Below are 72089 nucleotides of genomic sequence, written 5' to 3'. Positions count from 1 at the left end.
CAATCACTCTCTTTTGGCTTACTCAGGGGAAAACGTGATTTTTTTAACTCCTGAAATTTGCATCTAAAACTTCTTTTGCTAAGGATTCAAGGAAACTCACCCAGTTTGTTTGCTGGAAATTTGCTGCTATGAAGATTCTTAATTTCTGAAAAGCAATTAACAATGCAATGCAGTACCTAGGTTAATAGCTCAAAACATAGTTTACTGAAGCCACCTATTGTGAGTTTGTTTTGTACTGGAGTTCTTTACCTCTATCTCAAAGTTATAAAGTTCTGATGAAAGTTGGTTAAACATGAATATATCTAGAAAGAATAATGATAATATAAACATTGTAAACTAGGCATAACAAGTCACTTTTTACCAGAAATATAAATATATGAAAAATCTCAGCACTGTGTTGCTGAGAATTCAGAAATACCTGCATTTCTCTGAAAAACATGCACATATGTGAAATCCTTCTGTGCTAGTTTTTAACTCTGAAAACTCCTTATAGGAATGTTTCTGTGACTTCAAATTTTTATAACATTGTTTTTTGTCTGCTCAAGCACTTCTTCTTAGATTTTCAGGTTAATCCCCAACAAAACAATCTCTCTTTTATGCATATAATAACAAGAGAGAACCAGTTTACGAAGTTATTATGGAGAGAAAAGATGTTTAAAATAAGCTTCTAATAAAAGTGTTTAATTGATGATTAACAATTCCCATTATTAATAAAACATTAAGTTTTAAAATGCACCATAACATACATGCAAAATCATTTCTCTATTAAAGGCAGAGGCAATGAAGGCAGAACCTCTTAGTGTCACAGTAATAGAATATTGAACAAAAGGCAAGCAACATGTTAGGATTAAAACAAGCAGTTTTGATTTGTTGCTTAGCAACAGAAATTGCGGGGGAAATAGTCAAAGAAGAGAAGAAGAGGCATTTCCAAGAGAGAGAATTATTTTAGGAGAGGGAAAGTGGAAACTAATCAATATTAGCTCAGAGTAGCTATCTTTTTATCAATAATTGAAGCAACATATGTTAGTTTTCTCCAGTCTTAGTGCCCATATATGGGAGTGCAATTCTTATCATCTCCAGATAATCTGAATGATCACAGTTCAGCATGACTGGGGAACAATGCCTTGGCAAAAGGTGATCAAGCAGTTAAGGGTGATAATTCCAGATGTCTTAGACATAATCATTTCCAAAGGTTGCAAACGCACTGAAACCTTTAATCAACTTTGTGTGTTTGGTGGGGTAAGCCTTTGTGTGTTTGGTGGGGTAAAAACCAAAGGAAATTGAGATGTCTTATGTGTTTTTAAAAGTGGTGAACTCCCCAGTGTTATCAGGTTAAGCATTCCTTTTGTGTTTGTCAAGATAAAGTATAACTTCATTCCTTCCTCCCCATCCCTTCTTCCTTTTCCTTTCTCTTGTAGGACAAAACAAGCGCTCTGAGTCTCAGCAACGTGGCCGGGGTTTTCTACATCCTCATCGGTGGTCTTGGACTAGCCATGCTGGTTGCCTTAATCGAGTTTTGTTACAAGTCCAGAAGTGAATCAAAACGGATGAAGGTGGCAACACATTCACAGGCCTTTCACACCTTTAGGATACCAGCCAGCCTCCTAATATGCTTTTAGAAATGGATCCAACCGGGATGGTGATTAGGATAGAAAGTCAATATTTTAGGGACAGCGCTGACTTTTATCTGACTGATCTGTTTAGTGTTCAGCTGAGTGAGGCAGTTTACTGAAAATGACATGTGGCCAGGATTGTCAAATAGCTAGGGAGTAATATTTTTAATTTGACAGTGATTCTGCAGGCTTCCTTACTTCAACAGGTCCTCATCAATCACAACAGTTAGTAAATTGTCCCACATTTTTTTAGTAAAATGGAAGAGATCAAGGCTAATTGGGCTGGCCTTGGAAAGCATTTTCAGAGTCCATCCTTGGTTAATTAAGAACAGAGTTTGATATCTACAAAAGGGAGAAAACCGTTTTATTCCAGCTTGGTACCTTTTAGGTTGCGATTGTCTACACTGATTAGAAATCACTTTTTGGGGTTCCAAGAAGATTCTGTCCCAATGCCAATTTTCAAATGCCAGAGAATAAACTAGGGACTATTTGTTTGCAAAGCATGCAGCTGGTCAATACAATACTATCTTTTCCCATGGTACAATTTGCTTTTAGTTGCTCCATGATACTGAGAATGCCCAAAGAAAAGTCTGCTTAGGAAAAATTCACAAATTTCAGATATGTGTTTTTTGCTTATATGTATAGCTCAGGTAGATAATCATAAGAAGCCTTATCCTTCTTATGCAACTGTGAGGCAGTTACATACCTAAACTTGCTCAGGCTACTCTTAACACTGTCATATGAAGCATACCAGAAGTGGGTTTCTCTCGGTTCGGCCCAGATCGGGCGAGCCAGTAGTGGTGGTTGTGGGAGGCTCCGCCCACCCACCCAGATGCTTTTGTGCATGTGTAGAAATGTTGCTTGCAAGCAAGCAAGCACAAGGATTTGAAACCCACCTCTGAAGCATACATAATCTTGACTTGAGTACCTCAAAACCAGCCAATTATAGTAGCTGTATACTTAATTACAACACTTTTTTCAAAAAGCTTGGAGATTTTATTTATTTATTAAATGTATATGCTGCCCATTTTACTGCCCAAGGCATAGCTTTATTTTAGATGTAATATTAATTCCTTTTCCTACGTGGAAAAAAGTCTTACTTGGCCGAATCATAAAAATGTGTTGTTGGTTTATATTTGTAAGAAGCATCAGGAGCAGTACAGCTTTTGCCCTCTTTCAGTTCAGATGTCTAGGAAATAATATGAATATTCAATCTGTGCCTTGCTTGTTGTAACTAATTTTAGTAAGTTCACTTTGGTTCTTAATCTACATATTTTTAAAGAATACCATGAGGGGACTTTTCTTTTAGTGCAGCTTCCTTTACCACTGAGTTTACAGAAATGAAGATCTTAATCATGAAATAAGACTTGTGCAAACCAATTTTGCAAATCTCTGGTAAATAGCAATAAGCAAACTTCCTAACTGATATGCCACATATTTTCAGATGTCGTGTATCTATCTAGCTTGATGAAGAAAAGAATCCTAAATGACCATATCTAAGCCAAGCATTTTTCTGCCTAACATAGGCATGGAATCTAATCCTCAATAAACAAACCCTGAATTCAACCTTTTAATTCAGGGTTTGTTAAATCAGATAACCTGTTCCTTGCACCATTTGTATTTAGTTTCTCAGCTTATCTTTAGCTATTCTTCTGCCAATGACCAGCCCTTTTGATAATATCAATACATGCAAAACAGAAAGTTCATTATAGCAATAGCAATAACAGTAGACTTATATACCGCTTCATAGGCCTTTCAGGCCTCTCTAAGCGGTTTACAGAGAGTCAGCATATTGCCCCCAACAATCTGGGTCCTCATTTTACCCACCTCGGAAGGATGGAAGGCTGAGTCAACCCTGAGCCGGTGAGATTTGAACCACTGACCTGCTGATCTAGCAGTAGCCTGCAGTGCTGCATTTAACCACTGCACCACCTTGGCTCTAAGTTCTGAAAGTTTAATCTTTATATGATAATCAAAATGTCTTTGGAGATTCTGTCATTCAAATCATGGTTGTACCAAAAGTGCTTTTTCAAAAGAGAACTGGGCTTTCTTTCTTTTTGCTTGAAGATGTTATACTTCTCATTCAGAAGCTTAAGAGCTGAAGAAGCTTCTTGGATGAGAAGTGAAATTATCTTCAAGCAAAAACAAAGTCCAGTTTCCTTTTGAAAAAACACCTTTGGGATAATAGTCAAAACTGATGACATATTTAAGATTCAGGAAGGCGGATGATATTAACAGTATTAAACAATTAACAAAGTAATTATTTGTTCATTAAGGGTGGAACCCGATATTATCCCATGATAACAAGAATTTGGAGAAACTCATTTTCAGAAAAGAATTGGCAGAAGGGAGAGAACTTGATTCCCCACTCATGAATACCAATTCTTAACACTTCCTTCCAGTGTTGGAACCTGACCAAGAAAGAGAAATGAAAACTTATTGGGTTATTTGTTCTTTTTTTTTTCAGGCAAGAATTAGGAGTTGAGAAAATAATGAAATCCTATTATGCCCACTGATTTTTCATTTTAATAATAAAAAACACATCCATATTAGTGTTATATAAAAATAAATAAATGGGAATCTAAATTTCCAATCAGGCTGGCATCATTTGACTTGACCAAAAGAAACTTTAAATATGATGCAGTTAATAATTAATTAATGTGATTTTTCATTCACTTTCCAGATGAACTATTTTCCCTTAATTTGTGACTTACAATAAGCTTTCACAACCTGCTGACATTGCTGGAGATAAATACAACTATTAGTAGCAGTCAGGAGTATTTCCTGGATTAAATAAACTGTATTTTGGAAGTAAATGAATTCAATATAGAAGTTATAAAACTGTACTGGAAAAGGAATTGAAGAAATTGTTTATATTATTATTGTCCAGACATTACCAAGGACAGGGGGGAGACCCCCCTTGTTTCTCTTAAAAAGGGTTTTTGTTTGATCCCACAGCAATCAATCAATGAAGCCATACGGACATCAACCCTCCCCAGAGCATCTGCAGCAGGAACCAGCAGTGGAGAAAATGGACGGGTGGTGAGCCACGATTTTCCCCAAACCATGCAGGAGATTCCATGCATGGGTCACAACTCTGGGATGGCCCTGGGAGCAACGGGATTATAATTGTCCCTTGATGGATCTTCTGGATGAGACCAGGGTCTCCCTTGCCCCAGCAAGGGGCCAAAAGCAGACCATTCAAGAAGAGGGACAATGCAGTGGATCTTCTAGAAGAAAGCAGATCCATTTCCTTTGTTTTCTTTGTGTGTTTGTATGTGTCTGTTTATTTTGCAGTAAATCCACAGGCAGAAGAAAGTACAACCTGTACTGCAATAAGGAGAGGGCAACTGGACTGAACATAATTTGGAGATATCCCTGAGACACGGTTACAGAAACACTGAGGAAGACAGCGCCATTTTGTTTTTAACTTGGTTGTTAATAAGTTCTTAGTGTGTGCAATATATATTTTTATTACTAATTCCCGTGATGTCAAGGTAATATCAGCCCTGCCCTACTCAAAAGTTTTAAATCAGGTTTAGTTTGGGATGCAAACCATAAATGTCTACACTACTAACAGTGAAAGGGGGGGAGGTCAGTTGGAGCAACAAAATGTGTTAAAATTGTTGCAATGAACCTGAGTAGGGGTATTGAAGGAGTTCACCATTTCCCTGTCAAATGGGAAAAGGACTTCTAGGACAGTTGAAAGAAAAGCCTAACTTGGAGAAAGAAATAGGAAAGTTTTTTTAAAAAAATGAATTATGTTGCGTATTCAAATTTGCAAGATCCCAAGTATGTAGAGGTTAGTGCCACCTATATTGGCACTAATTGCCAATAATTAATTGGTGTTCTTGGAATTTGCATTTAATAGGCTATCACTTGGACAGATTACCAGGCAACCACCTAAGGTGAGGGCTATTTCCTATACATGGGGAAAACCAGGAAAATGTGTTTTTTTCTGTGTGTGTGCACACACACGTTTGTATGCATGTGCATGTGTACACACAAGCACATTTCCTTGTCTGCCTTCTCAAAAATGAATAGGCAAATAACAGCCATTTTCTCATTCTTGCACTTCTGTAAATGTTCCTTCCTGTGGCGATTTTTGAGTAGAGAACCCTGCATTGCCAATTAATGTTAAATATCCAAACTATTTTGAATACATTCAGCTTTTTGGTCTTTCTGGAATACATCTAAAGAATATCCCATGGAGTAACTGAGCTGCGTATATTTACTATGACATGAGAATAAATCCAGATTTCATTGAATAATGCCAACAAAGAAATGCATTCACCTAGATTCAGCCTTCCTCAATATTTGCAGCTGGTTCCATTAAAAAAAAAAACCTCAACTAAAATCAGATTCAGGAATCAAATCTTGGCCAGCAACCGCATCTACAGAAAAGCCAACAGGTTGGTTTTCCAGCTCATCCATCTTCATGAATGAAAGTGGAACACTCAAAACATACCAGCTGGTACCTTGCTTCCTACTTGGTCTCTGATTCAAAACCCAAGCTTCCAATGAAATTCTGAAATTTACAGAGATGTCCAAAGCACTAGAAAGTGGACTTGTCAACAGTATTTCTCCCAGTCATGTGCATGCTAGCACACCCAATGAAATAAAAGCTCCAACATGAACATAAACTACTTGAGCAGAGCAAAACACTTTTCACTGACGAGAACTGTGTTAAAGAAGAGAATCTTCCACTTCATCCTTAGTCCAGAGGAGGCCCAGTCTTCTTACATTTCCCATCCTCATATATGCATTTGCTCATGACTGGATCATAACACCAGATTTTACAAGGGGCTAAACCTTTATCCAAGTGCCAGTGCAAACTCCACAGGGATTTGTAATATCTAAGACCTGCAGAAAACAATGTGCAAAACATAAGACTTGCATAGAATGGAGGAAAGATGGTCAAGGCTTCAACACAGGCTATAGACTAAAATGACTTCATGGTGGGGTTTGATATGACATGAGTTTGTTTTGTTTTTCACAAGTGTGACTAACAACTGGCTCTAAAACAAACATTCATATATCACATATGCTTATAAAGTGTAAGCAGCCACTGAAGTCTGATTTCTAGGAACTGATTTTACCATTCAACACTGTGTTGTTCCACCCACTTCCTCCATTCCTCTTAAGATGGCACTTTCATAAGACTGGCAATATGGAAAATGCAGATCCCCTTATGAGGGCACAGCATGCCTAATAGCTATTTCTTTCTGTCAGTGCCACTGGAAAGCTTTTGTCCCCATCACTTCATTCAGCTATCTGTCAAGACTCAGATCCCAGCATCTGATATTAACTCTTCAAGGTCTTGTTCTTGGTGTATTATTATTGTTATTATTTTACGTCTGTTTTGGATTATATTTTGAGTTTAATTCTGTGTATGTATTTATGGTGCACCAAATTCACCTAACCGAACCTGCTTTTTTGTTAAGAGAGCTTTTGAGTGTCAAGGACAATCTGATATTTCTGGTAGTTTCAAGAACTTTTAAAAGTTCCTGCAACTATCTTCCACCTTAAAACCTAATTTAAGAAGAGTGCAAGAATTTCTTTCTGTGTGGTCCAAAAAAACAAAAAAGCCCCATGAAATTTAAAGAAATGCAAAGTCTTTGAAGCAGAACGTATCAGTGGCATGCCTAACAATTGTACCAGCCAGTTAAATGAATCTGTGGAAGGACAAAGGCTGTGGTAATAGGACATGGATAATAGGACTCATCTTTAAAATGTTTTTTTTTGATCAATGAAAGGGTGGGCGGAAAGAAAGAGTGATGCTGAAGAAGTTGAGAAATGTTAACTTGTAATATGTATTTTTACTACAGTTTTCTTAAATATAGAATAATGGGGATTGGGGAACCCTTAAAGACATTGACATTTTCTCAACAAGAATCCATATTTAACAGTTTTGGCTTTCATTAAATTTTTCTCTTTGGTACCTGGATATATATTTATTTTTTAGTTTAAGAGTTGCATTTGTTTTCATTCACCATTTTACTTGTCTTTTATTGATGTAAAAAGCAAACAAAGAAAAATTGCCTGGGCTTTTTTATAATATGAACTTGTTCTCCGTTTTTCTTCCCTAACCATGTTGTTTTGTCTCAAGACTGGATTAATGGAAGCAGAACAAAATATGTTGCAATTAGTGTTGGCAAACCTTTGCCAATACAGAAACCAAATCACATGTGAATATGTAAACCCTCTAAATTGTAAAAGAAAAAGTTCTCAATTCACAAAATATTGTCTTCCATATTTAGAAAGTATCCTAAATAGTTAAATGTCTATGGAGATTCTCAGTCATCCAGGTCATGTCCCAAATGTGCTTTTTCAAGAGGCAACTGGACTTTCTGGCTTTTCTTTGAAACTGGTTCATTTCTCATCCAAGAAGCTTCTTCAACTTTGACTGGATGGTGGGGAATGGAAGGATTTATACTCTTGCAGACCAGAGAAATGACCAGCTGTTTACAAGGAGTATAAATCTTTCCATTCCCCACCATCCAGTCAGAGCTGAAGAAACTTCTTGGATGAGAAGTGAAACATCTTTAAAAAAAAACAGAAAGTCCAATTGCCTCTTGAAAAAGCACCTTTGGGATATTCTAAATCAGGGATGTCAAACTCATGGCCCGCGGGCCAGTCACATCATGTGCTAGCCCCACCCAGTTTAGCGAAGGGTGAGAAAGTCTCAATATGTCACGTGACACCGCAATGACGACACGAGTTTGAAACCCCTGTTCTAAATGGTAGATACTGACCAAGTGATGCTACTTGAAACTCCAGGCTATAAAACTCAATCTGGTTTCATTTCATACTGAGTATACCTTTTGAAAATAGTTTAGGAGCTGATAGTTCTACTAAATTGTTGCCAGCAACTGATTTGAAATGGACCTTCAAGGTAAACACAAAAAAATTATATTCACTGGCCAGATTTTAAAAAGCTTTTTGACACAGTTACAATGAAGCAAATCAAATTACATCTTTCAATAGAAAACAGACTCTTAAAGCCCAATGGATGCAACTATAACTACTGTTGTCCATTCCTGACTTGGACATTTATTATTGTTTCTGTAATTCCCAAACCTCTCAACTGGCAATACTGGTAGTTCTTGCACGCCAATCGGCTGTATGATGTTAGATCATGCTAAACTGGAATCTTCTAAATACGTCTTGTGGTCATTGTGGCCTGAAGGTCTGGATGTTGGTTCCAGTTCATCTGGAAGGCTGTGTTTTCAGGAAGGCTATTCTAGCTGCATCACTAATTAAACTAGGTACATGTCAGTAAATAACCAACAATTTTTTGTGTGATTACTCATTCTTAACAGCAATTATTTCTTGAACATAATTTGCAAATGGAGGATCTACCAAATAATTTAAATGGTCAGGAAAAATAGAAAATTATTGTATAGTGAGGAACTTTAGCTTGTTTTATACAGTTGCACACTTGAAACAGATTTACACAATTTGGAAAAATACTTAAATACTTAACATATTTAAAATAATTCTGTACTTCAGAAGTTACAATGTTTAGCTTAGATTCTTAACCATCTGCACAGAATATATAATTATCTTTAAAATGCAGCACAAATAAAGAGAAAGTTACATAATATAATTCGTCAAAATGACAAAGCAACTTCTATCAACTTATGGAGTCTGTTATTGTTTACACCCAGTTCCAGCCTAGATATTCAATTCAATATAGCAAATGATCAACATTGGGACTGCACCTTTCATTCTAGTTCAAGAATTAGCAGCTTTATACAATGTTATCACATTTGTAGGGTGAATTACACAATAATGGTGTCATACATATTTTAAACTATGAGTGTCTGTTTTGTTTTGCTTTGTTTTCTTTTGATGTATGATTGTGTATTCAATTTATTCTAGGGCTACAATCCTTATCAGGTTTACAAGCAGGCTAGTTCCATAATAAATCAATGGAGCTTAATTCTGTCTTTATCTTGTAAGTCAAAAGGGGGGGATTAGCACTCCAGATGTTGCTGAATTATAACTCCCAGAATATTAAGATGTTCAATATGTTCAATGAAAATAAGATTGAAAAGTCATCCATACTAGCTATTTACTTAGACTTAAAGCATGGTTTTCTCAGACTGTGGAGTTACATGTTAGATCCAATAAGGAAGTACAGAAATGACATCCATGGCTGTTTGGTTTTGATCGTTATCTGAGTTGCTACAGGATAAATATTTTCCATTTTCAAAAGGATAAACTATTCTGGCTTTATGGAACCTATTGCTACTGGTGTTATGCATGTGTCATTAAAACTGTTCACTTTTATAAAATGATCCAATTATACAGTACAGACCATTCCCTTGGCCTCTGGTGTTTCACGACATTCTCTCATGGAGTATACTTTTCGTCCGTGTGAATGTATCTTCTAGAATGTTCCACATATAATTTCCAGAATTGAGAGGCCACCTGTCTGCAGAAATGATTTTGAAATAGTGGGTATTCGGTAGTATTTACACAGTTATGATTCAGTCACAATCCTCTTTATTAAATATATCTAGCCACATGAATCCCTTTGAAGTTCCTTATGTAATTTAGTAGTTTACTTGTGAGCACAGCTGCCTTCCTTGACACAGGTCATCTTTTAGACTGGGTAGTGGGGAGTTAGGTAGGTAGATGACAGAGAGAGAGAGAGAGAGGTGGAATTTTAGTGGCTGGTTGAAAATCTATTAGCCATAGTTGAGCCACAATAATCAAGTTGGGAAGCTACATTGTTTTTCTATATAGCTGTCACCAAGTGGCATTTGCATATCCCATTAATCCATGTTGTCTAGAATAACTATTATCCATATACAATAATTTTATCCCATAAATTTTGCGGGCTTGTACATTTTATTTCTTATTTTGCTTTTATGATTTAAAATGACCAGAGTAGCATACAACTAGACAATAAACTCCAATATAAAATACAACTTAAGAAAAAAAATGATTGCAGAAACCTCACAACATTGATTATTTTCTAATGTTGGTGGAGAATTCTATCTTTGAAAGGCTTTAATAGCAAACCCTGCACACAAAAATCAGACTAGTTCTAGTTTGTTCATTGTCAGCCAAAAAATAGGGTGTTTTTTTTAAAAAAAAGAAGCAATAAAGAAACAATCAAGCCCTGATCTAAAGTGATACACTCTTTTCTGCTCCTCATTCTCCAAAGTCATATTTTAGACATAGTCATCATCCATAATGTCCTGTTAGATTACCCTTTATTGAAATCAACACATCTGGAGGGTACCATTTGAGGTCTGCTGTTCCACATCTTCCTGCTGTTCATCTATTCCTGTCACGAATGAAGGTGAATATATGTGTCCCAAGTAATGTTGCAGGATCCTATCTGGGTTGGTCACTGGAACTGGAGATTTTATCTTCTGAGCTGTCAGACTCATTTTGGAGACCATCCACAGAGAAGTACCCTGAGGATGGACTCCAGCTTACTCTGAAAGCTCGGAAGACAAAATCTCTGGTCCCGGTGATTGACCCAGATCAGATCTATTCCTGTATTTGCAACAGCAAAAAAACAACCAAACCTCATATTTTCCTGGATATTGGTTCAATAAAGTGAAGACAAAGGAACCAGCAGGCTCCAAATCATCAAATTTATTGCCTCAAGTGAATTTCAAAATGCTGGCTGTTACCTTTAAAATCTTGAATGGTCTAAATCTATTCCTAAAGACCTTGATGAATTCACTTCACTCATAAGATTCTGTCTACATGCTTCAGATCACTGTCAGGATCCTTGGTCATGTGCTCACCAATTAGCACAACTCGGTAGTTCGACATAAGCTTTCTCAGTGGTAGACTTGGAATTGCAGAATAGCCTTCCTGCTCAGAACATTTCAGATTCACTGCAAGCCTTTTAAAAAGCTATAAAAATGAATTTGTTTGCATTCATCTTTCCAGAGTACATGATTTATGCGTGACTTTCAATTCCAACAATATCAAACTTGGCTTGATTTCTGCAGTTTTATATTACATGTGGCTTTTGTATATTTAGATAAGCTTGTGCTTGAACAACCTTTATTACTAGTAAGTGATTTTATGAGGGCAGGTCTCAGAGGCAGGATAAAATATACTGTATAAATAAAGTAGTGCTTAACACTTGTTCTCTGACTATGATCTGCCAGCCCCAACTATAAGGCAAGGCTGGTTTGCCAAATGATTTTTTAAAAAAACAGAATGGTATTTTTCCAATTTTCTAATTGGATTTGCAAATCTGTAGTGTTTCTGCACTATATGTTCTTTCAAAAACTGTTGCTTGACTATGAGCTTGGCTGGAGTAAGCAACGCTGGAAGTTGACTTGTCAATATTAGATAAATAATGAAATCCAAGTACGTAATTAGAACCCTGAGAAATTTATTTACATTTATTTTGCACATGTCATTGCTCTACCTTTATTTCCTGCCCACCCACCTGTGGTTAACCATAGGGCAGGGAATTTAAGGTTAAATCTCTGCTGCAAGCTATAGCATCATTATTTCCATTCATTCATAGCTCATGAATTCTTCAGAATCATTAGATCAATGAGACTTTATTTTTTTTAAGATTTATAATGGATTTTGTGTTGCCAGACTGAAGAAGTTTAGCAAATGTTACATCGTATACTTCTTAGCACAGCAAAATCAGGTAAAAGACATATTTCTCTATGAAACCACTATGAAGAACTTAAGAACCGTGAATCCCCAGGTAAAATTCTGTGATGTCACTTTCATACCATGATTCATTATGCTCTTAGCAATTTCTTGTTGGGCAGCAGCAGTATGGTGGTCTGTTCAGTGTTTGGAAAATTTAAATAAATTGTATCAGAAGTTTATCTTTCTTGAACTGTACTGGAATTGCTGTTAAACATGTAGGCTCTTCTTATTTGTTTAGCAATCTCTGAAATTATCTGAATTCCTTTAATCTTCAAAGAACATTTATATTTTTATTTACACTTACATTTATATTTGTTTCCTCTAAGATCATATACTTCTACTCTCGTTTTATCTCTGTGTGGTAGTTTAGGTCCCAAAGCTATCAGGTCAACTTAATCATGAAAGAGTATTTATCTGGGGTATTAGCAGTCTTTTTAAAATGTTTATTAAATAGTAATGGAAATATGTAAACAAATACAAAAAGAAAGAATAAAAGTAAAATGCAAATGAATAAGTGAAAGATTTGGAAATGTCATGGAGGCTATAATTTTCTAGTATGAGCAGTCCTAATTAAAGACCCAGATATTTTTTCTTCTTCCTGGAACACAAAATAATACATGTTAAAATACTTGTCTGAATTTCTAGGGAAATTCTTCTGCAAAAGGAATTAGTGTTGGATTATATTGGTATCAGCATGAACATGGCCACAACTGAGTATAGTTGTGGTTATGTCTACATCTGATGCAAGAAAGATACACCTGAAAATCCTGACCAGTGATGGCTCTGAGCCCACATCAAACTCAGATTCCTCCCAGGGATTCATCAAACAATTTCCTGATTAGCAGTTCTGGTCACCCTTCAGACTTAAAGCAAAATGGCTGCCAGGAAATCAGGAGCAATATAATTGTATAACTCCGTGGAAAGTAATGTGTTTGTGTAAAGTGATGTTTAATTGCTTTAGAAGTTATTCACCATGTGAGCACAACAACTGAAGTATGTCAAAGTAGATCTCCACACTACTATTTTGAATGTGAATTTATATATGCCTTCTACAACATTTGAAGCAATTTAATTGCTAATAAGGAAATTGTCAGAAGGACTCTTTAAGATCAAAAATGACAAAATTAAACATGAAAAATACTATGATTAGTGCACCAGCTACACATGTAATTTGTTATGGCCTTGGGGCTTCAATATGCCAATATTGGGTTCAGGAATGATGATGTTGAAGTTGCAGACATCACCTTGGCCTACTACTAGATTTTTTTAAGAGTTTTATAAATGAATAGGAAACTAGCATGCTATAAAGCAAAACATCAGCTTTATAGGGTATAATCTATATTTCAATCAATATCTCTAGTCTACATATAGATGCCATTTTTAAAGATAGGCATTTACCTTCTAATATTATACGTGAGTGGCCACATCTAGCAACAGATTCTTCTTTTTTTATGATAATAGTTATCATGCATGTTCAAAATTCCAAATAGGCCTACTGGCCTCAAAAGGTCAGAGAGATTTGGACTAATCTCTTTTATTAGAAACCCTTCAAAGCTTTTGAAATGTGCATGCTTTTGCAGTGGCAGCGTCTTTTTTTGTTAAAGTGTTCCAGCTGTTTATTTACAAAGGTCTATATTTGTGCAGGCAACAATGTTCAGAAGGGAGTTTTTCTTTATAGTGCAATGCGATTTAAAACTTTCATCTAGATTTATCATCAAATGGTGATATTTACATTCCAGAAATAGAAATATATGATAGACTCAAATAGAATTATCCCCAGGAAGAAGTTTCCAGAAAGAAGTTATAGCAACTCTTGTTTGAACTAAGACTAAGGACCTATAAGCCACAGCATGATGTTTTATTTCTTAACATTACATATCATACACAAAACAAAGTAGAAGTGGAGACAAAGAACCTTGATCCATAGAAAGAACTAGTCTGCACATAAAGGTGTTTCAGGCCCAAGGGCTTATAATATAAACATACTGTAGTATATTGCTTTCTTTGCTATTCATAAAACATTAAGGAGAACTTGCTGTGATCTAACATTCCAAACACACAACAGTGCCTTTGGGAAATTTCTTTATTTCTGGCTATCTGTTAGTAGTTCCTATAGAATCCAACAGTTTCTATTAAAGAAAAGCCACATTTTGAGGGACTTATTGCTCCATGTTGATTGAATTGAACAAATCAAGTCTGTTTGTTTTTGGTACTTCCAGCTGAATGTTCATAATATTTCTTTCCCTAGTGGATCCTTCTCAAACCCAATATTGCAAAGGGTGAAATGCACATCTATCTTCTCACTCCACACCTTGATTACCGGCCAAGCTGACAATTCAGCCAGAAGACCTGATCTCTCTTTTATTGATGTCTTCTCTTATAACCTTGAAAATGCCAATCTTAACTTTTGAAGGCATGTTAATGCTCTTCATGAATAGAGTAGCTTTATCATTATTATTTTTTTCATGCTCTTCAGTAAGGAGATGGTGATGTTTCTGGGATGGTGCTGCCCTGGCCTCATTTTGAAGTACGTGGCTTGATCTGCAGAATGAGCATAAGAATTCCTAAATACTGCATTTAGTTTTGGTCGCCACAATGTAGAAAAGATGTGGAAACTCTAGAAAGAGTGCAGAGAAGAGCAACAAAGATGATTAGGGGACTGGAGGCTAAACATATGAAGAACGGTTGCAGGAACTGGGTATGTCTAGTTTATTGAAAAGAAGGACTAGGGGAGACATGATAACAGTGTTCCAATATCTCAGGGGTTACCACAAAGAAGGGGGAATCTATTCTCCAAAGCACCTGAGGGTAGAACAAAAAGCAGTGGGTGAAAACTGATCAACTTACAACTAAGGATAAATTTCCTGACAGTTAGAACAATTAATCAGTGGAACAAGTTGCCTCCAGAAGTTGTGAATGTTCCAACACTGGAAGTTTTTAAGATGTTGGATAACCATTTGTCTGGTGTAGGGTTTCCTGCCTAGGCAGGGGGTTGGACTAGAAGACCTCCAAGGTCCCTTCCAACTGTGTAATTCTATTCTATAGCACAGGTTAACTTTCTACTAGTAAATTTGAAGTGACTTCAGACAATGCTGGTTCAATTGGCTAGGAAATGGAGCTGAGCACCGCCTCCTAGAGTCAAACACAACTGGAAAGGGGAAACCTTTAGCTTTACCTTCCAAAAATAAATGTAGGATTTACATCTCAGTTACTGGACAAACTACTCTAAGACTTTTTAGTTCATCTGTTCTGTACATGATCACCAGTGTCAAAACCAGCATGACTGGGAGAATAATATGTTTGGCCATGGAGAGAGATAGCTGACCTAGATAGGATTTTGATTTAAATGTTTATGTTTTCAGAAGCTTTGTGAGCATTTAATTCTATGCTGCATTAAACAGAACAATTTTGAGTGTTCATATCCAAACCTAAACATGCATGTTTTACCTAATTTAGAATGAAATGGGCTTGAATAAGGCCCTCTCAGGACACACAAATTTGTTTTCAAATGGTAACTTGTAATGTGCCAATGTGGCACATTAGATGGAGAATAGCTATATCAATTACATTTCATTTTAATTGAGTTTAAATATATATGAAATAAATTTAGCTTCACTTGTAAATTCAATGTAGGTTATAAATTAGTGCCTGAGCCACTACTTTTCTAATTGCAGCACTCAAGGGCAAAAGGTTGCAACTCAGAAAAGGAACGTGCCTCTGATTTCCAAATTATTGACTGTAGATTGTGATTTTAAAGGCACAGGAAAACTTCTCAAGGAAACATGTAGCAGTAGCTAGGATTTGGAGACTTTCACATGCAAACTATATACTCTCCCATTGTTCTAAGAACATTTGCTTTGTTTGATTGAAATGGAAACATTCAGAGGCACATGCATGAGGATGCCAAAAGGACAAAACCTGCATCAGGACATCATGATATAAACTTTGCCCCATTGTACTTGCAGTTCAATAGCATTGCACACAAACATAACAGGCAGAGTTTACGTCATGTCATTGTGACCCATGTTTCTTCATTTTGCCTCCCCCTCCATCCTCTAGATGTTTGTGCACATATTGCATTTTGTCTCCAAGATTCATGAGATCTGTTCAGGAGGTATTTTTAATATATAGATTCACCATCATTTTGAGAACCACAATACATTAGCACTTTCTCTAGTGCTTATATTGTTTTGCAAGATAAAATACAAGGTAATGATTGCTTAGGAATCAATAGTGTGAAAACACAAATGTGACAATGGGCTTTGTGTCTGGGTAAGAATTTACAACAGCATTGATGTGTCTTGTGGTAGAGGGGTGTGGTGGCCTAGAGGTGGGACTCTTGCCTCACAATCAGAACGCTATGAGTTCGATCCTAGGTAGAGACAGATATTTCTCTCTCTGGGCACACTGAGCACACTGAGAATATATCTCTGAATATAACTCTGCATTGGCAACAGGAAGGGCATCCGGCCAGTAAACACTCAGCTCCATTCAGTTGCCCAGACCCCGTAAGGGATTATGGGGTCATTAAAAGAGGATCATTGATGTGTCTTGTGATGGAATGAAAGCCTACCACAGTGCTCAAAGCTTTGCCACATTATACTAAAATTACGTTCAGTAAGCTGAAAGAAGTGTTTTATGGTTTGATTCAGGAGTTGCTCTTCCTAGATAAGTTGCCAACTGGATGGATAGATAGATGATAGATAGATAGATAGATAGATAGATAGATAGATAGATAGATAGATAGATAGATAGATAGATAGATAGATAGATAGATATAGATGATATAGATATAGATATAGATATAGATATAGATATAGATATAGATATAGATATAGATATAGATATAGATATAGATATAGATATAGATATAGATATAGATATAGATATAGATATAGATATATATATATATATATATATATATATATATATATATATATATATATATATATATATAGAGAGAGAGAGAGAGAGAGAGAGAGAGAGAGAGAGAGAGAGAGAGAGAGAGAGAGAGAGAGAGAGAGAGAGAGAGAGACTAGTATAGATCTATTTCAAGCTATTTAGCTCTCATCAGCTAGCCATGACTAGTCTTTTTATTTATTTATCAGCACAAATGCAATACAAATGTAACAAAGGCAACATTAAAAAATAATGGCTTCCTGTCTGGATGGTCTCTTGGGATGTACATATATATTAGCTCTCACTTGTACTCAACCCATTTTTCATTTTACCTCTTCTTTCAGTTTTACTAGCAAATCATTCCTGCAAATCATTGGAAATATTGATCCTATCTGTGACATTATAAAAGCCATCGCCTGGGACATGAGGTCAAATCATTTCCATTCTATTAGCAAGAAAACAGTGTGTGCTTGCCGTAGATATTCAGGCAAGTTTGGATACCATATCAGGAGATCCCAACCCCCACCCACCCACTCAGGTCATTTAAAAGCACTTGAGCCACTGGAAAGGAATGCTGTGTTCTCACAAATAAATCTGGAGGTACTTATCTGGTCAGACTAAACCACAAGAAAAACTAGTCATTGATTATGCCACTATTGATACAAGGCTATGATTTTTAATAAGGACATATGCAACTGGAACATGGAATGTGAGAAGCATAAACCAAGAACATCTTGAAATAGTCAAAGCATATATGAAGCACCCTAAAGGTGTCCTAAAGGTTTTAGAAATAAGTGGACAATATACTTTTCAGGCCGTTAGATCATATGAAAGGATAATAATAAAAATATTTTTGGAGTGGCTGTTTAGGTTGTGTGTGAACATAGCATCTATCCGTGATAATTTGAAGAATGCCATGATGTTTTCCTTATAAAAACAATATTCCAAGTGTGATAAGACTACACTTGAAATATTGCATCCAGTTTTGGTTGCCACAATATAAAAAAGGTGTTGAGACTCTAGAAAGAATGCAGAGAAGAGCAACCAAGACAATAAGAGGACTGAAGGCTAAAACATATCAAGAATGGTTGCAGGAATTGGGTATATCTAGTTTACTGAAAAGAAAGACTAGGCATAATAGCATTCTTCCAATATCTAAGGGATTGTCATAAAGAAGGGGGGCAGCCTATTCTTCAAAGCACCTGAAGGCAGAACATGAAGAAATGGATAGGAATTAATCAAGGAGAGAATCAACCAAGAACTAAGAATAAATTTCCTAATAGTTAGGACAATTATTAATGGAATGGCTGTGGGTATTCCAACACTGGAGGTTTTAAAGAAGAGATTGGATAACCATTTGTCTGAAATGGTATAGACTCTCCTGCTTGAGTAGAGGGATGGACTAGAAGACCTCCAAGGACCCTTCCAACTCTGTTATTCTGTGAATAACAAAGATGAAGTGGGCTACAGTTTTTTTAAAAGAAAAAGTAGAAAAGATGTTATTTTACTTTGAATCACAGAGCAAAGCAGAAGGGAAATCAGAAAAACTATTTGAATTGGCCTCAAACTTTGAGTTTTAGGCCTCTGATCCCTTTTCTTTCAACACTTCCCTTCTCATTTGGTTGTCAATATATTATCTTTCTTTTTATGGTGAGGGATCTTAAAAAGTTGTTTGACCCGCTCTCAATGTCTGCTTTTTGGGGGATTTTGATTTCTTCAAATTCATCTCGGTCCAATATCATCCTTGAAGGAAAAAAAGATTCTGAGCAGGACTGCAGTCTGTCCACTTCTTCGAAATTTAGAAAGGAAGACTTACCTGCTATATTGATTGTTTCCTTTTTCCTGTGGAAAAAAAGAAGAATTAGTGCCGGAGGGAGGAGAATCAAACTTGGGAGAGAAGTTAGGATTAATTTGTCCAGGTATAGGCATTACACCAAACTGGTTTAGAAAATAAATTGATAAGCTCCAATCTTTTCCTTGTGGTCCTAAAATAAACTGTAGTTTAATGCCACATCCAAATGTAATACAATAGCCTTGAGTCATCATAGGCAGTAGGTGGAGGATGCTAGTTTTTAGTGTTCTGTAAAACTCTGGCTTTCTGTATGATGCATTACAGAGACTTGCATACACAAAGAAATGACATATCTGGAAATGGAAATATTCACGCTGTTGAAACTGACAGAATGGTATTCTGGATGAATTGAGATGGCCATAAATTTATATTCAGGATGCAGCAGGTATTCTGAGTTAGAGAATGGCAGTTCAAAACTGGAGGAGGGAGGGTTATTGCATTGATGAAGCACCTCAACATCCTTGTTTTTACAAAAGGAACAAGTCCTTTAAAAACATAATTTCCAGGTTTTCTAGTTCACAGAACACATGTAGCTGTAAATTTTATTATTGATGGATTAGGCTGGATTGAATTGGATTTGTTCACTGCCTGAAACATAAGTATGCAGAGCCATCCGGATCTGAACCAGTATTCCCTAAAATCATGCAAGGCACATTCATTATGCTGTGCTCTACCTGTCAGTCTGAAATACATTTAATTCCTATCATGAGAGTTATTTCTGAGATTTAATAAGTTAATGTTAACACAACACTCTCTCTGGAATAATAATATGCAGAATGCACATCTCTTTTATTAGCCACATGGTCTGTGTGATTGCACAGGCTGATTGTCAAAGTATCGTTTCATTCCTGAGAATCAATATGAGATAATATAACAGTCACATCATGTGTTCATTACTCTATAGGGATGGTTTAACATGTTCTCTAAACCGCCTTGCCAGTAATTCCTTCTTCATTCAGGCTGGCAACAGAATTAATGGCACATTGCCATCCATACTTCTTAGATAAAAGGTACATGATGTTGTTTGTATAAGCAAAATGAGAAATCAATGCGTTCTTGACAGAAGATTAAAAGCCACTTTGTCCCAAGGGCTGATTTGTTGATTTTGACACCATTTTAAAACATTCCATTTATTAACAGGAGTTACTTTCAGAAAGCAGAAATTGACAGATTGGTTCAGTTGGGAAATTATTGTGAGTAATTTCCAGTTTAGTTTGCCCCCAGCATCTTCAGAATCAATTGTTAGATCCAGTTTAGAGCAAATACACCCAGACTAAAAAAAAGAGAAGAGGAAGAGGGGGGAAAAGGAGAGAGATGACAAGCAAAAACAAAGAGAGAAATGAATTGGCAAGAATTTACATTATATTTTTGTCTATATACCAAACAGTACAGAACTTTCCTAGAAGTATTATTGTGGCTAAAAGTCCCAAAGGAATTGACTCTGGATTGTTTCAGAGATTCCTCCTCTGTTCTGCAACATGAAGATACAATTTGGTGGACATAGATGATGTATCCAGCACAGTTTAACTAATCAAATGCAATGTAGTCAAGACAAGACAATCCACTCTTCTTTGTGACAGCCCCTCAAGACAGTTATCATGTGCCCCTGATCCTTCTCTTTGATAACAAGACATAACTAGGTCCCTTAATTGTTTGTCATACCATTTAGCCTCCAGAGCCTTTGGTATAAACCAACCTCAACATTTGGAGCCAGAGTCCATAATAAAAATCAACCTCTTCAATAATTTTAAAACTTCTATAGCTATAAATTCTCAAGCCTGTGAAACCCAAGAGATTCTAGTGGCAATATTATAAGCCTTCTCACTATGATTGGAAAAAGTGGGGTGCTTTTTCTATTATGAGTTAAAAGGGGAAAAAAGCTGGGATAGAAAGGCTCTGTAAAATTTCTTACAGTAATACATCTAGTATATGAGCAACTGATTGGATATCTCACTTCTTAAGCAACTAGCATTATAATTCCAAATCAGACTTGGCGCTTTGTAAATGATATGATTTACTTAAAAAGTATTTATGATAAATAGCTATGTGTAAATTTCTTTATGCATACAACTCTTTATCATAAATCCCAAATTTATGAAATAATGTTGTTTTCCTTCCCATCTTCTTTTGGTCTATATTGATCCTTTGGTTTTGCAACTTCCAGATATTCTTTAATTAGTTTTTCATAGACTATGTGAGAACTGTCAAAACCTAATGCTCAGAGAATGAAAATGTGTAGGGGGTAAGTGTTTTCTCTTGGTGGACATTCTCCACTAAAGTGGACCCTTAATCACATGAAGTTTTTCCAAGGAAAAAGAAAATTGTCCATTGTAGTTGCTTCTCCCAAATGCACGTTCAACCTCACAACTTCCTGCACTGCCTAAGGAAGGCTAGTCTCTCTGGTATAGCTACAGTTCAAAGGAAGCACAAGTATATATATCCTGAATATATTTTACATTGGCTTTACAAACCTGATAAGGAATTAGATTCATGGTATGAAGCAGTCTTTCCATGCTAATGAAATTTTTGCCATTCCAAAAGCCTAATCAGTATCTTTATTTCAGTTTTCTTCTGCTTTGGTCTCAAAATTTCAGTTCATAGCTTTTCATCATTACTAACATTGACATAGTAATACAAATTACTACTATAAATCTGAAATAATGATTTATTATTCATTCATCATATGTAATGAATTATTCAAGCATGCATAATTATTTCTGAAAGGTTTAGGCCATAAACAGGAGAAGTGTTAAGATGAAAGTTAAATGAACCACATGGATTCATTTGACCTGCTGACATTTCAAAGCCTGTACATTTTTCAGATTTGTGCCAGTAATTTTTACAATTATTTGCTGTGAATAGCGCTAGCTTTTTTATTCTACTGAAGCAATCACCCAGATAAGTAACAGATTTTAAGGACTTTTCTTCTAAAGCTATATTCATTCTAATAATTATATAGAGAGAGGTCAAAGTGTTGCATTAGAACTTCTAAATTACCACCATCACATGCTGCTTAATTTTCCCATGAAAAATTAAATCCAAAAATTACAAAGCACAATGGACAGTTTTTATAAATTAAATGCAAGACTTCCCCTTTCATCAATAGGTTTTTTTTCATTATCTGCTAATAATTCTACTGTTCATGTCTGACTACAGAACCTGACTCCTTGGAAATCCAAGCCTGTTATTTTACATATAATCTAGCTAACTGATCCATCATCACATATTTCACTCTCCACACAATGAAACTAACATTCTAAAAGGATAATTATGAATGGATTGCAACAAGGAACTGTAAAGAGCTCCAGAGGTATTTCTGCCCCTTAGTGGAATGGGCATCATAGGAGCAGATGTCATTCCTCATGAATGATGCACTTTGGTACCCCAAAGATTCATACTATTGATAGGATTTTCCCCTCTACCAATAGGATTCTTTTACTTCTACAGTACTTCCTTGGTTTCCAATTTTAGTGCACCCTGTTGTTTTGCATTGGCATATAATCATGGTTTCTTTGGTGAATGAAATATAGAATCACTTTGTCTGAAGATTATAGATAATATCTTATATTATTAGGCTTTTCAGTTCATTAACTAGTCAATGTTAGCAAAGTACTTTTAATTAATTTCAAAAGCATCCCAAAGATAGTTAAAGTATTCTAATATATATGTAGGATTGTCCTGCACAGAAGGCATGCAATGAAGTCATGAGTGAAATGGAAGCTCATTACATGTGAATATATTTTTACATGTCACTAGCCTACATGTTTACCAATATATACTACATACATACAATCACATTTAGGTAGGCTAATAAAACAAATGCAGCTAAAGAATTCCTTTTAAATGCCTTGGTTTAAAGAGAACTTTCTAGCTAACAAACCAGGAGAGAAATAAACAAGAATGCTATGATTTAAATTTCGTATGGAAGTGATGAAGTGCAAATGTATGGCTCTCTTGGCATCTTTGCAATGAAATCCCTCTAGTTTAAAACAATAGCTTTCACATTGTGATATATAATGACACCCAATATGGGGCATAACCCTGGGTTTAAAAGTCCCACACTCTACTGACTGATCTAACTGGACCTCTTTCCTATCTTTACTGTCCTCTCCTCTTTCCACCTCTACTGGCAGCATGTCCACAACAGCTAAAGAGATGGGTGTGCTCCCCAAGGCTCTAATCCACATCACCTATATACCTTGCTGCATCAGTGGATCTGCTGGTCCAAAATCAGTCCACACCAGTCGTGGTTAACAACTAGGCCAGCTCATCAGGCGTTGTGACAGTGCAGCTGTATTTCAAGGGCAAAACTGCTTTTTCTCTTTTCTTCATTCATGCCAATTGTTGCCTCACACTAGCAGAACATCAGCCATGTTTAAATGTAGAAACGAAAGTGGGATTACTTAGCTACAGAGAGGGAGAGGGAGAGTGATTTAGGACAGAATTTAACCACTTCCAAATTTTCTCAGGCTCAGAATTAAAATTGATCTGTCAAAAGGCCCAAAGATGATGGAATCAAAGCATAGCTAGCAAGTACTCAGAACTAAAAATGGCAACAAAACACTGACATCAGAAAATGGCACTGGGTGCTAGCCATATTTTGTCCTCAGAAGCTGCTAACTTTAGTTGTGAGCTTATTTGTCATTTTGCAAACAAAATGTGTGCTTAAAAAGCCAAGCTCTACTGCTCTGTGGAGACCCTTCAAAATGACGGGACCTACTCAGCTTTAGCTCAGCTGAGATTAGCTCCAATAGTATGACAAGCAGTCTCCACAGCAAAACCAATGCTGTTAACCATGAAATTGGCATTATTAATATTTCCCATCAGGAGCTGCAGAAAGAGGCTCTGCTGGACTGGTGACAGCTCATCTTCGTTTGATTCTAATCATATATGAGTTAAGACGACATCATTAAAAGTACATTAAGTTTAATTATGCCAGCAGCAGCCACAGACAGTATGAGCCACCGTTTAATGCAGAATCCATAATTAGATAAGACGTAATCCATTAGATTCTTACTTGTTAAGAAAATATATCTCATATATAAGAGCCACTACCAAGTAATCCTTAACAACTGACAGGAGATTAGCCACTTTCTTTCTTAGAGGTTGCTGCTTCACTTCAAATTTTCCATCTATATGTATGTATATGCATCTCTCTTTGTGCGTGCATGTGTAAGAGAGAGGAGAGGATGTGTCTGCTCTGAAGTATTTCAGTACTTTGATTTTTCTTTCTCTTGAAACAAGAATAAAAAGTGATAGATGTATCACTCATCTATCTCAGACTCATTTAATTACAGAAGATGGTTTATTCTGCAGTAATTTATCATGATTAGCGTGACAGTGCCCAAGTGCCTGGAAAGAGTTGGTGCATTTTATAGTAAGAAGATGTTTTAGACAAAGTAGTAAACAAGGGGGAACCAATGAGCATCATCCAGACATAACTAAATGTTCATATGGAAAATAGCTGCAGACAAAAATCTACAAAAAATATATATTGCCCCGGGCAAAGTAATAGTCCTGTGTACTCTTCCTCATTTGTTTCTGGTATTATGGTTTCCACATCTTGCATATCAGTACAGATGACATGAAAATAATATGTATGATGTTGCGCAAAATGACAACAAATATATAATGAAGATAAACTGCAAAATCCTCAAGATGAAGGGAAATGTTCAATAAAAGCCCACCAGTTTAAAGAGAAACAGCATGTAATGTTATCCATGGTACCTGCAAAAATTTATTAATATCTATTTTTTAAAATCACAAAACTCAAAATATATTTGATGAAAATTCAAACAAATGTGCATTTGTGTCAGCCCTCCTGGGTAAGCCAGACAGGAAAGACAACAAGCTGAGCTAAATTTACATTATGGTAAAGCTCCATTAACAGAATTTGAAACTCTAAAAGTAGAAACTTCCATCTGACACATTTAATTGCCAGGTCCTTCCTAAGGTTCTTTTCTGACCATTAAGGCCTTGAAGGATCCCCCTTCTCTTGTGTGACTGTTTCCTAGGCAACACCTCTTTCTCTCATCCTCCCGGATCATCCACATATTCCGTTACATCATGTTAGCAAAGTGGTTCTTGTTAGGTAAGCTCTCCGTTGGGAGAGCGAGTACGTTCAGCGAAGCGTTGTGAGAGTTGTGTTGGAGAACACACAAACCAGCATACAGAGACACTACAGTTTAAATAGGCTTTTACTTTCATGGAAATAGAGGTATCAGAGTCCATCAAACAGTCCAAGTTATACACGGATAAGACAGTCAGTCATCAATGTCTTTCAGTTAAGGGATAATCCATAGTCCATACACATATAATCAGTCTGGTACTCAAAGCTTGCTATCAGTTGCAAAACTTACAATAGTTCACAGCACTTTCTAACAGCCAGCTTCCAAACCACTCAGATCAGATCAGCCCAGCATCTAACAAACAGAGAGCTAACAGTCATTCTGGCTCCCTCTTATGGCCGATTGAGGAAAACAACAACCAATCACATTTTACAGTATGATTTAAAGAAACAGGTACAGCATTGCTATATGATTTATATATTGCCAACCCAACCATTAGAATTATATTCCTAACAGTTCTCAAAATTAGCAATACAGAGACTGCTTAAATAATAAATGAATTAGTGTGACATCCCTTCTTTCAATGAATTAAACAAATAATTCCGTTATTTCTTTGGACAAGAAATAAACATAACACTGATCTTTAAAAATTAAATGTTCATCCATATGTGGCAGATAGTGTCATGCCCCAGCATATAACCTTTATATACTGTTGTTGCTCTCTAGCCCCATCTATTGGCCAGAGGGACAAATGCCAAGTATATTGTTTGAAGCTGACCCCACCCCATTACCCATCAGCCTGCAATCTCAAAACAAGTGCATGCTGGGAAGCCAGACTCCATTTCCTTTAGCATTTGGTGAATGCAGAAGCACGAAGAGGAATCCATATTAATCTTTGGCACATGGTCATCCAAGGACAAACCCACACTCCACACACAGAGCATTGCTGGTGAGATTTAAATTGCTTGTAATTATTAATTGTTATATACAGCAGTAACTCAACACTGTCTATCTTGTGTTTGGCTCTCATTGTATGTATCCCTATTTTTCCCAGTTTCACCACATCATGTTCTTTCAATAAAGCATTCAGATCTATGCATGTGGTCTGTTTTATTGGAGGATAGATGGGCTTAGCTGCATGTCAAGCTGCACATAGTGAGAACAGAACAGGTATTCTTAAACTTATATAAGAAAAATGAGCAGCCAATCTGGGGTGAGTTTGGCAGTGCACCAGTTTTAACTGTACCAACAAAGCAAGAGCATTGCCAAATTTATTCAGGCTTTGCTTGGGTAGAACAGCACTAGTAGCCAAGATAATATATCATAGTTCTTGCCTTCAACTCTTGGCAACTGCTTGAATAAACCCCTGAAATTTTCTTGGCAGAGATTTTTGGAAACATTTTGCCATTTCCTTCTTCCAAGAGCTGAGAGAGTGGGACTGGCTGACTCTGTGCCTAAGGTGGGACATCAAACTCATAGCCTCCCAGGTTCTAGCCTCATGCCTTAACCACTACACCAAAGTGGATTACATTGTAGAGAGTAGTGGGTGGCAAATCTCAGAATGAGTTTTGACAGTGTCTCCATTTTCCTATGCAATGTCAATCTAAGTGTTTTTTTTTAAGTGAGCATTTTCAAGAATGTAACCCCTGTGGTTGGCAAAGGGTTGCATTTTGAAGGAGAGGGGGACATTAGGAGAAAGATTTCAATTGTTATGAAGATGTATATTTTTAAAAGCATGAGTTAGGAAAATTTACACATAGACCATATTTTGAGAAAGCAATAATGGCTACTGATTTCCAGCAATCCTTCTCATTGGGTGGCCAAAGTATTTCATCTTCAGGATCTGGCCTTCTAAAGAGCAGTCAGAATTGATCTCCTCTAGGAAAAAAGAGGATTGCTTTGATCGCCTTGCAGTCCAAGGGAATCGCAGGAGTCTTCTCCAGCACCATAGTTCAAAGGCCTCAATTCTTTGGCGCTCAGCCTTTCTTATGGTCCAACTTTCTCTAAAATAGTAGTCAGATTAAAAACAAAGTACATAAGAAATATATAATCAGAGTAGTCCAAGCCACATTAACATCCTGGGTAAAATGAGGGTCCAAATTTTTTGGGGGGAGGCAATATACTGACTCTGTAAACCACTTAGAGAGAGCTGTAAAGTACTGTAAAGCGATATATAAGTCTAAGTGCTATTGCTGTTGTTATTCTAAGAGAAGACTCTTATAAATGCATATATCCAACTAAAATTACAGTTCCCAAGACAATGTGGGGAAAAAAATCATTTCAGTGATACTAATGCTGTACTAATAATAATGCTTATTATTTTTTGTCAAGATTTGGAACTGTGCTAAATGATACACCACCAGTTTTAGTAAATAGCTAAGTCTCTGCAACCATTGAGATCAATTAAATGAATAGATTAATGCAGTTATATCAACATTTGGTTCCAATTGCAACTGAATGAGCTACATTTTCATCGAACAGGCTTACAAAGCACAGCATTTGAAGCATGCATTATAATAAATGGAATCAAGTTAAGAACAAGAGAATTACATTCCAGAATGACAATGAAACATAAAGTGAAAACTGGACTAAAAAAGCCTCTTGAAGAAAATCAAAATCTGGGGGATTATGTACCTGCAAAACAATGAAGACACTACCAATTTAAATGAAAAGGATGCACATAAGGATTAGCATCATTTCTCAGACAGAGAGATGCACTTCTTTCTGTTCTGCCTGATTGCAAGAGGTGTGATTATAAAGTCACTGGAAAAAATGACATTTGGGGTACTAGCATTTTAAATCTTGCAGAGACTAAGGGTTTCCATTCATTCTTTTAAAAATGTTCAAAATGGTGGGAAATGGTACAATTTGCTGGGTTGGGGAAGAGAAATTAAGAGAAGAAATATATGTCTTAAATTTCTGCAAATAACAGCCTTCCATCCTTCTGAGGTCAGGAAAATAAGGACCCTGATTGTTGGGGCCAATATACTGACTTTGCAAACCGCTTAGAAAGGGCTGTAAAGCATTGTGAAGCAGTGTACGGTGTAAGTCTATTGCTATTGCAATTGCTATCTTTGCTGCAGAGAGGGGGGGTGCATGCAGTCTCAATTTTACCACTTCTAACATAAACAAGGTACTTTATTTTATTGCTATATTAGCATTATTGCTACTTATCTTTTCTTAATAGAATATTACTTAATATCTTCTTAAGACCCAGAAGTCTAGCATCAAAGTCACAAGTAGTTACACCAAGTATTGGTACTGTGTAATTTTGGTCCATTCCGCAGACAAAATACATTAATTGGTAAATTGCACTATCCTGAAATTTATTGGAAAACACACCTAAGGATGCACTAGTTTCTAAGGAAGCACTAGAACAGAATAGAATGAAATTAGGACTCCTCTGTTCTTGTTTCTTATCTAGTTCTTCTTTTCCCCTTTTCTCCAGTTCTCCCTTTCTGTTATCAGAATCCCATGGGGGAAGATTTTTAGGAAACAAAAGCTGAATTCCAGTTATTTCAGTGTCTCAGCATGATGTCAATTTGTCACGAGCTTTAGGGGGTACTCTGATACCACACCAAGAGCTACTAGTTTATAATCGCTGAAGAAATGTAATATATTAGAAATTAGATTCCCCATTTACTCAAAATGGCATGTTTAGGAAAATCTCTATTAGCTGGTTGTCCTATATCTATGAATAAGAACCTTGGAGAAATCCAATATCCAATAAAGGTGTCTAATGCTTTCTAATAGATACATTTATATTAATATAGTTTTTTATTGACTTATCTATAGCTCTTTTACAAAGTTAGGGTCATCAGCAAGATTTGCCAGCAACCACTGAAAACTGAAAACTATTTGCTTTTGGAGGCTTCCTTCAAGAGCCAAGGTGATGCAGTGGTTAGAGTGCAGTACTGCAGGCTATTGACTGCTAGCTGCAGTTTGGCAGTTCAAATCTAACCAGCTCAAGGTTGACTCAGCCTTCCATCCTTCCAAAGTGTGTAAAATGAGGACCCAAATTCTTGGGGGCAAAATGCTGACTCCGTAAAACCACTTAGAGAGGGCTGTAAAGCACTGTGAGGCAGTATATAAGTCTAAGTGCTATTGCTGTTGCTATTCTTTGAACAGCATAAAGCTCACTCAATAATTGCTCTGCAATAAGAGCCCTGGCATAAAGAGAGAAATATGACAGCATGTTGGAGGTAAATCAGGATAGATGTTAGGTTTGTAAAGTCCTGCTTGTTATCCTGATCCACTCAGGAGCAACTCATAAATTATGTCAGCGCTTAATCCCAGGACACTACTTATGTCAATGGGAAAAGATGTGAAAATAAAAATAGTGATGAAGAAAGCAAAAGGAACAAGCAAGTCCTAAGCAATTGGGCATAGAAGGCAGAAGATAAAATGAGATAATACCCATTTCTTTAGTGTTGGATGATTCTGCCCACAAATCTTGGATCAAAGATATTATAAGCCCTGAGCCTCTTAGATTTAACAGATCAGTGTAAATCTAATGTAACAGATAATCAGTGTAAATTATCGAAAACCCAAAGTATCAGGAAAGTATATAAAATGAAGCACTTCCACATAAAATAACTTTTTCCCAACATAAATGCTTTAAATTTGTACATATAAAATTTTTGTTTGCTATGGTAATCTATATTACATTGAAAGGGCATCTTCTGATGCTGATAATTGTACTTTTTAAAATTACCCAGTTATGGTGTTGAGAAAGCTCAAAAAGAAAAAGTACTTATTTGTAGGATCTGCCAGTTCAATTTAGTTTTATTTCATTGTTATTTTTAATTTGCTATGTCTTCTCCAAGACCCATAATCATGCTGGGAACAAATCATTCTAGAACTGAACAGATTGAATTGAAATAATGTTTTATACACATACACACACACAAACACAACAACCAGTGCTTTAATGGCAATATAGAGAACTCCCCATAATACTGCACTCTATGCACTTGTTCAGTGCTTGGTTACGGTGATCTTTGAAGTGTTCTGCAGAACAGGCTCAAAAAAAATATTATTTTAATTCTCTTTCCCTCTGTGAGGTAGTCTTTTTTTCCCTCCAAAGTTCTTTGTTTTATCTCTGTTCATACATGGAAGAAAAATAACTATGATGGGGGAAAAATTGCAGATCAAAGCATTAGCACATATTAATTATGTAGGGTTTCAACTTGTCTGTGTTTCATAATAAATGCTATGAAGATTGTATAATTCAGCATGTTTCCAGATGAATTGTGCAGCTGTCCCGCTCTGTTTTTGGAATTTTAGTACAGCGTTATCTATCATCCTTCTCAAATTCACCCATTTTTAAAATACTTCTTCCCTTTTGCTTCTTCTTTAAGCAACTCTGCTAAAGAGGAAAGGATGAAATGGCTACATAATGCTGTTTGGTTAATAATGCTACATAACGGCACTGAAGCGCTCTTATTTGCCCCAAATTGTAGCATCTTGCTAGGAGTTTGATACCCTTGAACAGCATTACATATTTGCATAGCAATAAAATGCAATTTTCCAAAGAAAGCAACCTATAACTCATGCTTTCCAGAAACCCACTCAGTGCTTTAAACACATTCCTTCTGCCATTTTGGGTTATGAAAGTTAGATATGTAGATAAACTGAGAAACCATGACTCTCTGTATTTTTATAGAGAGGCCTGTTTTAAAAATAAGATGGCAAAAGAAACATGTTTGAAGAGGGCGGAAAACACAACTCAGATTTAAGCTTTACATTAAATTTTGTGCTTTTTAAAAATTCATAGCAGGTCTGTGAGCTTTGCTTTGTGAAGGAGAAGAGAAATGGCACTGTGATCCTGAATGGATCTTGACCTGCTCCAGGTTGACTCAGCCTTCCATTTTTCTGAGGTCAGTATAAGTATATAGAGCTGTGGTGGTGCAGTGATTAGAATGCAGTACTGCAGACTACTTCTGCTGACTGCCGGCAGTTTGGCAGTTCAAATCTCACCAGGCTCAAAATTGACTCAGCCTTCCATCCTTCTGAAGTGGGTAAAATGAGGACCAAGATTGTTGGGGGCAATAGGCTGACTTTGGAAACCACATAGAGAGGGCTATAAGGCCTTGTGAAGTGGTATATTAGTCTAAGTTCTAGTCCTATTGCTATTTTGCAATGCTGGGAATTGCTTAAAAACAGCTAGTTCTGCTCAACAAGTATGCAATGCAGCAAGGAGAAAGTTACACTGACTTCCTTTTCCACCCATATAGAGAAAAGATTAAGTTAGGATTATCAACTTTTCTTTCAGAAATTCTATACAGAATTTCAGCAAGTGAAGTTCTTCCCAGAACAAATATGCAGCAATAGAGAACAGCTCATCTACAGGTAGTCCTCAGCTTACGACAGTTCATTTAGTGACTATTCAAAGTTACAACAGTACTAAAAAAAGTGACTTATGACCATTTTTCATAGTTACAACATTTGCAGCATCCCCATGATCATGTGATTAAAATTCAGATGCTTGGCAATTGTTCCTACTTGACCACTGAGAAGTAAAGTCCTTGGGGAAGAGATTCATTTAACAATTGAGTTACTAACTTATCAACTGCAGTGATTCACTTAACAACGGTGGCAAGAAGGGTGTTAATGTTTTAAGGCAGCTTACAAATTTGAATTTGTAAATAATCAATAAGAACAAATAGTTCTGCAAATGCACAGTAAACCTTAACCACCAGCAAAAAACTAGTTCAGATCCAATTTTACTTATACAGTCAAATGTAAAATAATTAAACATCTTAATTTTAATAAGGGAAATAAGGAATGAAATAAGGGCATTTTATGCCTTTGGTAGTGGACTAGCAAAAAAAAAGTCTCAATCTGTTCTCATTAACCTCACAGAAGAAGGAAAACTATGTGGGAAGTTACCCAAAAAGGAGCCTTCTCTATCATGATCTTCTATTATTCCTTCTTAGGATGAAAGAGTCAGAGAAGATCCCAGGATGCACAACTACAAGCTTTGATCTATGGCTTTCTTTCTTACGGTCCTGCATCTGGATCCAGATACCATGTTTAAACACCTTGGGGGGGGGGGGGGGCAATGAAAGTCACAACTATCTTTATAGCTTAGAGCAGTGTTTCTCAAACTGGACAATTTTAAAATATGTAGACTTCAGCTCCCAGAATTCTACAGCCAGCCACCTCCACTCTTTTTGAAGTTGCCAAGTTTGAGAAACAAATGAACTGAACTGAAGGAAATTTAAAAGAAAGAAAAGCCAAGTACTTGGTAATAGGGGAGGGGGGGGAGAGAGAGAGAGAGACTATTTATACATTGAGGAGAGTTGATTTTGCAATGATGTTTGAGAAAATGATCTTGGAAGAATAATTAAAATAAGATGCATTTTAGTTAGAGTGATGTGGTTTAAAAAAGGCAAATGCAAGTGAGAGTACTCATACGTATATACAGTTTTAGCTGGATACCCGTGCTTCGTGATGAAACTATGTGATCGGGCAATGCCGGAGAAATCCAGTCCACTCCGGTTCAATCCATTGGCTCAGTGGTGATTGGCAATTGAAACACATAAGGGAATATCACTCCTGCTGCCTTGAGTCTGGAAGCAGTTCCATAGGTGGAAGGTGTAGACATTCTGGTGAGGTACCGATGTTTAATACTGTAAGGAGCCCCAGACCACTCCTGAGTGAAGGAGTGAAACGTCTGCCAGGTTGAACTGAGGTAATGGAATGTGAGACAACTGGCAGTTGTAACAGAGTTCTTTTCAGGTTGGGAGGGGGAGTAGAATGTCTAAATCCTTAGCATCAGAGCATGTTAATATATGACAACTAGCAGTTGCAACAGAGTTCTTTTCAGTGGGGAGGGGGAGTAGAATTCCTTAGCATCAGAGCTGTTAATTACTGTATAAAAAATACTAATGATCTGATGGTCATTTTGAAAAATCCTTTCTTAGCGAGCACCTAGAAGCCAAGAGGAACATACATGCCAAATTTCAAGTTTGTAGACTCTGTAGATTTCATGATGAGTGAATGGTACTTTGCTTTGATTGATTGATTGATTGATTGATAGATAGATAGGTAGATAGATAGATAGATAGATAGATAGATAGATAGATAGATAGATAGATAGATAGATAGATAGATAGATAGATAGATGATAGATAGATAGATTTGTGAAATCACAAAAAGTTATATTCTCCAATTCACAGGTTGCACAAATTCCATTTCAGCCTCTGCATATCAGATTCTGCTTTAAACATTTAGTTCTGAGCAGTTCTTCTTTTAAGAAGAAAAATTGGAAAAATTGGAACACATTTAGAGAATAGCAATGAGTTTGATCAGGAAATTAGAAATAATAGTTTAATAATAATAGTTTATAAAAAGTAGCTAGGTATGTTTGGTCTTAAGAAAAGACAGCTGGAAGGGAGGGAGGTAGTGCATTTATTTTTTAATATATCTAAATGTGATCAAGGGGTTTTCTGGGCCAAAAGGTGTAATTGGCTTCGAGTACTATCCATTAGAAGATTTAGGCAGGGCCAGGGCCAAAAAAGGCATGCAAAAATGAAATATAATGAATTATATAGTGGTGATTAATTGCTTCCTAAATAATTTTCCCCTTTCTGTTACTTTAAAAAAAAAAGTAGGGTACCATCAATTTTGCACAGATTATTTCTCCTTGATTTAGCACTGTGTTTCTTTTCATTTATTTGTTTAGTCTTTTATTGCTTTTAGAATAATGACAGAGTATTTTCCCCCAGCCAGCAATTCTAGGAATTAACATCTAACCACTTTAAAGTTTCCAAGATAAAATATCACTGATTTAGAATTTCTGTAAGGGTTTTTTTTTTCATTGATTAAAATATATTTATTCTTTCCTTTGTTCCAGCCCTGCTAAGCACAGTCCCAGACGCACTGTGTGGCTTAAAAAAATAAATAAAACTAAAAGTCTGTAACTATCATTGAATTTGTTGAGAAATTATCCTTGTAATCTCCAGGAATCAGAGGTGGACTCCTACCAGTTCAGGTGGTTTGGCAGCCTGGGTTGCTGAAACCGGCAGCGACCCACGCCTGCCATGCTCCTGAACCGGTTTGGGGGCTCATGCGCATAAGAATTGTAATTGCACAAATGTATATTTTTTTAACATTTTGTGCATGCACAGACTTATTTTTGTGCAAATGCACATGTGCACGGAGTGTGCATCTGATGCGCGAGCAAAGTGAGTGTATGCACGCAAAGTTTTTGCATGCACCGAACCAACAGTAATGCTGGGAGCAACCCACCTCTGCCAGGAATGTTAAGAATAGTAACAGCAAGCAAGAGATCCCCTTTTTTGAGCCTCTCTTTTATTTCACTCTGTGTGATATGTCTGAGGTTCTCTCCTCCAACCCATGCAATACCTTTTGCACACTATAAGGAGAAAAATTGTGAAATACACTTTGTATCATAGCCTATATCTTAATAAACTGGATTTAACCTTTTAAAATGTTCTTAATAGTCATGGCTCTTCTCATATGTGTACACTTTGCTAAATATAGCTAAATGAATTGGAGAATTCCATTCTACAATATGCTCTTTAGAATATCAATGTTATTTTTTTTTCTTTGTTTTTATTGCCCATTTCTTACTAACTTTGTGGTTGTTTTTCCTTGAGTGCATAAAACGTGATTCCACAGGACTAATTGATCTGTGGTCAACTCCATTTCTACGATAAGAGTCCATTGCTTATTTCTTTATATATTTGTTATCTCTTCAGCTAACCATAAAATCACTTTATCTCCCAATAAAGTATTAACATAATATAAATTTCTGTTCCATATGTTTTGTGTTCTTAACTGTTTCTTTTAACTGATTTCTATTTTCAACCTTTATTCAATTTTCCATTTTGAAACTAACAATTGCAGTGAGGAGGTGGGGATCTAGAACTCATAGAACTTTTATCTGAGATCTCAAATAAATTGTAATTATCATTCCACTGTTAAATTTAATTTTAAAAAGCATTGTCACCAATTTGGCTTAATAATTTAGCCTGCATTGTTTCCCAATCATTGTTATTTAGAAATACCACTTATTAGATCATGCTCTGTATTGTACCCAAAGATATGAGGATCCTTGTTTCTTTCTGCAAATCTGTGTCTTAAAGTCAAAATTCTCTAATATTTTTTTTAATTCTCCAAGAACAATTCCCCAAATTATATCTTCCCAATTTTGTAATACTAAATTCCCTATTCTTGTGTGTGTTCTTAAATATATACAGCAATCTTGTTGATCTTTTGTAAGGTAACAGTTGCCTTTGCACATTTGTGCTAGTTGTTCCCAACTCTAGGTGGCAGTGCTCATCTCCATTTCAAAGCCAAAGAGGCAGCACTTCTGAAGATGTTTCCGTGGTCATGTGGCCAGAATGACTAAATGCCAAAGGTGCATGGAACGCTGTTACCTTCCCACCAAAGGAGGTTCCTATTTTTCTACTTGCATTTTTTATGTGTTTTTGAACTGCTAGGTTGGCAGAAGCTGGGACAAATAACGGGAGGTCACTCCATTACCCGGCACTAGGGATTTGAACTGCCGAACTGCCAACCTTTCTGATCAAAAATCCACTGAGCCACCACGTAAATTTGTAAAATTTATTAGCTGCCCATCTTGTCACATGCTAACTCTGGGTGGCTTACAATATTAAAGTACATGTGTATTTTGAACTCATCATTCCATTGCTGATGGATGCACATTGATGTATATTGAGAATTTAAGCTCTTTTAATTAGAAATAACTATATTTTAATGAAACAAGAGTGAGTAAACATAACATGCACATCACAACTCAAGAAAAATATCCTTATTTCAATACCTGGTCATGAAAATCCTTGTATATGTATATTTGAAGGATGCATGGAAAATCAATTCTAACATTACTACGGTAATAAAATTATTATTCCTTGAGTTAAGCTCAACCCCAATGACTAATAAATCAATGTAGGGTTTTTTAAACAGAAATTTGGGAAGTTCTGCCATTGCGTATCCTGGTAGGATTCTTTTTTTAACCTTTATTTTATAATCAAGTCTACCTTCCAAACTTCCCTAGTAATTTCTAATCAAAGTATTAAACAGATTTCATTTTGTTTTGCTTTCTAGAAAGATCAGCCTATATGCTGATTAGCTACCTGTTGATATACTGCTGATACTGTATTAAAAATTATCTATAATCAAAAGTGAATTTGCCATGAGCTATGTTCTGTTCCAGAACTCAAATATATTTTTCAGAATTTGTTTCTTTAAGACTATGCATTTTCCAGCAGATTCTACTTGCTAATTTTTTAGGATTCCAGTAGAAAGAGGTACATATATATTACAGATCCATGACCCTGCTTTCCCCCAAAACGTTTCTTTTAATGTTCAGAACACGATAAACATAATGAATTCACTATCATAAGATGCAGTGATGCCTATTACTTCATAAGGGTCTGTTTAGATAAAGTTATGAAGATTCCATAGCAGAAAATATATGTAGCTCAGAATTGAATTGTTGGGTTCTTGGTGTTCTCCATATATGCTTCATTGACAATGTTACCGAGTGCAATAAAGAAACATCTGCAAGAAGAGGTTGAAAGAAAATTTAAAATCCAATGAAGTTATATGGCAAACATGCTAACAAACCATTTGTTATATATCTACTTTTAACCAGATGTTTATGAGATAGTGAAAAAGTATAACTGGTGCCATGGAAAAAAAATGGGCACTGTTATATTTGGCCATTTTTATATTAATGGAAAATGTAAGCTTGGTGGGGTTATGCTTCTAGAAGGACTCTCTATTACCTTTCAAAAACAGAAAGTAAATAGCAATAGTAATAGCACTTATACTTATATACCATTTGACAGTGCTTTACAGCCCTAAGTGATTTACAGTGTCAGCATATTGTCCCCAAGAATATGGGTCCTCATTTTAGACATCACCCTCTTGTTAACAATAAATCCATGATATGTGATGCCTTTACCTTTGATAAATCTTTTCTCCTAAGTGTTAAAAATCTTAGATTTCTATATTTTTAATCTACACATAGTTTCATCACTTTTTAAAAAATGCAGAAAAAATGTATTTTCTGCAATATTTAATGTCCTTCTCCTGGTTCTTTGAGGAACTTTATCTTCCATCCATGTTACTTTCTTTGCCTGCATTGATGCCACCAAGTGTACAGCTATTAAGCAAACGGCCTTTGCTGGGGGATGGGGGGGGGCACAAGAAGAAAGTAAAAGTTTGATGGGAAGCAAGAAACAGATGGGGACGGATATAAAATGCAGAAGAGAAGACTATGCAAAGAGAAAACTATCTGTACAGTAAATGTAAAATAAATGACATTTTGGAGCAAGCAGTTTTACTGTCTAGAAACCTCTCACACCACCGACATAGTACATAATATATTAATGGAAAAAGAGGCCAAATGGACAGAGAGAATAATTGCTATTTGTAGTTCTCACGGGTGCTGTTTTTCCTGACTGTGATGGCTTTGGAGCCTTAATGAGTAACTTCCCTTTGGAAGTACCAACTTCTTATCCTGCTGTGAAACCATTCTTGGTCCCCCATTGTTAGAGAGACTCGAAAACAAGTAATGGCTTGCATCAGTCCCAGATTCCCATATCTCCCGCCTGAAAGACTCTGCACTGCCTGGGTTCTGAAACTGTCAGTATAGCTCACAATTTCATTGTTCCCCGGGTAGAGATACAGAGATCAAGACATGAAAACTTCATCGGTATGGAAATCAAAAATATGACACCCGCAGATGCTCCATCAGTCAGCTTAAAGCAATTAGATTGGTATTGGTTCAGTAAGGGCAGCTATTACTGCTCATTGATCAAGGGGGGGTCAGCATTTCTCCTGCAATGACAAGCTACACATGATTATTTTTAGCAAGCAGGCTCTGAAGCAATGACAGACACTTCTGCTGGGTTGTAAGATGAATTAGAGGCCAGCAACATATCCCTACCAGCTCAGGAAAGGCCTGAATGTGGAAAGAATCAATCCCTTTGCTTCCCACTCAAAACAAGGAGGCACTAGAATGGAATGGAACAGAACAGAATAATAAGAGCTGGAAGGGACCTTAGAGGTCTTCTAGTCCAATCCCCTGCTTAAACAGGACACCCTGTATCATTTTAGGCAAATGGTTGTCAATCTCTTTTTGAAAGCCTCCTGTAATGGAGCATCCACAACTTCTGAGTTTGGACAGAAGTTCAAACTTCTGGGTGGGTGGAGATATAACCATTGACCTTCTTCCCAATGTTTTTTTCTTTTGCCCCTTTTTTCTGTTGTGATTTTCCTCTTCTGTCTAACCTAAGGAGCAGGTGGACAGGTGGACACATATTTGATCTAAATGTTGATTAATGGATTTGAAATTGAACAAAGACTGCATGGAATTAGATAGAGATTTGCAGCTGTTAATCTCTGCTCAAGAATTGGGAAACCTATGCCCTTTGAGACACTGCTGAACTTCAGCTTTCAATAGCCAAACAACATAACCAATGTGGAGAGAGGCTGAGAATTGTCTTTCAGCAAGTACAGTAGGTTCAGACATTACTGATCCCTGATCTAGAGAAATCTACTAACTTTAGAACTGTGCTGCATTTTTTTAAGAGCTTGGGTATGAATTCCAGTCCCACTTTAGGCATGAAAGCCAGTTGGGTGACTTTGAGCCAGACATTCTCTCAATCCAACTGACCTCATAGGGTTGCTGTTGTGGAGAAAATAGGAGACAGGTGTCAAACTCGCTGTGTCACATTGCCATTGCATGATGTTTCATAACATTTTTCCAAGTCATGGAGCTGAGGTGGGCATGGCCTGCGTGTGATGCATCTGGCCTGTGGGCTGCCATTTTGACACCCCTGACATAGGGGGAGGAATGAGAATTAGGTATGTTTGTGCCTTGAATTACCTATAAGCATGGTGGAAAATAAATAAATATTATATTTATATTCACAAGATTGTGGGATGTCACAATCTCAAGTATCTCATTTACTGGATCAACTCTTTTTTTCCTCAGTAGCATTCTTTTTCCTTTAACACCTATTGACATGTGATTTATGAACAGAAGCCACACTTGACAGGTAGACACAAGGATGAAAAATGCTAATACTGGCCTACAATGCTGTGCCAAAATCTCACTTTTTCATTTCCTACAAGTTTTCTACCCTTGTGAAAGAAGGTCCTTGTTAGGTCTGCCTCCGTTCAAAACCCAAGAAAGAAAACTTCTGACTCCATTGAAGTAGAGAAGAGGTACTTTTACTGAGTTTGAAATGATAGCAGCGAAAGAAAAGCAAGATCTGAGCCAAAAGGCGCGAAAGTTACACATTGAAAGTTTCCCCAAATCCATCCCTCCAGGAACCCAGGCTGAATGTCCAATCCCTGTCCTACAAAATATCATGTTGATGCAGGAGGGGGTGCACAGGTAAACCCACCAGTGGCTGGCCAGGTTAGGTGGTCTCAATAGAATGGACCTTATAAATTCATATTAGCTTGATCTTTAGCTTGAGTGAACTTTCTCTCTAACTTTGACTTTTAGCTTCCAACTTTGACTTCTGACTTCCTCATAAGTATTAAAAATAGTGTTGAACAGTGTGGCAAGACCCTCTAAAAGAGGGGCACAGGAAGCCAGGCATGGGTGAGAGATAGAACAGAGGTGAAACAGCTAACATTCCAAATGAACTTCTCCTTTTCGAAATGTCATGCTTGTCTCGTGTATAGAAACGCCTTGAGAATGCACAGTGTGGAACACGGCATAAAAGTAGCATCCTGGGCAGAGCCCAGGCAGTTCAGATTTTGGTGTGTGAGCACGCTGAACTCGATGCATCAAATAAACCTGTTTCTCTCACACCTTCGTGGTCTCGAGTCCTGGTCTTTCGTAAGTAGAGTGCAAACCTCAAATCTGCTGCAACAATGTGGGGCATATCTTCAGATGTTTTTGTCCATCTGGAGTTCCAGGATGGTTGGCCTTGACTGGATGTAAACAACTCCATTTAGCAGCACAATAATTTGTGAGAGTAAATCTTCCTTTTTATTCACATGGGCCTTCTTCATACCAGCTCACTTCCCAAACCCTAATGCCATGCCCACCCCTCCCCGTTACTATGGCAGTCGACAGTAAGCAAACATCAAAGGGAAAACCCATGCTGGAGATCTGGCTGACAGTTCTGTTATCCTACCTCAAATAATGTGTGTGTGTTTCATTAAACTATCTAATACAACAGTTGCAAATACATAACTCTGTTAAAAACCTACATTTTTAAACTACCTTATAACCTTCTTGTGATTGTCTAAGGATCGCCATCTGAAAAAGCCCCATAAAATTGTGCCTGTTGTATAACTGAAGGCTGATTGGCCAGATTATACAATGAAAAGTAAGTATCTGAAAAATACTGTCCTATTGCTCAGTCACCTTTTAATTATGCTAAGTGCAACTTTGCATTCTACTCATGAGTGTTGCACCTCAAATTTTCCTTTGGGAAAAAGAAAACATTGAAAGTTGTATTTTTTCCTGTGTACTTTTTGAGTTATCATTTTTTACTTCTACCAAATTTTGCACTTCTCTAACTAATCAAATATATTTGTTTAACTAACTTGTGATCATAGACCAAAATACAGAAAGAAAACAAATGAAAAAGAAAAAAAATTGTGTTGTTATTTAAAAGCCAGTTAAAAGAAAACTAAAAGACAGGGAGCAGTTTATTTAAAAAAATATCCAGAATAGAATATTTCCCTTTTGGAGCCAAAATTATCAAATTGTGTAGTACAATTTTCTCAAATGCACATAGGAGGGGGAAGTATGCCTAAAATGTATGTATTTATTGAAATAATATATAAAGCACCTTTAAGGAAGGTTGCTTACAAAAAGTATATGTTAGGAAAATGTGCCGTCAAAATGCATACCTTAAGAAAAACAAACACATCAACATGCAGGGACATGCAGTCACTAGAGGCAGGGGAGGCGGGGCCTGTCTTCTGAGGAAAAGGAAAGAATTTTAAAGAATTTTTTTAAAATAATTAAAGTCAAGGTAGTTGCTGCCAGACTCCAAGTTACAGTGACTTGGAGTCTGCTTAGTTTTAACTATAGGAGGAGGCGAGAGATGTATGGGCCTCCTTTGCATAAGGAATTTTTTGCCTTTTAAGTTAAGCAAGGGTTAAAAAGCGAAAAATTTCATATGCAAAGGAGGCACGTGATTCTCCCACCTCCTGATCTGGGAGCAGCGAATCATGCTTTGCAGTTGAGCATGCTTACATTGGGCAGGTTATTTCGGAGGGCGCGCTTCAGAGGAGAGAGAAGTGGGGGAGAAGGGGGAGGCTCGCTCTTGTCAGAAGAGACCGCATGAGAGCCGAGTCCGGGAGGAGTCAGTTCTTAGAGCAAACTTCAGGCTCAAGGGACCGCCTTCCCTCCTGCTGCTCAGTTTATTTTTTTGCAAAGGAGCCGGTGCCCCTGGAGGCTTTGGAGCAACTCTCAGGACTGAAAATGCAGTGTTCTCCCCACCGCCCAAGGGTCAGATCTGGCTGGCATAGAGGCATCCCGCGCCTCACAGCTGGGTCGGACATACCTACGGGGTTCTGGATGCCTCTATTTCAGACATAGCTGCTGCGGGGCAGGCAAAAGCCGCTTTCTTTCTTTTTGCCTCACCAGCCATAAGCTTCACCGCACATCACTGTCAACATGCATATGAAGCTAAAGCAAGCCATTCTTTTAAGAAAACATCTCTAGTTGATGTTAAGGGGATGAACTGAATTTATGACTGTAAAAAGGAAAACTGAATAAAGCGAAAACATGTTTGTCTATCCATATTATTCATCTTGTTTTGCTTCTTTTAAAAATCATGTTCTGAATAACAGTAAGCATCACAATTTCAAAAACAAAACAAGGGTTTGTAGCTTGAGCCTTATAATTAAATTTGAAAGGATAGTTTGCTTCCGTATCAAATATTTAAATTGGATGCTAGGCACAAAACATTTTCTTGTCTTGTTCTCCAGCATGATGCTATATTATGTACAGATGGATGAATTTTTGCAGCTGTTTAGATGGACAGTGTTTGCTTTTAGTCTTGATGAAAATTCATACAGGTTATCACTGTGTCAAGTATACATTTTTGCACTACTAACAAGAAATCCACATGCTACTTTTTAGAGGTTTTATGAGGACTCCAGAGTGAGATGTATTGCTTTTAAGCATTTAAACAACAAGAAATTGTTAATGCCTAGAAACAGATGATATCAGTAAACATTTGCAGCTGAATCCAACTCAGAAGAAAGCTGCAGATAGTTTTATTCTTAATTAAATAGTTACCAAATTGCTGTGTTAGTTGATTTGAATGGAAAGGTTTTTCAGTGTTTGCCAATGCTTTGTAATTGGGGGAGGGGGAATTAACCTAAGACAGTTATCAGATATTCACTTTAGGAATGAACAGCTATTGTTGAAAATGGATGCAATTTGGGGACTTAGAAACTACATTTTATTAAGCTTCCAATGCTGTTCTTTCTCTGTTTATTTTTTTCTTTGTAAACTTGTGCTTAATCAACTACAATCTATCTTTAGCTTAGTTCAGCTAGCACTGAACTAACAAACACAGTCTTAACTTGTTAAGAATGATAGGATTGAGTTTAGTGGGGCTTATTCTGGATATGTTTGCATAGAATGTTGACTGAGTTATTTTCATTCAGGCTTGCTTAGTCTTCACTAATATAATAACCCAAAACGATACTTATTTTATTATTTGGTGACTATTTTCTACATTATTATTTGAGTAACCTTTGTAAAAGAAGTAGAAATAGTAGTAGTGAATATATTTTCACATCCTGAGAATCTTACTCTAACTCATCAATATTTTTAATAACTTTGAGTCCCTCAATTCAAGCATGGACAAATAAGAAACATATGAAAATCCTTACAGAGAAAGATAATTATTGAACTCAGAAGGTCCACCTCGCCTGTTATTTATTCCTATTTCCTAATCATGCAGAATGACATTGCTTGACATCAGTCCATTGCCTGTTGCTGTAGACCTCTTCAATTCCACGTGATGAAAGTTACCTGGACCATTGCTTTCCAACCGGGATGAACATTATCCTGTCCTAACTGCTTTCCTGATACTTGCTTGGCGATAACAAGCATGGCATTTCTCCAACTAGCTAGAGAAAAGAGGTGGACTTCATATCCCTAAATTATGCTCAACTAATAGATGTTGAGGCCTTAAATAAAGATAATCTAAAAGTATCAAATCTTTGTTAATTGTTGGCGAAGCCTTTCAATAACAGCTCTCCTAGCCATAAATGAACAATATATCTTCCAGCAATAAATCGACTGTTTAGATTTCAATTAATTTCCCTGTGTTAAATGAACTGGGTCCTATTGCTTTTAGCAATAAAAATCTCACTAATTGAAAACATTTGCTTTACCTGCTTGAGAAACGAAGGGCAAAGGTGGAATTTTGCACTGTGGGATATGCATGAGCACACAGAACCCTACAGCTAAACCAATTTTCCCCCACTCCATCCCCACCCCCCACTCCCAAAAAGGGATGTTAGAAGAGAATCTGTGACTCAAGGTTATGTCTTGCATATCTTTCTAAGGGCATTGTGTGTCTTTTCCAGGAGATTGCACAAGTCCCTGAAACTGAAAGTGAAATCCTGAGCAAAAAGGTGTTTAAGGAGTTGAAAACAGGCACTTATGAACACCTCCATATGCTCCAAAGATTTTGTCTGTTTGTCTTTAAATATAGATTAGAGAAAGTTGCATGTCTTAAATTAGATTATATGTACAAATGCAGAGGGGGGGAGGGGCATCCAACATGAATGTTTCATAAAATTCATGTGGTTTATAGAAAAGACTGATGATTAAATCAACATAGTTCTGAGACAAGCCCAGAGGGACTGATTTGTTTATACTTACTTTGGGTTCTATTCAGGTTAATTTCTGTATTAACATTTTGGGTTCTGGTTCTTTTTTTTTAATGTTGTTTTTCTCCTTCAATACTTGTTCGGGTAGAAAAGCAGGAAATAAATCAAATACACAGAATAAATAAATGGTTCAATTTTGCACTTCAGCACTTGATGGGAAGGTGAAAATGGGGGAAGATAAAATCTGCAATATGTTTATATCTTGGCTTTTTCTCTTTCTCTCCTCTAGCTTTGTTCCTAGATAAGGATTTAAAAGTATTATTTCTGACACAGACTCTTATTTGCTTGATTTACTGCATGAAGGAAATTAGAATGGGGGACGTAAAACCCTCTTTCTTTAAAACACATAAACCTTCATCTAAATAGATGTTATTTTATTGAGCTTCACAATCTTTTCAACAGCTTGACAACCTACTTTCTTTGAAAGGAGCATTTCAAAATGAAATGCAAAGCCCCAGCCATACCCGAATTTCCCTGAAAATTATTGTGGCATCTTGGCACCAACTGAAGCTGAGAAATAATTCCTTAAGAAGTTGTGCATACTTTTACTCCTATCCTGTCCGGCCTGTTTATTTTAAGCTCCCTCTGAGTTTTCCACTAAATGATCTTAATGTTATCTTGTTCACACAGTAATAATTTTATTAAAGGAGAATCAGAAGACTGTCTTTAATAAATGTGAACAACTATATAAAAAAATAGCAATTAAAGCTTTTGCTTCTGGACCTTTCAGAAAGATACAGAACAAACCTCAATGATTAGCATTATATAGCAGTATATGAGATGGATGGATGGATGAATAGATGAGAGAGAGAGAGAGAGAGATAGTGAGAGTTAGAGAGATAAACACACACACACACACACACACACAGAGGAATTACAACTATACATGATAATAAATATTCTAAAAACCTAACATACAACCTATAAGAGAAGAGAAAAGAAGCAATGGCTCCTTCAACAATAGAGCCATATAGATAATTCCCCAGTTCTAGCGAAGTCCAAGGCCTGATCATATAACCAGATCTTGAGGGCCTTATTGGAATATCAAATTTTAAGGATACTGCCTTATTGGAAAAACCTATTTACCAAATCAAAATATCATCTGGCAAGCAAAGTTCACACAAATACAAATTTAAAAGGTAAGCAGAGATATTGCCAATATCATTTTAAATTACAACAGTGTTAAGAAAATTTTTATATATGAAATGGACAACAGATAGTCTTTTTGGTTTTTATTCCGTTTTAGTTATGATTCATGGCAACCTATTATTGTTACCAGGTATTTGGCCATGATTCTCTTTTAAATGAAAAATTAAGCTTGGCTTCTTTTAAATTGAAGCACAGCTCTATAATATACAGCTTGTGAATGAGACTTGCTACATGCCAATAAGTATAAATGGCTTGAGCACGCTTTCCAATACACTACCTTCCATATGCCTTTCATCAAAATTCTCACTGACTGCAATAGAAAGCACATTGGTTTGCATCTAAAGTGTCTCAACGATTGGGCTTAGAACTGAAGTCTCATTTTAATAGCCTGGGTTTCACCCAGGATTCCAAACAGTGAAAAAAGTTAGAGTGCCATCCTTATCTCAATAAGAACATAAAGAACATTCAAGTGGTATAGCTTTCCAGAAGGACAATATTTTAACAAATAGACAGCCACCTGTCTTCACTGGCCTTAGCTTCTTTGTTTTTATTTGATACTGAGATGTCATAATGATCCAGCTTATTTACACGCATATTTCAAAGAGTGCAAGAGTTCAGTGCTGCACTTTCTTCTTTTCTCTCTTTGTACTAGAGACAAAAAAATATATACATGGAGAAAGAAAAGCTGCTAAATCATTTTCCCAGACATGGTAATTTGGATGGGGAGGAGGTTAAGTGGAAAAACATTCAAATATGCTGCATTCAATCAGCTGCAGGCAGAAGTCCAAAAATAGGTTTACTATTTAATTTTGACTGTTTTCTCTCACTGCTCAACAGATTCTTTGTCTCCCAAGGGCAAATTCTAAACACAATAGTATATTATCTTAATGTAGTTCCATACTTAGAGGAGCACTGGAAGTGTGACTTGTTTTCACTAATATCAGCTGTGATTTCACCCTCATGTCCATTGCATTGTGACCTACACTTTTGCTCCTCAAATAGGTTCACATAATATCACTGATTTACCATTCTGTTCTTTCAAAATAAAACTTTCAAAATAGTTTGTGTTATTTAATTTTGTTGATGTTTTTTTTCCTTCCTGGATGAAGGAGCATATTCTTGCCCAAACTGACTTTGGCCGGCTTATCCAGATAAAGACAGATAAGACCAGTGACACAGGGGCTCAGAGGACATCTATATCTTTCCTTGAAGACTCCTATTCAGATATTTGTCATCCAAGGTGTCAGCCTGCCAGGATGCTGGATAAACCCCTGTCTCCCAGCTAATATTGTTTAAAGGGCACTAGATGCAAATGTTTGCATCTAGAAAGTAGTAGAAAGTCTGGATTTAACTGTGTGTATTGGCTTCCATTTGATTTAGGACCCAAGATTATAAGTATCTGAGCTCATGTAGAAACTAGGTTAACTGTTACAGAATTGCACTATCTATTGCAATTTGGTGTGCTCCATAAAAGGAAAGATGGCACATCCAAACTGCCTGAGTGTTATGTTTCAATCTTAGATTTCAATAGGGTGAGGATGCTTTTTTAAAAAAGCAGAAGAAAGTGTCAAAAGGCCAAAAGGCCAAAAACAAATATTAGGTATGGCTTGAATGGATGGTGGGCATCCAAAACCAAAGTGGATAGGGAACTATTTATGTTAATCAGTGGTGGGTTTCAAAAATTGTTCGAACCTACTCTGTGGGTGTGGTCTCCTTTGTGGGAGTGGCTTGCTGCCCATGTGACCAGATATGAAGATGCCGACGACATTTGTCAGAACCACCTTAAATTACCTGACACACAGCACTGGCATGCATAAGAATATGATGTAAACTTGTTTTTTAAAAGGCATCTTTGGTTTGTGTTAAAACAACTTCAACACACACAATGTTCTGATTGCACCACAAACGCAGTAGTCATGCTTACATTTCACAGAGGCACTGAGTTTTATAAATATGAGCATGATAGTGTAGAATAATCATATCCAAGGACCAGTGGTGGGTTTCAAAAAATTTGGGAACCTCTTCTGTAGGTGTGGCCTGCTTTCCGGGTCCACTGGTGGAACCTCTTCTAACTGGTTTGGTAGATTTGACGAACCGGTTCTACCGAATAGGTGCGAACTGGTAGGAACCCACCTCTGATGTTAATGTTTTTGTCCATATATTCCAGTCAAGCTTCTCTAAATATTTCCCACTGGAAATGTTTATACATTCTGAGAATGGCTATACCTATACTTTGTGTTGCATATCTCTATCACAATGGTGACATTGGATTTATTCCTGGAATTCAAACTACTCCATTTAGTCTTAGAATTCTCAAACAAATTCATCCAAGTGGTTTTTTTTAAAGTGGACATTCAGGATCAAAAAAAAACTTCTTAATGTCTACTTTCAGCAGAACCTGGGCTGGATTACATCTTCCACAATGATATTTCTGTTTACAGGAAAACTCAAGGTTTTCTCTGACAATGACAGGTTCTACTCCTATACAGATAATTCCAAATCCTATCTGGAAAAAAAAATCATTTCATTTCCAAGGCAATTTAGCTTTGAGCAGAGAGAGAAGAGAGAGAGGGAGGGAAGGGGGGTGGGAGGCAGGGAAGGAGGGAGAGATTGCTACCCAGTGTGATGGTATCTCTCATACCAATGACATTGCTAATCTGCATAAAATGCCATCTAGTGCTTGCAGCGGCTGAACCAAAAAGGGAAAAAAGTGTTCTTTACTAGATATATTTTGTTTTATATATTCTTTTTCTGCATAGCCCTTTCCTGGTTCATGGTGATAAGCAATTTTCTCTTAGCTCTGTCTCATTCCTGCTGGCTTTTCTTACTTTTGTTTCTGTTTGGCTCAGATCATTAGCATTCTAGCTGCAAATATTAGGAAGGCATCTCACTCATATCCTCCCAAAATAAAACGCAATGGAAATTCAGGTGTTTTTTAAAAAAAAATGTCTTTCCAACAATGTACATGAGTATAAGAACGTCCTGGATCAACCCAAAGGCATAAGAAGTCCAACACCGTATCCTTATGATAGTCTTTCAACTGCTTATATTACAGAAGACTCTGTAGCTAATTGTATCTTGACCTTCCTAAGAACATTTGAAGAGCCATGCAGCATTAGACCAAATGCCAACCTATGCTAATGGAAGACCCTGAACTTATTTCCAGTGGGTTTCTGATCCAATTTAAGGGAATGGTTTTGACCTTTATGGTTTGTCACTTGGAAAACTTCCGGATTCTTCTCCAGTCAAGTTCATTCTGTCCAAGTAGATCTAACAAGAAACAATTATTTCCAATCCCACAAGAGATGTGGGATACTGAGGCAAAGGAGTGCTACTTTTCTGCTTTAGCACTGATATTTTGGGGTACCCTCCATGTGGAAATCAGGCTAGTTTTCCCTTTTGTTCCACAAGCTTCTTAAGGTTGATTTTTTCAGAGATCCTTCTCCTGATTTGAGCTGTTGCTGCTATCTTTTATTCTTTTTCTATTCTTGTAGAGTGGTTGTATTTTTAATTTTTATATAGGAGTTGTTTTATATCATGTTTTAGGCAAGATGCCAACTTATTTTTTTAATGTTGCAGCAAAGAAATGTGTCTATGGAAATTCTCAGTCATCCAGGTCATGGTTGTCCCAAAGATGCCTTTTACAAGAGGCAACTGACCTTTCTCATTTTTCTTTGAAGACACTTCGCTTGTCATCCAAGAAGCTTCTTCAGCCCCCACCATCCAGTCAGAGCTGAAGAAGCTTCTTGGATGAGCAGTGAAACGTCTTCAAAAAAACCCCAGAAAGTCCAGTTGCTTCTTGAAAAAAGCATCTTTGGGACAGCATACAAACATGTTTAAAAATAAATAAAAATGTTCCCGGCCATTCTGCCACCAGCAATGAAAGTTATATAGAGCCTGTCTAGTAAAGAACATTAGATTTATTCTCCATTATTTGGTCTAAATACCTTTCAAAGCAGAACAGAATAACAGAGTTGGAAGAAACCTTGGAAGCTTTCTAGTCCAACCCTCTGCTCAAGCAGGAGACCCTATATCATTCCAGACAAGTGGCTGTCCGGTCTCTTCTTAAAAACCTCCAGTGATGGAAACAACTTCTGGAGAAAGGCTGTTCCACTCATTATTGTTCTATCTGTCAGGGATTTTATCCTTATTTCTAGATTGGTTTTCTCCTTGATTAGTTTCCATCAAATCCACCAATACATCCTTGGTTGAATATTTAACTTGTGATGGTGAAGAGGTCCTGATTATTGCACCATTATTCATTCTCTTGGATGACTTGCTTCTAAATATTGAGAGAAGGACCAATTTTTTTCTTCTACATCTTCTTTTTCTATACATCTCTCTTATGTTCAGTCTTATTTGATCTAAACAGGATAAGATTTCCTCATAAGGAAAATTATTTAGTCTCTTTTGGGATGTCTCTTCCACAGATGAGCGAGAATAGACTGATGAATGAGGCCTTCAATTAACAACAAAAAAACATGTTTTTGCTCTTCTGCTAAACAGATCTTCTAAAATGCATGCAAACAGGATGTGTTCCAGCACTATTAGTTCTGCCATTACTGAGCAATTACACGACAGTTACTGTGATGAAATGATAAATTGCTTGCATTCTGGTAAAGAAAATAAACAGTTACGTGGCACTTCCATATAAGGAAGTTGGGATATAAAGTTAGGAAATCGGAGGGAAGGGGAAGGAAGGGAAGTTGTGTACATACAAAAAAAAAGAATAAGAAATCACTAATAGCCCTTGTGACAAAGGAAACTATTATGATGTAAATAGGCACAGGGCTGTATGCCTCTATTTCTTTCCTGTTCAGTTGTGTTTGATTGTCAGGCCCAAGCCCTAGTCAAGTTCAATCTTTTATTTGCTGATATCAAATGGACAGAATAGGGACATGGTGGCTCAGTGGCTAAGACGCTGAGCTTGTTGATCAGAAAGATTGCCATTTCGGCAGTTCGAATCCATAGTGCGATGTAATGGAGTGAGCTCCCGTTACTTGTCCCAGCTTCTGCCAACCTAGCAGTTCCAAAGCATGTAAAAATGCAAGTAGAAAAATAGGAACCACCTTTGGTAGGAAGGTAACAGCATTCCATGTGCCTTCGGTGTTTAATCATGCCAGCCACATGACTACGGAGATGTCTTTGGAGAGCACTGGCTCTTCAGCTTTGAAACGGAGATGAGCACCACCCCCTAGAGTCGAGAACGATTAGCACATATGTGCGAGGGGAACCTTTACCTTTACCTTAATAGACAGAATCTTGCTAAGCCAAGGCTATAACTTTCTAACCTACTAGAGATATCTTGATATTCTAAGGTGTAGCTACCATGAATCTTGGGGAAGAGTTTTAGCAACACAGGGCTTTCCCAGAGAGAGACCTGGATTAAGTGACAGCACAGTTTCAAGATCAGAATAGAGTAGAGTAGAGTAGAGTAGAGTAGAGTAGAGTAGAGTAGAGTAGAGTAGAGTAGAGTAGAGTAGAATAGAATAGAATAGAATAGAATAGAATAGAATAGAATAGAATAGAATAGAATAGAATAGAATTCTTTATTGGCCAAGTGGGATTGGATACACAAGGAATTTGTCTTTGGTGCATATGCTCTCAGTGTACATAAAGAAAAATAAAATAGAATACATTCATCAAGAATCATAAGAATATAATACCTATTCCCAATGAATGCCCAAAATTTTAAAGTACTAGGGAAAGATCTAACAAGGGAAGAGATCACTTCCATATAAAAGCACTAAGTTTATAATTTTGTTCTAGTGGCGGTGAGAAGTAAAATTACCGGTATATTTATCCATTTATCCACAGAAATAAACCTAGGAAAAATCATGCCATTTTTCACTAGACTGCAAGTCAGTTTGGCTACAATCACCATAGTTGGCAGAAAACTGACATAATTCATGAGGAATGATTTATTAAGTCAAGCATACTAGTCATGTCTATTTCCCGAGAGTATGATCAGATTGTTTTCTATTTCTTATTCCCTGAATGCTAGGAGAATATCAAGGACCATTTTTTTGTAGCTGAAGGGAGAGAAGGAAGGAAGGAGATTCTTTACATAAATACTATTAGATTGAGATACAATTTTGGTACATAATTATTTGCAAATATATAAGCTTGGTGAGAGAGATAAGATAGAAGGTAATTCTAATCTGAAATCAAGGTCTTTATGCATCTCTATCCCACCCCCAACCTGTTCCCAAATCCAAACAATGGTGGGGCTTTTCAATATTGCTTATTTAGTATTCATCAAGAAAATCTATTGATGACCTTGCTAGGCGTTGAAGACACTTAATGGCACATAATTAAACAAACAAACAATCAATCAAAAAGCAATATTGCTTCTGACTGAAACCGGGAAAATATCCCAACACCAACTTCCAGATTCTAGTGACTTATAGAAACTACTGGTAGTCCTCAACCTATGACCACAATTGAGTCCAAACTTTATGTTGCTAAGTGAAAAATTTGTTAAATGGGTTTTGCCCCATTTTACGATTTTTCTTGCCATATCTATTAAGTGAATCCCTGCAAATTATTAACATGGTTGTTAAGTGAATCTGGCTACCCCATTGACTTTGCTTGTCAGAAGGTTGCAAAAGGGGATCCCATGACCCCAGTAATCATCATAAATGTGAATCAGTTGTCAAATATCTGAATGTAAATCACGTGATAAATCATAAGTGTGAAAATGGTCGTAAGTCACTTTTTCTCAGTGTCATTGTAACTTCAAATGGACACTAAGACTGTTGAAAGTTGAGAACTACCTGAACAAGCTACCAAAGACTGTTACTGTTATCAGAATTTGATGGTTTACCATTTATGTAAATATTGAGAGCCTTAAAGAGAAAACATACTGGCATTATTAAGATTTATAAGAAATTTGTGGACCTTTATTACTTCAAAGTAGCATTGCCGCAAATCTGGAGGTGGCCAGGGGAGGGGTGTCAAAACTGGGTGAAATCAGACAGCATCCATTTGCCTCCACTCAAAATTCCACAAAACAAAACCTCTTCATCTATGAATGAGACATCCAGAATAAATGGAAATTACTGAAAGATTCCTCAAAGAACTGAAAGCAAAGCGCTTACAGTGGGGAAATATATACAACAAAGAAAGATAATTATACCAATTAATGTGAAAAAGCTCTCTCTCAGGAAATTACATTTCATATTCTATAAATCAAAAGCAGCCGGTTAAAAAAGACATTGTGCACTAAGATGGCACATCGGTGTAAATTATTCTTGTTGCTCAGTTAATAATATGTATATATAATAAAAGGACAAGCAAGAATACTAACACCACCAACCTAAGCAAGGCATAAAGGAGAGCAATCTTCTTTCCTAGCATCTGATGGCGTCTAAGCTTGTTGTTTCATCTTTTTTACTTTATGGATAGAGGGAAGGCAAGATAGAATTTCCAAAGATTGGCAAGGATGTCTGATCCCTACTTGTTCAGTAAGATTCATTCAATAAGATAAATTCAATAAATAAACAAAAACAAATAAATAAAGATTAACCACCCTTGCCTTGTCACTAGTCCCTTCAACAGGTTCTTGAAAATCTGACAAGAAAACAAGAATGAGAAGTTATACAAAAAGGCCAATCAGAACCCAGTTCTGATCCTGAAAACACATTCCTTGACTGAAATGTACTGGGTTATGGTGGCTCCTTAAATTCATTTGCGTTAAAAGACATTATAATTGCATTTTGCCATAAGGGTCATCATAATTGGGCTGCAAAAATCCATCAGGCATCAGCAAAATGGGTTTTCTGTGCCTCTTTCCAGCCTTAATAGTAAACTGGCTTTTTTCAGGGCCTCTTTAAATGGAGGCTGGCGTTCCATGTTCTTTAAATGGAGTGGACCAATTTAGAATGCAAATGGTAAGAGTTCTTCCATTGTTTCAGATTCCCCCACATGCTTTTGCTTACTGGGCTATAGATTGCAACGAATCAAAATAAATGGGGAGAAATTGCGTAGGCATAGAATGCATCAACCCCTATTCTTTGTCTGGACTCTAAAGCTAAGCATGGTCAAGCTTGGTTAGGACTTGGGTGAAAAACTAGGAAATTCCAAGGTTATAGGCTAGACTAAAAAAAATCAAAAATAATCTGAAGCAGATGATGGCAAATTCCTTCTATCTTCTCAGCAAGAAAACCACAGAGATGCACTCAAGAAAGAACCAAGAGTCAAGTTAGAAGTAAAAGAGATTTGACTTACATTCCTTTGGTCCCAAATTAGTGGACCAGAGGAATGTTGTGGATATAATCTATGTGAATTTCAGTAAGGCATTTGATAAAGTAGACAACAACCTACTACTTGATAAGATAGAAAAATGTGGGATCCATCCACCAGATGGATTCATAACTGGCCGACCAATCACACTCAACACATAGCCTTCAATGGAACTGCATCTACATGGAAGGAAGTATGCAGTGGGATATTGTTTTAGGCACAGTATTTTTCAACATCTTCATCAATGATTTGGATAAGGAAATAGAAGGGAACTCATCAAATTTTCAGACAAAACCCAGCAGGAATACCCACACTCCAGAAGATAGACTTAAGATATAGAAGGATCTTGACAGACTTGAATGATGGGCACTATCTAACAAAATGAAATTCAATCGTGAAAAAAGTAAGATTCTACATTTAGGCAAGAAAAACCAAATGGGCAGGTAAAGTATAGGTGGTACCTTGCTCAATAGTAGTAACTGTGAGAGGGATCTTGGAGTAGACAATTACTTAAATATGAGCCAGCAATGTGCTGCAGTTCCCAAAAAAGCCAACACAGTTCTAGGCTGCATTAACAGAGGGATAGAATTAAGATCACATGAAGTGTTAATACCACTTTATAATGTCTTGGTAAGGCCACACTTGGAATACTGCATCCAGTTTTGATCACCATGATGTAAAAAAGATGTTGAGACTCTAGAAAGACTGCAGAGAAGAGCAACAAAGATGATGAGGGAAATGGATACTAAAACATATAAACATATATCCAATTGCTGGACTTGGGTATGTCTGGTTTGATGAAAAGAAGGACTAGGGGAGACATGATAACAGTGTTCTAATATCTCAGGGGTTTCCACAAAGAAGAGGGAGTCAAGCGATTCTCCAAAGCACCTGAGGGCAGGACAAGAAGCAATGGGTGGAAACTAATCAAGGAGAGAAACAACTTAGGAGAAATTTCCTGACAGTTAGAACAATTAATCAATGGAACAGCTTGCCTCCAGAAGTTGTGAATGCTCCAACTCTGGAAATTTTAAAGGGGATGTTGGATAGCCATTTGTCTGATATGATAAAGGGTTTCCTGCCTCAGCAGGGGGTTGAAGACCTCCAAAGTCCCTTCCAGCTCTGTTATTCTATTATTTGGATTTAAGCAAGAAGAAAGCATATGTATGATCATTGATATTTGATAAAGTGATCCTTCAGTACCTCTCAAGGTTCTGGACATTCTACACTGTGGACTTGGTTCTCAGCTATCCTCATGTGAGCCTCAGGTTAGCTTCATCCACTGGATAGACCACAGCATTCAGACCCATCTTCCTTCAAACAGGCTGCCTAAAATTTATTGCAAGAAGAATTCAGTCAAAAACACAGCAGATGCCAAGAGCAATGGACTGTAATAGTTTATAGGGAGCAAAAAAGAAATTCTACTGGCATTCTTTAAAAATCCACACTTTATTTTGTCTACTGTGGTACAGTAACTGTTCTAACTATCAGGAAATTTCTCCAACAGTTGCGACACAAGACAAACATAAACTTCATTCCTTCAATCCACACAATTATAGGATGCAGTTTGTAACTGCAAATATTAAGCACTCTTTAACGCTGCCAGTCCTTCTTCCTCATGGAGCCGGTTTTAGCCCAGTGTTACTCCACCATAACAACTTTAAGATGTGTGGACTTCAATTCCCAGAATTCTGCAAGTTGAAACCCCAAATCTTAACGTTCTGGAGGTTGAGAAATATTACTTAAATTATCTTTGTTTTGAGTTGCAACCATTGTTAATCTACTTTTTAAACTTTTTCAAAACATTTAGCTAGTCACAAAGAAAATGAAAAAAAAAGTTTGCTGTAGAGAAAGTGTGTCTTTAACAAGAAAGTAAAGAGGCAATAGCAATAAAAACAGTTCTTTTGCAACTCCACCCCCCCCCCTCAAAAGGTGGGTGGGAGTCATCACATAATCTAAAATTTCTGAACATCTCACTGTTGAACTGCAGAATTGCCTAGAATGACCTGAAACAAACGCAGCTTTTCTCATATTGAAACGTGGACTTTTGTACAGATGAGCTATCTGCAAAGGCCTGGCATTTCTCTTTTTCCCACCCACTCTCAGCCAGGCACACATGCGTCACTCTCATTCAACTCAATCTTGTCTGCTTTCACTTCTCAGGCACCAAGATGAGACCAGAAGTACCGGAGAGAAAACAAATGCTGCTTAAAAAGATTCCTCCTGTAGTATGTAGTTCTCCTACTCCCTCTCCTGGTTAGCACTAGCTCAACAGTCTTAATAGTGTATCAAGATATTGGCAGAGTTTTGGTAGGATATGAAGTATGCCAGTTATTTTTAAATATATGTATAGGTTGTGATATTTTTAAAAAAAATCTTCATGCATACTCCTCCCATGTTCTTCTTCCCATTATACCCATACATGCTATACCAGATGGTTGCATTTATCCTCCCAAACTTGTATTAATTGCTCTAATATTAATTACATCAATATTAATACAATTAATAAAGAGTATTAATACTCTTTATGTGTTAAAGATGCTGCTAGTGGAACACTTGACTTGCTGCTCCAGAGTCATCTCTTGACTCTCATTGTGGAGATAAGACTTCAGGCTCCGTCCTCTGGTGGGAGGGATGTCCTGGGATGGATGCCTCATATCTGGTTGCATATTGGATCTAGTTTAGATGCATCTGGTGAGAGATCTGAAAATGGGTGATTTGGTCATTAGTCCTTTGCCATGGCCATGTATTTTTTTTCCTGGACAATATGAGGCTCATCAGCACTTATGACTTCTATAAGAGTGGAAAACTAATTAGATTTCTTTCTCTAACTCACCTCTTTAAGCAAACATCTACCAAAACTCCAACCTTCACCTTTTAGGGAAGATGTTGGGAAAGTAGTAGGATACATAAAGTTCTAGATGAAGTGTATTATCTGGATTTCTTACAGTCAGGATTCAAGCATAGGATGATACTGAAACATTGGTCACTTTACTGGATGACCTTCATCCTCACCCCTTCTCTCAAAAGCTTCTGGTACCATCGATTGGAGTATTGTTCTGGACTGCCTATAAGGGGTTAGGATAGGAAGTTCAGTTTTGCTATGAATCAGTTGTACAAGCAGATAAGGGTCTGAAGACATTGACAGCATGCCATATGTCTATAGGAAAGCACTGAATGAGTTAGTGTTATTTCATGTGTTAGTTTGGAGTAATAATAAATATGCTGATGATACTCAGTTGCACATTTCAACCAAAGAAAGAAAGAAAGAAAGAAAGAAAGAAAGAAAGAAAGAAAGAAAGAAAGAAAGAAAGAAAGAAAGAAAGAAAGACAGATAGATAGATAGAATAAATATCCTTCTGTTGTATTTATTTGGGTGCTTTCAAGCAAGGTTTTGTTTCTGGTGACCATCTATCCCTGAAGTTTTCTTGGCTAGATTTTCTGGAATTGGTGGTCCATTGCCTGCTTTTTAGGGCTGACAGACAGAGACTGGCCCAAAGTCACACTGTTGCAATTGTATTTAAGGAGCGAGAGGAGCTTATGGTCTCCTGGTGTCTAGCCACTTCATCTTACTGGATCTGTATTTATTTACCGTACCTACTTATTATTTCAATATATATGACTGTCTCCCCAACACATGACATACTGTAGCTAACAAAAACAATTAAAAACAGCAGGTAATAAAAATTAAAATGTATTATGTAAAAGGTGAGTCATACCCTAAAGCAATTAAAATGGGCTCACCTAATTCCTATCAGTTTGAAGACAAGGAAATTCCTTTTGAAATTCCTTTGGGGGAAATAAATTATTTTGATGAAATTTGGTGCTCTTGCACTTATTTACTTACAAGGTGGCTACGTTGGCTGGTTATCTGTGTTTGAGATCTCTGCAATGTCTGCAGCTTCCTAGTTCTTCACACTAAATCACTAAATCTCTCCAAAAAACCTGTTTCCAAGGAGTTTTCAGTCTGAAAAATGTGGACAGTCAGACTTCAGAATGATGGAAAGATAGCTAAGAGAAAACATTCTCGCCCTCTTCCATTTCCAGCAATGAAATGTGTTTTAAAAGAAGGAAATGAGAGATATTTAACAGAAATTCTCAAGATAAAAAGAGAAGACCCTTTTGTGTGGCTGGAAAGTACCTGAAAAACAGGAAGAAAGATTTCAGTCTAGCCTTAGTAATTAAGGATAATAATTTAGTATTTCATTATTTATTGAGTGCACCTGCCATTTATTAAATGTACCTGCCACTTCTGCCCATTTGTCAGACTTCAAATGCATATTACAAACTCAGACAGACCTATCCTTTGAATAGCAACTTTTGCATGTGCAACTTTGTCCACAATTGGTTTTGCAGTACAGGGAGCTGCTGTTGATTAAAAAAAAGAAGAAGAAGAAGCCAGAAGATCACTGGACCTCCAGATTCATTGCATTGTTATATGGATACTGGCCAGGAGCACCCATGTATTGGTTTTAAAAAAATCTAAGATGGTGGATGGGACTGCAGTTGACATCCTACTCTTTTCTTTAAAATGGGGTGCACAATGCACATAAAAAAGAGGCCACCTTTACTCTTTTTCTTTCTTTTTCTTTTTTGACATCTACTCCCTCACCTCATGAGACATCCCTGATTCTTGGTTCTGTTTCTTGTATACACAAGAAATGGTGTGGATCAGCAGTGGGATTCACTTGCTTTCCCTATCGGTTCGCAAATGTGAGTTTGTGCACATCTTCTGTGCATGCGCAGTGCTCGCACATTATGTCAGGTGGGTGGGTGGAGTCTCCTGCAGCCGCCACTACTAGTTCACCTGAACCGGCGAGAACTGGCTGAATACCACCTCTGGTGTGGATTGATCACTAGTATCTTTATTTTTCTTTAAAAGGAAGCTATTCAGTGTTATTTTAAAAGAGTGAAACAAAACATTGTGTGCTGTTTTGAAATTTAAAAATACATTAATCCTCTGATGTGTGAGATTCATTATAATTGTACAATTATTTTCTTCCCCAGCTTTTTGCCAAAGGACATGGAGCAATGGGTGATGTAGATAATATAATATTTTACTCATTTTTTCTTCCTATTATCAGATTGAAATTGTATTCTTTTACACCGAATCCTCCTGATTAACTGCTTTAATTCGGTCAAATATCTTTTACTAGCCAGCAACAGTCCATCATCTAAATATCTCCCATTACTCAAACCCTGGTTCCAGAAACCAAATGACTTTGGTTAACACTATTTGCAAAGGCAGCCAATCACCTATAATACTCTTCTTTCCAGTTTCAGCTCTTTCCCGGGAATCAGAAAGATGAATGAGAGAACTAACAGAATCTTCAGTTCTTTGAGTTTCCTTCCAAGATTATCAAAGTTCATGATGAGATTATTTTCAAGGATGTTCTTTGAAATATTAATGTCCTCCAAATATTAGCAAAAATGAGACGTTAGCAGCCTTGCAAAGTATTAGAAGCTGTTCAATTACATTCCTAACCCATTTTCTGGCTACTAACACACTTCTCAGTTTCAGCTCATCCTGCTATTAAATCACACGTGGTCATTATTTGTCTTCTTGCATGGTGCAACTACCTTTTCCTTATCCATGAAGGAGCCATCATCCTGTTTTCCATTCACCATTCATTCATTCCTTTTCCTTCCCTTGAAGGTTGTTTCTTCTGTTGGATTCTAAAAAAATGCTTCTGAATGGAGAGTATCTTCTGTATGGACTTTTGATCTCTGTGCATTTCTTCATTATTGGACTGCCTTCATTATGAAAAGATATTCAGCTGTTTGTTATACAATCTCCTTTTTTAATCTGCTAAATCTCAATCCATCATCAACTGAAGTGTGGCAAATCTCTTCTATGATCCTCTTATCTAACTATATCCATTATCACTTCATTTTTAACATAATACTCTAATTTTAACTAAATTTGACTAATATTTTGTTATTAGTTTTCATATCTCAACCTGTGTCTTTCCAGTAATAGTGCAGTCTTATGTCTTTTGCCATTTGTGGAATTAGTCTTCTGGTTATTTCCTTAATCAAATTTGTGTGGACTTCTCTTCACAACTTGTTGCTTTTTACATATCTTGTAAAATCTCGAGACCCTCCATCAGCTTCTTTAATCAGCTTATCTTTGGTTATCAGTAGTGATTTTGTCAAAGTTTCTTTCCTTGAATCCATCAATTCTTCTCTTTTTTCTTCTGGTATACCTTGAAATCTGTGGTAGAGCGCCTTTGCATCTATCTTCCCTTTCCACATTCCACTCTTTCCATCTCCAACCACACTCAGTTCACTGTCAGTATCCTCAATTATCTTGCCTCTTTGTTCATTTTTCCCTTGGGTTTTTAGGATTCTAACCTCCACTTTTTCCATTTGCTGGATATCTTCAATTTTTCCATCAAATTTTACTGCATTACAATCTATACTTTCCAATCTTTTCTCAATTCTCTCTATTGTTTCTAATAATTTTTGAATTTCAAGCATAATCTGTTGTAATGTTGTGGTTTCTTTTTGGTGTTGTGCCATACTTCCAACTAGTAAACACTGCCACTCTAGTTTCAAAACAAGGTTTTGTTTTCACTTCTCTCCAGCTGCCAAAGAAGCATCCAAAGAGCACCTATAGAAACAGCCCATGCTCTTCTCCTTATCTCTTCTGTAAACAAGCTGGAGCCTTTGAACTGCAAAGTCAAAATGATCAAAGAGAAAAAAGAGAAAGCAATATTTCCAGGACTCAACCTCCAACTTCCAAGTGGCAGTGTAACTTCTTTTCCCTCTGACGTTACTACCCTCTTTATATTCCTTTTATATCTTCTTTATATTCCAGGCTTAAAAGAAACAAAATTCTTAAATGGAGCAAAATACAGAGAAAAAACCCATCCAAGCCAATATTATAAAAGTAAAGAAAAAGATTTAATCCATAGGTAAAAAAAGAAATAGAAGAAAAACCAATACTTTCACTTTAAAAAGTAGGAAATATTTGCAAAACTTCCATTCATTGGGGAAAAAAAAAAGGATAGCACACTGTCCAATATAGCTTAATTTTGCCACTTATTTTCTTTTCTTTGCAAGTTTAATTGAGCTTTGATTTTGAGGGGAGGCAGTCGCTTTTATAACAATAAAATTTCCTCACCAGATGGACACACTTTCTCTTTCCACTTTCCTCCCGTTGCAGAGCTGTCCCAACTTCAGCAGCTTTTGGCTGCACTTCAGTCACTGGCAAGAAGAGATTCTCTTGTATCAAACAGGGACTTTGCGATGTCCCTGAGATCAGCAAGATGTACTCTTCCCTGTCACCATCTCTTCGGGACGGTTTAGGTCCAAAAGAACCATCCAGTGGCAAAAGTATCAACTGCGACCTCGGAGCTCCAAGATCGCACATCGTACCGTTGCGATGTCAGCTCCTGTCTCCAAAGGCTGAGTCAAACTTGAGCCAGTCAGGATTGAACTCCTGGCAGTGAGCAGAGTTAGCCTGCAATACTAAGTTCTAATCACTGCCTCACCATGGGTCTTCCATATATTCTCCTACTGAATTCCATTAGTAAACTCCTGATTGCTCTCTCTGTTCACTTATTCAGTGATCCAACCTATTCCATAAAATTGGGTCATTTCAGACATTCATCAGAGAGCTCGGGATGAGTGAGGCAATTTTATACAGCAGAAATGTAATTAGAGGCATTCCAGACATTTTGTAAATATGCGTAATTGGAGTTGGGTGACCAATAAATTCAAATAAATAAGTACTGTATTTTTGGTCTATAAGACACACTTCCCCCACCCCCCAAAAAGTGAGTGTGTTATAGAGTACATTTTTGGCCTGTTCCAAGTGGCAGGGATCGCCGCCATCTATCGTCGCCGATCACTGCTGCCACCATTCGAGCAAAAAATGGGATGTGTGGAGGCTGAAAATAGGATGTACAGAGGCTGAAAATGGTGCATGGAGGCAGCAAGAGGCAGCCGCGAAGGATGGCAACAGTGATGGGCAGTGATGGCTATGGGTGGTGATGATGGCGATTGGCGGCAGTGATCCCCACAGCCTAGAAGAGCTGATTGGCAGTATTCCAGGAGGTCGATCCAACCACCAATAAGTTGCTTGTGCTAAATCAGGTTGTGCTGAAACTGACCAGGCTGTTTGCTGTTTGCTGCAAGGAGGCAAATTGCTGGGAAGCAGAGACAGATTTTTTTTTCTTGTTTTTCTCCCCAAAAGCTAGAATACATCATGTCTGGAGGGTCTTATTGTCTGAAAAATCCAATAAATAAATTTGAACAAAGCTTAATATAGGAGATGGTATTAAATAAAAGCTTTCTTAAGATGCTAATTTGGCATCTGCAAAGAAAATGTAAGTGTATTTATTTTATTTTTATTTATTTACATTTATTGCCTGTCCAGCTCCAGTGGATTCTGATGGGTATGATTGCTTAAAGAAAATCAAGGTTCTTTTTTTCATCACTTATTTGATTTTCTCCCTTTTCGCAACTGCTATAGCTCTCCTTCATTGCATCTCTTCAGTCTGGAATTGACTTTCTTTTCTAACCATGCCCCCAGGCCGCCTGTGTAACTACCACAACGCAAAAGAGGCAGAAAACAGATGAAGGGAGAGAGCTAGCTTGTTTCTTAACACAGCAGGTCATCACAGATGTTTTGAAAGCAAATCTCTTCTGAACAGAGAGGAAAGCAACACAAACCTGTTCACAACAGATTGCTCATCTGGTGCCTGTGATCAATCCACTGGACGCGGAAAACACTGGCAATAAGCAGCACATTAGGAAGCATCACCTGCCAGCTCAAAGATTGGCATCACTTTCTCAAAAATAACATTTTACATACCAAATGTATTGTGCTTTGCTGAGATAGCTAGCTGACTAAATAAGCAGAGAGAGCTGCTTAGATGGAGAGAGACTTGAATAATAAGGGTCACATCACTCAGAAAAAAGAAACTCTTTCAGTAAAGGGCTTGTTGACTTTATTGTCCATTGTAGAATGAGCCATATTGTTCTGCTTTTTAAAAAAATCTATTAAAAATTCAGAATCATTTATGTTTGAGATAGAGATAAATAGCTAGATAGCTAGATAGCTAGATGATAGCTAGATAGCTAGATAGCTAGATAGCTAGATAGCTAGATAGCTAGATAGCTAGATAGCTAGATAGCTAGATAGCTAGATAGCTAGATAGCTAGATAGCTAGATAGCTAGATAGCTAGATAGCTAGATAGCTAGATAGCTAGCTAGCTAGCTAGATAGATAGATAGATAGATAGATAGATAGATAGATAGATAGATAGATAGATAGATAGATAGATAGATAGATAGATAGATAGATAGATAGATAGATAGATAGATAGATAGATAAATGATAGATAGACAGACAGACAGATACCGTGTTTCCTCGACAGGGTCTTATTTTCTTTTGACCCCTGAAATAAGCACTTGGCCATATTTTTGTGGAGGTCTTATTATTTTTGAGGTGCAGGAGGCAGCAAGCATGTTCACCTCATGGCTGCTGCTGAGGTTCAATATTTTCAGAGAGGGCTTATTTTGGGGGGAGGGCTTATTTTAGCACATGTGCTCAAAAGCCCAACTGGGCTTATTATCTGGGAAGGTTGTTATCAGGGAAACAGGGTATAAACACACACACACACACACACACACACACACACACACACACACACATGCAATACACATTATTGCAAACTTAAGAATTACACATAGTTTATCCTCCTTTTTCCTGAGGTGTTCTTTGTAAAAAAAAAAAAGACTTACTGTTTGTATGCAACTGTTGATGCTGCTTCTTGTTTTCAAACATTTCTTAATTTTGTTGGAAGGTAAAACCCTCCATGAGACCTTAAAACCTTTTCATCCTATGTAAGTGGAAATTGACAAAGCACAGCCAGCCAATACAAGCAAATCAATGATCGATTGGTTAATTGATTGATTGATTCAAGAAAATTTATATGGCTGTCCAACTCACTCTCAGTAACTCCAGGAAGCTTATAAAGATAAAAGCCTCATATAAATATATTTTAAAAATATTAGGAAATAATAATCTCCTTAGAGATATGGAAACTCCTAAATCACAATATTACTTCCCTACCTCAAACCCTTCATAAAATTTCTTACTCAGAGGGGAGAAGAGCCGAGGTGGCACAGTGGTTAGGGTGCAGTACTGAAGGCCATTACAGCTGACTGTTATCTGCAGTTCAGCGGTTCTAATCTCACCGGCTCAAGGTTAACTCAGCCTTCCATCCTTCCGAGGTGGGTGAAATGAGGACCCAGACTGTGGGGGCGATATGCTGACTCTGTAAACCGCTTAGAGAGGGCTGAAAGCCCTATGAAGCGGTATATAAGTCTAACTGCTATTGCTATTGCTAAGATACATTTAAGATCAATATACTCCAGAGAGGAAGAGACAACTTTCCTACTTTCTTCCCCAAATGTCACAAGTTCCAGGGCAACAACATGCCAATTTACTTTTCCCCTTGATCAAAGCCCATCATTGTTATGAATATCACTATTCTCAGCATTCTGTAGGTGGTTTGTCATTCTGTAGGTGGTTTTATACTGCATCTTATGCTGTCAGAATAAACTGTGTCTTTGTTCCAGGTAACTTGCCCTTCTTCAGAAAATGTTAGCTGGGTGTGTTTGATTTTAGTCTTTGCAAGGCTGTGAAATCCTATGGGAGTGCAATACCAGTTACAGTCTATAGGAATTCTTTTACGTCCCCATCTCCTATTTAGTCAAAGCTTTGATCACAAAACCCATGTATTGAAGCCCACTCAGTGTCTGAGTAATTCAAACAAAATTGCATCTGGTTTCTGGAAGCTATTGATGGAGTTGCTAGGTAAAGAGAGCAGGAGAGAGTTTCAGTTGACAGATCCTGTTTCTTGTAACATATCTTCCAACCACGAAAATCAGGGAAAATTTATTGATATAAAAGAAACTGCCATGACCCTTTTGTTTTGGCTCTACTTATCAAAACAATAGCCAATGTTAGGAGTTTTTGGTGGTGGTGGTGGTGGTGGTGGTGGTGGTGGTGGTGGTGGTGGTGGTGGTAGAAGTAGTAGTAAGTAGTAGTAGTAGTAGTAGTAGTAGTAGTAGTAGTAGTATATACTTTATTCATTAAACATGAAACTCAGCCAAATGAACATTCAAAAATCCATTACAAATGCCATTGACTGATGCTAATGATCGATATGGGTTGCTGCCAGAGTTCTAGGTATCAACCAAGTATCTTCTTAAAATATATGATGTTCCTACTAGCAGTTTTTTGCAGTTCCGCTGGTGTAATTTCAGGAAGCTGCAATTTCTTTATGTGTTTTGTAAAATTCTTGGACATGGTACCAAGATAACAATGGGTATCACTGTCACGTGTTTCATCCATAGCCATGTAATTTTGATGGCCAAAAATCTCATGATTTTTTCTAGTTCTTTTTCTTCAACTCTGGCATCTCCTGGTACAGCGATATCAATAAACTGTATGCTTCGGCCCTCAACAACCCTGATATCTGGCGTTTTGAGTTCCAAATGATGATCTGTCTGTATTCAAAATAATAATAAAAGTTATTATACTTTATTCATCAAACATGAATCTCAGTCAGCTGAATATTTAAAATGTATCACGAATATCATTGCTGGTGCTGATGGGTTGCTGCCAGTATCCTAGGTATCAACCAAGAATCTTCTTAAAATATATGTTGTTGTTGTTATTGTTATGTGGTTAATCTTTGGTGAGATCAGCCCCTTTGGGGCTGATTGGTAGCTCAACAGCTCAAGTCCTAACCAAGGACCTAGGAACTGTTAAGGTAACGTCGGAGGATATAAGCTGTTCCAAGTAGGATGGTTTTTGTAGAATCAGAATGTTCAAGTCTGATAAATTTAAAATTTCCAAATAGTGAGGTAGCCCTTTAGGTATTGCTCCAAGGGCTCCAATTACAATCAGGACAACAAATGATTTCTTTTTCCACAGTCGCTCAACTTAAATTTGCAAGTCCCGGTATTTTGTGATTTTTTTCTTGCTGTTTGTCTTCAATATTATTATTATTATACAATTGTATCACAGCGGCCAGTTGTTTCGCCGGATTTGGCATTGGTTACTAGTCGGGCCCCACCCAGGGGCCTAGGACGTCATAACGTATTTTCGTAATATGCGTGCAGATCCAAGCAGTGCGGCTTTTTGCATTTGACTGATGGTGATTTTGTCAATTTTTAACTGTTTTAAATGTAATTCCAGTGCTTTTGGAATAGCACCCAGTGTGCCAATTACCACTGGAATTATCACTGCTGGTTTGTGCCATAGTCGTTGAATTTCGATTTTTAAGTCCTGGTATCTTGCGATTTTTTCAAGTTCCTTCTCGGCGACCCTGCTATCACCTGGTATTGCGATGTCTATGATTGTGACCTTATTTTTCTCAACCAGTGTGATGTCTGGTGTATTATGCGCCAGTATTTTGTCAGTTTGTATACGGAAATCCCACAAGATCTTGACCATCTGATTTTCGGTGACTTTTTCAGGCTGATGTTCCCACCAGTTTGTTGCTGTTTTAATATTATAATTTTTGCACAAATTCCAATGGATCATTTGTGCTACTGAATTGTGCCGCAATTTATAATCAGTCTGCGTGATTTTTTTACAGCAGCTGAGTATGTGATCAACAGTTTCATCAACTTCTTTGCAAAGTCTGCATTTGGCATCATCAGAGGATTTTTCGATTTTGGCCTTAATGGCATTTGTGCGGATAGCTTGTTCTTGCGCAGCCAGGATTAGTGACTCTGTTTCTTTCTTTAATGTACCTGTTGTTAACCATAACCAATTTTCTTCACTGTCCACTTTATCTTTTATTTTTTCCAGAAATTGGCCATGCAGTGCTTTGTTCTGCCAACTCTCCATTCTTGATTTTATCGCATCTTTTCTGTATTCTTGTTTCGTCTGTTGGGCCTTCAGTAGATTTTTGTTCTTTACTTCGATTAATAGATGTTCTTGACTTTCTTTTAAATAATCAGCCAGTGCATGTTTTTCTTCTTCAACTGTTTGCTTCACTTGTAATAATCCTCTGCCACCTGATTTTCGGGGCAGATACAGTCTATCAGTATCACCACGTGGATGTAAACTGTAGTGCATTGTCATTAGTTTCCTGGTTTTTCAGTCCAAAAGGTCCAAATCAGCTTGTGTCCAGTTAACTATACCAGCTGTGTATCTTATAACTGGTATTGCCCAGGTATTTATGGCCTTGATTGTATTTCCACCATTCAATTTAGATTTCAGAATTTTCCTAACTCTGTTGGTGTACTCTTGCCTGACAATAGTTTTTACTTCTCCATGCTTGATGTTATCCAACTGCAGAATGCCTAAGTATTTGTAGGCTTCATTTTCTTTGCATTTAATTAATTGGCCATTGGGCATTTCAATTCCCTCACATACAGTGATTTTGCCCCTTTTTATGGATACAGTGGCGCATTTTGCCATGCCAAACTGCATTGAAATATCGGTGCTGAATACTCAGACCGTGTTTGTCAATGATTGGATTTCTATTTCTGACTTTCCATAGAGTTTCAAATCATCCATATATAGTAAATGCGAAATTTTTTCAGCTTCTTTGGCTGTTTGGTAACCTAATTTCATTTTTTTAAGATTACTGATAGTGGGATCATTGCGATGATGAAGAGAAGAGGTGAAAGTGAATCACCCTGGAAAATTCCTCGCTTGATATTAACCATTCCGTAGATCTCATTCCCTACCGCCAACTCAGTTCTCCATTGTTTCATCGCCTTTTCAGTAAAGGATGTAATATTTTTGCTAATGCCAGTTGTTTCTAAGCATTTTATGATCCAACTATGTGGCAGTGAGTCAAATGCCTTTTTGTAATCAATCCAGACCATATTCAAGTTCGTTTTTCTGTTCTTACAATTTTCTAATATCATTTTATCAATTAGAAGCTGATCTTTTGTGCCCCTGCTCCTTCTTTTGTTGCCTTTTTGCTCTACTGGCAAGATGTTGTTTGTTTCCAAATAATCCATCATGTTATCTGCAATAATGCCTGTGAGTAATTTGAAGGTTGTTGGCAAGCATGTTATTGGTCTGTAGTTTTCAGGTGTTGTTCCTTTAGTTGCATCTTTCTGAATCAAGTATGTTTTTCCAGTTGTCAACCATTCATCAATTTGGCCCTTTTGTAAAATTTCATTCAGTTGCCTGGCCAATATTGCATGTAAACTGGTCAGATATTTGAGCCAGAAACCATGTAATTGGTCCTTTCCAGGTGATGTCCAATTCTTTACCTTTTTAACTCAATTTTTGACCATCTCAGTTGTTATTTCTAATACTTGCATTTGTTTGTTGCCAATGCTTTTTTCAAAGTCATGTATCCACTTTGCTTCCTTGTTGTAGTCCTTTGCATTTTCCCACAATTCTTTCCAGAATTCAACTGTGGCCTGTTTTTCTGGTTTTTCACTTTTGGTGTCACCATTCACATTAAGACTTTGATAAAAATGCCGTTGGTCTGATCGAAATTGCTGATTTTGTTTATATTGGGTGATTCGTGCCTCATATCTTTCAATTTTTCTAGCTGTTGCTGTTATCTGCTGTTTTACAATCTCTACAGCTTCATTGATGTTTCTTGTATCCAATCTATATCTTCTGATTAGCCGATCTATGATTTTGTTGTTTTTAAGCCGTTGCTCATGCATGTTCTTTAAGTTACTAGCATCTGCTCTTAATTTTTTGATTTTTTGTTCTAAACGGATTTTCCACTTTGGCTTTGATGCTTTTTCTGTTGTGTGACTAGGTACTTTAATTTTAATGCCTAGTTCATTAGTGACTATTACAGCTGCGCTGTACATTAACTGGTTTGTTTCCAAGATGGATTCCGGTTCAATTGTTGAAAACACTGCATTAACCATTTTCATGATAGGGGCCAAAATTTTCTTCGGCACAGTTTTTAGTGATGGTAAACGTTGCCTTTCCTCATTAAGCAGAAAATGCTCCATGATCTTATCCTTCAATTCTTTTTGTTTTTGAGTTAGTTCATCAGTTGGTTCAGTGATAACTGGTTCTAGTGGTGGTGATGTTATTTCCTCCCCGAGAGCTTCTTCTGGGAGTTCTACTATAATGTCTTTAGTTGTGTCTTGAATATCAGTTATTTCCGCTTGTGATATTGTTTTTTGGGTTTTGCAATTTGCCTGAATTTCCTCATGTTCAACTTCACTAAACACTTTATTCCGTATAAATTATTATTATTATTATTATACAATTGTATCACAGCGTCCAGTTGTTTCGCCGGATTTGGCATTGGTTACTAGTCGGGCCCCACCCAGGGGCCTAGGACGTCATAACGTATTTTCGTAATATGCGTGCAGATCCAAGCAGTGCGGCTTTTTGCATTTGACTGATGGTGATTTTGTCAATTTTTAACTGTTTTAAATGTAATTCCAGTGCTTTTGGAATAGCACCCAGTGTGCCAATTACCACTGGAATTACCACTGCTGGTTTGTGCCATAGTCGTTGAATTTCGATTTTTAAGTCCTGGTATCTTGCGATTTTTTCATGTTCCTTCTCGGCGACCCTGCTATCACCTGGTATTGCGATGTCTATGATTGTGACCTTATTTTTCTCAACCAGTGTGATGTCTGGTGTATTATGCGCCAGTATTTTGTCGGTTTGTATACGGAAATCCCACAAGATCTTGACCATCTGATTTTCGGTGACTTTTTCAGGCTGATGTTCCCACCAGTTTGTTGCTGTTTTAATATTATAATTTTTGCACAAATTCCAATGGATCATTTGTGCTACTGAATTGTGCCGCAATTTATAATCAGTCTGCGCGATTTTTTTACAGCAGCTGAGTATGTGATCAACAGTTTCATCAGCTTCTTTGCAAAGTCTGCATTTGGCATCATCAGAGGATTATTATTATTATTATTATTATTATTATTATTATTATTATTATTATTATGTTAATCTTTGGTGAGATTCACAGCCTTTGGGGCTGGTTGGTAGCTCAACAGTTCGAGTCCTAACCAAGGACCTAGGAACTGTTAAAGTAATGTCGGAGGATATAAGCGTTCCAAGTAGGGTGGTTTTATGTAGAATCAGAATGTTTAAGTCTGATAAATTTAAAATTTCCAAATAGCGAGGTATCAATTTGCACTGAATTTTCCCTTTAGGCTTCCTCTTCTTGCCTCTTTGGTTCTTTTGTATTTTCAAACCCAATTCTTTGGTGGTTATGAAGGCTGCTACATACATCAGCTGGTTTGTTTCAACTAATGTAGTGGTTTGAATGGTTTGCACAGCCGCATTGACCTTTTTTAGTACCTTTCTCAATTCTTTCCAGTTCACCTGGTTCAGCTTTGGCAAATGTGTTCTTTCAGCATCTTCCATTTGATGCTTTATTTTCTCAGCTAATTGAGCAATATCTGTTGGTGTTTGTTCTTCAGTGCTTCCTTGTTCTTTATCTTCATCCATTTCAGCATCCTCTTCCTCCCTTTCTTCCTCAGTTTGCTTTTGAGTCTGCAAATCATTCTTGATGTTACTCTTCTTTGTTGGTATACTCTGACCATTAGTTGCTTTCTCTTCTATTCCTATTAATTCTGCTGTAGTGAAAAATTTGTGGCTTAGAATTACACATTGTTGGTCCATTAGCCTTTGTTCACTGATATCACAGTCCGTTTGGTTCACCTTCCAAATCTGATACATTCATTTTTGAAATCCACGTTTTGCTGACTCAGACTGATAGTAAGCTTTCATAACAGATATGTTTTCTTCCCTAGTCCAGATTTTTCGCTTTTTCACTTTTTCTTCCAGTAGCTTGTCAGCTCCATGTCCTGGTTGCCTAGCAGAGGGAGCTGAGCCCTGTAGCTCATTTTGCGCAGAATGCCCAGGAGCCATAGCATCCAACGGAACCCTTGTTAATCCGGGTGACGATTCAGCCGGCATAAATTTCATTTTTTTCGTATTCACCATATTTGAATGGGTTGTGGAGCAAATTTTGTCTGGCCCTTCACCTGAGACCTGTCTGATATGGTTGTATCTGTTCAGCATATCCCTTAGGATCATTAGAGCACGAAAGTCCCTCCACCATGACAAGGTGAAGCTCCTTGGAGGGGTTGTTGTTTTTCTTCTTCTTCTTCTTCTTCTTCTTCTTCTTCTTCTTCTTCTTCTTCTTCTTCTTCTTCTTCTTCTTCTTCTTCTTCTTCTTCTTCTTCTTGCAAAATAAACATGGACCTGAAATCCCATAAGCTGAGATAATAAAGGAGGAAAAATCAGGTAGAAAGCAACAAGCTTTCTACCTGATCTTCCTCCTCCTTGATCTTCCTATGCTCCTCTGTGAGTTATTTCTCCTGGTGCTAATTTACTCTGTTCTCAGGAGCAAAAGCTGTCTGCATGATTTCTCCAGAGATAGAGTCATAGTTCCCCTTTTAAGAAAAATAACCTCTCTCTATTATCGTCTTCTATTTAGCAGCAATCATTTCAACTAGGGATTGTGTGGTAAATGCTAGTCATTTAAAACTGCAAGGGCATTCAAAGTACATAGCAGTGGTACTGCACAGCACCAGAAATTCAATTAGGTCGCCTTTTGTTCTAAAAGTGGCCTGCAGGTCAATTAGCTTTTGTGCTGGATCATTGTGCAGCTTCCGTTGCTATTAATATGAACACTAGTGCTTGAAAATTTGGCTGTGGTGACTAGCTTTGAAGAGAACAGAACTGAATAGTTGCAGCACGCCATTAACATGGACTCATTTCAGTGCATGAATCTTCATTAAAAAAAATCCTTTCTGGTTTGCAAGCAAATTGATTTCGATGGCACGGAATGAACTTCCAAAATGGCCTATCCTGTTGAAGTGATTGGACCATCAGCAGACATTGATAGCAACTGCAAGCACTTACTGAAATCACTTGGGCAGAAGTCTACAAAGCAATGATGAAGATAACTAGCATTTCAACTGGAAACCTTCTAGGGACTCTTTATTCAAAGAAGAAAATCACTGGACTGGATGATTTATGGATTTGGAGATGAAAAGGCATTAAAAGGGGAGGGAAAGGGAATGATAAAACAAGAGACAGGAGAAAATGAGGGAGGGGAAAGCATAAGATTATAACTACTTGATAGAAAGAATGGTGTGTCATAATTCTATATTATCTTTTCTCTTTAGATTTGTTAAGTATTCAGAGCGAAGCAAGTCGGCTTCACTCAGGTCCACTGTTCCGGCGGGAAACTAGTTTGAATGTGATTGGTCAAGCCATCTGACAGCTCCCTATAAAAGGGCAAGCTGTCAGACAGACAAGCTGCTGGGTTGTACATAATTGCTGAATAAAGAGCTGTTTGTTACTGAACATCGACTCCAGTCTCTTTCATTCACCCTATCTTAAATAATTATTGTTATTTTAATGTTGATTTCATTGTTGATTCTTTGTATCATTTTTTTCAGAGATTACAGGAAGCAAGAAGCAGTAAATGTTCTTTTCTTTACCTCAAATGCAATGCATATTTTTATTGGAATTTTCCATATTTTTATTAGAATTTTCCATAGTTCAGAGTGGTCTGAGATATCAATTTACTTAATTTCGCCTTAATGATTCCATAGGTGCTTCATTAGTGATTGGTAAGAGCATTGCATGCTAGATCTTAGAAGTGGTATTTCTGATGAAGAATTCCGAACAGGAACTGGACCCAAATATGAGAAAAATATCCTGCATATATTTAAGAAAAACTAAATAAGATTTTAGGCAACAAAAAGCTT

The 72089-nt window shown here is 37.1% G+C and overlaps 1 protein-coding gene and 1 long non-coding RNA gene across 5 annotated transcripts in view; one reads left to right on the top strand and one right to left on the bottom strand.

The window, feature by feature from the left end:
- GRIA1 (glutamate ionotropic receptor AMPA type subunit 1) overlaps positions 1 to 7677 on the top strand; it is a 242069-nt gene extending 234392 nt beyond the window's left edge. For 2 of the 3 annotated variants that reach the window (XM_014071070.2, XM_014071069.2), the window contains exons 15-16: positions 1419 to 1553; positions 4551 to 7677. In XM_014071070.2, the coding sequence (XP_013926545.1) occupies positions 1419 to 1553; positions 4551 to 4742 (327 nt within the window). In that variant the 3' untranslated portion in view covers positions 4743 to 7677. The remainder of the gene's footprint in view (positions 1 to 1418; positions 1554 to 4550) is intronic. The other variant, XM_014071071.2, reaches the window with a different exon arrangement.
- Positions 7678 to 24974: 17297 nt separating this feature from the next.
- LOC148048051 (uncharacterized) lies at positions 24975 to 58770 on the bottom strand. Of its 2 annotated transcripts, none has more exons than XR_015695780.1 (3): positions 58626 to 58770; positions 54573 to 54698; positions 24975 to 27088 (listed from the first exon to the last, which is right to left on the bottom strand). It is a non-coding gene; the product is annotated as an uncharacterized LOC148048051 (long non-coding RNA). The 2 variants fall into 2 exon arrangements; XR_015695781.1 differs by lacking the exon at positions 58626 to 58770 and adding an exon at positions 56318 to 56392.
- Positions 58771 to 72089: the final 13319 nt, after the last annotated feature.

This window comes from Thamnophis sirtalis, unplaced genomic scaffold, assembly GCF_051295495.1.
Source record: "Thamnophis sirtalis isolate CommonGarterSnake01/CBP01778 unplaced genomic scaffold, rThaSir2_p1.2 scaffold_3, whole genome shotgun sequence".
NCBI classification, from domain to species: Eukaryota; Metazoa; Chordata; class Lepidosauria; order Squamata; family Natricidae; genus Thamnophis; species Thamnophis sirtalis.
Note: the sequence above shows the minus strand (reverse complement) of the source record. Positions and strands in the feature narration are given on the sequence as shown.